The sequence below is a fragment of the Salvia miltiorrhiza genome, chromosome 7 (genome assembly GCF_028751815.1).
Source record: "Salvia miltiorrhiza cultivar Shanhuang (shh) chromosome 7, IMPLAD_Smil_shh, whole genome shotgun sequence".
Classification (NCBI taxonomy): domain Eukaryota; kingdom Viridiplantae; phylum Streptophyta; class Magnoliopsida; order Lamiales; family Lamiaceae; genus Salvia; species Salvia miltiorrhiza.
In genome coordinates, this window is record NC_080393.1 from 21,234,342 (window position 1) to 21,306,430 (window position 72,089).

Consider the following 72,089-nt stretch of genomic DNA (forward strand, 5'->3'; position numbering starts at 1 on the left):
GCCGATCTCTCTCTCTAATTTCTCAAATCAGACGCCACCCAATACCCCTCTCTTTCTCTCTCGATCAGCCCCCTGCCGAGGAGTACGCCGCCTCCAATTCCGGTCGTTCTAGTCGGCGCTGCGCCTGAGCCCGCGCTCTTCTCCTCTCTCTAAATCATCTTCTCCACTGTTCTTCCGCTGATTTCGTCCATGGCAAAAAGGCGAGCCCTGAAACGAGCCCTAACCCAAGAAGTCATCGCCGCTGTCGCTGCTACTCCTTCGCCCGGAATCGGCGATTCAGCCGGCGCTCTCTCATCCTGTCATCTCAATTCATCAATTCCCCAACATAACTCCCCCTATCTCCAAAATCGAAAACACATCGCAGCACCACTTCTTCTTCCTCGAAGATTCACCGCCGCCGCTGGCACCTTAAGCTCCGGCGAAATCGGCATCAAGTCGTTGGAGTACCGGCGAGCAGGGGAGGGTTCGCCGTTGCTGCTATCTCCGGGTCGAAGGTTTGAGCCACGCCACGCTGCTGCTGGATTCGGGCGAAGGGTACTCCGCCGCTGCTGAAATCCAGAATCGGCGAGAGCCATCGCCGAGGTCGGGAGTCTTCTACCTTTCACCGCTCGACGCCGTCAACGCTGCTGTCCTTGGAACCGCCGCTGCTGCGCACGAGTCCGGCGTGCCTCTGCACGTCGCCGTGATTCACGGTTGGCGCTTGGATCCCCTTGAGCCGTCGCCCAATCATCGCTTCATGGCTCGACCGAACAGGCTGCGCCCTTTTCCATTCGAAGCTAAGTTCATTCTTAATACTCTATTGTGAACGAAACTCAAAGCTTGTTGTAACTCAGTTCATGATTCTATTGAGCTCTAGTATTTCTATAATTCGATTATGCAGTGGGTAAAACTAGCCATAGTGGTTTGTTTCTATTTCGAAAGTCCTCATTGTCTAACTCATGAATAACACATAAAAAACTGACTTTAGTTGATTGCTATGTCCATTATGCAACAATGTTTTCTATCATTATATACAGATCATGCTTTGATATGCATACAACTGGATTGAATATTTGGTATTGAATTAATACCTTGAAAATGACTGTTGGTTGGCTGATTGTCGTTGGTTTAAATGAAGCTGATAGAATCTGAAATAGAATCATATGATGTTCCCCTTAATAATGCAGGAGGAATACATGGCAGAGCTAGAGAGAGTTGAAGTATGGCTTACCCCTTTGAACTTGGCAGAGTAATGAATGAAGGTTATCTCTCTACTCCTTCAATTGTTGAGGTATTGAGCAAATTGAAAATAGCTGAAATGATTAGTTGTTGCTCTCCATTAATTGCGGTTGATATATGGGAATAAAGTGGAAGAATGTGGTGTTGTTTGGCTGGAGTTAACTAAGTGAGGAGGAGTTGTTGCTCTTCAATTGGCTTGACAAAGTGTAGTGGTGGTGTTGTATGAATGGGGAGAAAAGCATGGTGGAGCGAAAAAGAAAGTTTGTGTAATGATACTGATGACTTTGTATGTTATTATGAGTTGTGGACATCAATGTATCAATGTGATTGGAATATTGTATATTGTTACTGGTAGTTGTAAAAATATGTTGTGTGCGTGTAATACTGTTTTATCGAAGCAGATTGTAGTATTATATATATATATATATATATATATATATATATATATTGTAATAAACAAATCTCTGTGATTCAGTAACTGTAATAAAATACTGGCTTCGATTCTGCTTGATACTGTATATTTACATAAATCTCGATTTCGACATGTGATAACTCGCTAAAATCGATAAGTTATAAAATGAATCTAAATTAAATCCGTAGATTTAATTTGTTCGTTGTCTTGATATTTAAATTAAATCCGCAGATTTAATTAACTCACGAGTCGGAAATAATCCACGACTTGAGTAAAAATAAATTCTAATTCCATCTCGCTTAAATAAATAACGTGACTTTGCTAAGTCAGTTATAACTCTGAAATAATATCATTGACTGTTTTAACAATATAAATTCAGGATCATAAGCTGAATTCATATCAGGATAATAACCGTTTTCATTCACTGATGAACAAAAATAAACACTCATAACTGGATTTAAAATATATAAAAGAGTGGGTCATTACATACTACCCCTCTTAACAAAAATTTCGTCCCGAAATTTGCATATTTCTTCTAAAACAGTTCGGGGTATTTCTCCTTCATTTTGTCTTCAAGCTCCCACGTGGCTTCCTCTTGCCCGTGGTGTCTCCATAAGACTTTCACTGATGTGATTGCCTTATTCCTGAGTTGTTGTACTTTTCGATCTAGAATGGCTTCTGGTCTCTCTTCATAACTTAAGTCTGGGCAAAGGATCATCTCTTCTTGGTGGATTATGTGCTTTGGATCGAAAACGTATTTTCTGAGTTGTGATACGTGGAAAACATTGTGAACGTTTCCAAAACTTGGCGGTAATGCCAACCTATAGGCTACTGGGCCTATTCTTTCCAAAATCTCATAAGGTCCTACGAATCGGGGCCTAAGTTTTCCCTTGACACCAAACCTAGTTATCCCCTTGGTAGGAGATACCTTTAGGAAGACCTTGTCTCCTATTTCAAACTGTAATTCGGTTCGGCGTGCATCAGCGTAAGATTTCTGTCTATCTTGCGCCTCCTTTATTCGCCCTCTGATTTGGCGGACTATCTCAACCATCTCATTTACCATGTCTGGTCCTAAAACTTTTCTCTCACCCACTTCATCCCAATAAAGTGGTGATCTACATTTTCTTCCATACAATGCCTCATATGGTGCCATATCGATAGTCGCCTGGTAACTGTTATTATAGGCAAATTCAATCAACGGCAGTACTACTTCCCAACTTCCACCTCTATCCAACACCACTGTTCTCAACATATCTTCGAGGGTCTGAATTGTCCTTTCAGACTGCCCATCTGTCTGCGGGTGGAAGGCGGTGCTGAAATTTAACCTCGTGCCTAACTCCTTCTGTAAGCTCATCCAAAATCTAGAAGTAAATTTTGAGTCTCGGTCTGAAGTGATCGACACTGGTACACCGTGTAAGCGTACAATCTCTCGAACATACAACTGAGCTAGCTTGTCTGATCCATGTGTGATCGGTATTGGTATAAAATGAGCACATTTTGTGAGTCGATCCACTATTACCCAAATGGCAGTGTTTCCTTTCTTTGTTTTGGGCAAACTGGTCACAAAATCCATTGCTATGTGCTCCCACTTCCATTCTGGGATTTCCAACGGTTGTAGTTTTCCATATGGCCTTTGATGTAAGGCCTTCACCTGTTGGCATGCTAGGCATTTCTCCACAAATGACGCTATGTCTCTCTTCATTCCTTCCCACCAAAAGTGTTTCTTTAGGTCCTGATACATCTTAGTACTGCCTGGGTGGGCAGTATAAGGGGTATCGTGAGCCTCACTCATGATTTGATCCTTAAGCTCATCATCGTGGGGAATGCATATTCTTCCCTCAAAGATGATAGCATTATCTGCTGCTTCTTGATAATTCTTGACTCCTCCTTTCCTTACTGCTTCCCGTAATTTCTCCATTTTCTCGTCTTTTCTTTGTGCTTCTACAATCATCTTTCTCAAGCTAGGTATTGTTGCAACAACGCTTGCTATCGTCCCTGGTGGTTTAACCACTTCTATGCTCATTTTTCCAAACTCTTTGATGAGCTCATTCTCTTGGGTGACGAGACATCCCAACCTAGATTGAGTTTTTCGGCTCAATGCATCAGCTACTACATTGGCTTTACCCGGGTGGTAGTTAATACCGCAGTCATAATCCTTCACTAGTTCGAGCCATCTCCTCTGTCTCATGTTGAGGTCCTTTTGCTCGAAAAAATATTTCAGGCTTTTATGATCTGTGAATATTTCACACCTAACTCCATATAGGTGGTGCCTCCAAATCTTCAGCGCATGCACCACTGCAGCTAACTCCAGATCATGAGTCGGGTAATTCAGTTCATGTGGCCTAAGCTGTCGTGACGCATATGCTATCACTCTTCCTTCTTGCATCAGCACGCAACCAAGTCCATTTTTGGACGCGTCTGTGTAGATCATGTATTCCTTATCAGCTGTTGGGACGGCTAACACTGGTGCCGTAGTTAACTTCTCCTTAAGTTCTTGGAAGCTCTTCTCGCACTCCTCTGTCCAAGAAAATTTTATTCCCTTCCTGAGTAGTTGCGTCATTGGCCTTGCAATTTTGGAAAATCCTTCCATAAACCTCCGATAGTAACCTGCCAATCCTAAGAAACTTCTTATCTCATTAGGGTTAGTAGGCGATTTCCATTCGCGCACCGCTTGCACTTTTTCAGGGTCCACTTTAATCCCTTCTGATGACACAATATGTCCTAAAAATGTGACTTCGCTGAGCCAAAACTCGCACTTGCTGAATTTGGCGTAAAGGCGCTCCGTCCTCAACGTTTCTAGGACAATTCTCAGATGTTCCTTATGGTCTTTCTCGTTCTTCGAGTAGATCAGGATGTCATCTATGAATACCAAGACAAATTTGTCTAAATACGGATGGAACACTCGATTCATGAGGTCCATGAACACGGCTGGCGCATTAGTTAGCCCGAATGGCACAACTACAAATTCGTAGTGGCCATACCTAGTTCGAAATGCCGTCTTAGGTACATCTTCTGGTCGAATCTTCAGCTGGTGATAACCAGACCGCAAATCAATCTTCGAGAACACGCTTGCTCCCTTGAGTTGGTCGAAGAGGTCATCTATCCTTGGTAAAGGATATTTGTTCTTGAGTGTCACTTTGTTCAGTTCCCTATAGTCTATGCACATTCTCAATGTGCCATCCTTTTTCTTCACAAAAAGTACAGGTGCACCCCAAGGTGATACACTTGGCCTAATAAATCCAAGTTTCAAAAGTTCTTGCAGTTGTATCTTGAGTTCTTCCAACTCTTTAGGAGCCATCCGGTATGGTGCCTTCGAAATGGGAGCTGCCCCGGGCTCCAAATCAATGGTAAACTCAATTGGTCTGTCCGGTGGTGGCCCTGGCAGAATCTCTGGAAATACATCTGAAAAGTCCCGTACAATTGCTACATCTTCTATACTCTTTTCAGTACCCAGTTCTCCGTGCAAGTATACGAGATAAGCTGGGTATCCCTTTTTCATCATTTTCGTTGCTTGTAGGGCGGAGATGATCATCTTTCTTCTTCCCATACTAATTCCGTGGAAATGTGACGGCTCCCTTCCTGGGGGTCGAAACAATATCTGTCTTTCGTTACAAAGGATGGTGGCATAGTTCTCGGCTAGCCAGTCCATTCCTAGGATTATGTCCACATCTCCCATCGGTATAACATAAGAGTTGTTCACTACAATCTTGTGTGACCCTATGTTCAGTTCTAGGTTCAAGCACACATGATCTACTGTCGTCATCCCTCCTATAGGTGATGATATACTCAACTCCTGGTCAGCTCTTTCCATTTTAAGTTTTAATGTGTCAACACATGTACTTGAAATGAAAGTATGCGATGCGCCCGTATCAAATAGAAGTACAACAGGAGTATTGAGTAGCATGCCCATACCTGCCAGGTTTCCCTGGTTGTTCTCGGACTGCTTCTGCCTCATAGCATAGGCTCTAGCATGACGAGGCTTTTCATGTTGTTTCTGTTGTCGCTGCTGTTGTTGGTGGGCCTGTTGCTGATACGGTTGTTGAGGTTGTGGTTGGTACTGTAGCTGTTGGTGCTGCTGTGGCTGCTGATACTGTGGTTGCTGCCTTGGGTATGGTTGGGGTAAAGCTTGGATTGCTCGCAGATGCGGAGCCTGGATAGGTGGGTTCGGCCTTGAACTCGTTCCATGTTGCTTATTCGGGCACCGGTTTGCATAGTGCCCCTTCTGGTTACAGATATAGCAACTATCACTGCCGGCCTTACAGATTCCCACATGATTTTTGTTACATTTGGGGCAATGTGGGGCCCTCTGTTGGTTATTTCCCATCTGTTTCGGTGCACTCTGACCTCCATAGCCCTGTGACTGGAAGACCCGTCCCTGCCATGGCCTCTTCTCGCTTTGGTTCGGGTTACTGTTGTCCCATCTCCTCTTCCCTTTGAAATTCTGATTATGATTTTGATCATGTAGAGGTGCTGGAGCAGGTACAGTTGCAAGTCTATCTCCTGGCATGGCTGCCTCAATGTCTAACGCTCGGCTGAGCGACTCAGTGTAAGACAATCCTCCATGGCTTGCCAAGGCCATCCTAATCTCGTGCCTCAGACCGGCACAAAACTTTTCGGCCATCTTCTCATCTGTGTCCACTTGTTCCGGCGCATATCTAGACATATCGCAGAACATCCTGTCATATTGAGTTACCGACATCTTCCCTTGCTTTAGATTGTAAAATTCAGCTTCCTTCTTCTTGCGGTAGCTCTTGGGTATATACTTGTCATATATACCAGCTTTGAATTGTTCCCAGGTCAGGTTTTCTAACTGCTCTGCCGTCATCGTTTTCATCCGTGCTTCCCACCAGAAATCAGCTGACCCAGTCAACTGAAAGGACATACAAGTCAGACGTTCTTGGTCGGTGCAACGCAGGAAGTTGAAAATGCGTTCAATAGCGCGAACCCAAGTTTCAGCTTCTGCCGGGTCTCCTGTCCCGTTGAAGGTAGGTGGGTTCTGTCGCAAGAATAAATCTTCAATCCGTCGTTCTGGCTGAACAGGTGGTTGAACTATTTCAGGTTCTGGTTCTGGCCCTGTTTCTGGGCCTCTTCTTTCATTTCGGGGAATCCTGCCCCCTCCTCTTGGTCGTCCTCGTTTTGGCGGCATTCTATTGGGTTAAACACAAGTTGTCAGCGCATTAAAAAAAAACAATAAGGCCATACTATCATTTCTATAGTTACTCTTTAACTCATCGAGTTCTGCTCTTGCTAAAACTTAAGCGAATATATAAATAAAACATAGCGGAACGACTTGCTGCGAAAAACCAATAAGATCACCATATATAACATAGGGAAAATTGCCTCAATGAGGACTTTACATCATCATAAAATCTAGATTCAAAGATCTATCTAAGTACCACACATGATGAACTGGCTACCTAGTGAGCCATTACAAAAACTACTCAGTCACGGAACGTCCCAAGGTTTCGCGTCTCCGTCCTAATACTAGTCAAAAGTCTATGCCGACACATGGCATACAAAAGCATCAGAACAATCTATGTTTCTGGAATATTTAAATATCATCCTATTAGATATATATATATAAACCGGTCTAAGAAGATCGGGTACAAGATCCCTGGGTCGGGGCATGGCTGTCTTCCTCTGGATCCTCTTCCGGATCTTCCTCTGGGTCTTCATTTGTTTCTCCGCCAGATGGGTGCGACTCACCCCCTCCTTCACCTGCTGCCTGGCCAATGATGGCTGAGCGAATCATCTTCAAGGTGACTCGAAGAGTTGGGCGGTCGTCCATGGCCGGGGACTTTTCCCCTATTGAGGAAATCCATGGTATCGGCTAAGACTCTGTCAACGTCGACCATAGCGGCTGCTATCTCTGCCTTGCTCAACTGCCTCGATGACAATGGTGGCTCACAGACTAATGGCACTGAACCCGTGCTAGGTGGAAAATCTCTGTAGGCTTGAGGCCTAGAGGGGCCTGCCTCAGCGTCGTGCCTCCTGGGTTGCCTTAAGATAGGGGCTGCTGGTGGAGTCGGCTCCGGAAGTGGGTCCAGTAGTTCGTCTGGCAAAGGTACTCCGACTCGAGCAAGGTCTCCCGGACGTATATACGGCCCTCGAGGAGCATTTCCCCAACGAGTGAATTGTGCCTGGATCTCAGCAGTAAATCCAGAGAAGTCATAATGCAAGTCATAGGACCTGCCAGAACGAGTGATGTAGTGAGCGGAAATCATCCTCGCCCATCCCTGCCATTCTGATGGCAGCAAATCCATTAGCCGCTCCATTCCGTCATAGTCCGATATCCCATGGTCTCTTGCAGCGACCCAGTGTCGATGGAAGCCGGCCAAGAATTGGCCTAAGTCATCACCGTGGCATCGGCGATAAGTAAAATATGAGTTCCTGATAGTATCCGGACTAGCATCTCGACGCAACGGCCGTCGTCTGGTAAAGCGCATCCTTGCCATCTATACATGAAGGTCGCATAATCAAACTCACGAATATCAAAATAGGTGGCAAAAACAGTAGGGTTCAAACATATCTACAACAGTAAGGTAATAATTCTACTTGAGGTCTCGAAATTCAAACCACGGTATTATAATCATAATAGCCTAACACTAGACTCGAATATAATTCGTGAAGTCTTAAATATGCTGCAACTAGTACTAACTAGGTTTTTGAAAAGAGATAACTCCGCTATGTTGCAGTTTCCAAACTATGTAGGGTATTCTTATTACTATGAAAAGTGTTCCCACTATACTCTGATTAAGGCAATAGTTGATTCGGTATCCGCCTCGCGTGAATAATCCGAACGAAGATCTATGCCCGTGTCACTATCTCGTGTGTGACACTTTTCTTTACTCCCCATTGTATTTTGTTTGTTGATTTCTCGTCTGGTTCACTAACTTTGTAACTTACTCATCGCTTCAATTTACAGAGAAAAGCAAAAATGTTCTTGCTAAATTCCTTCTATTGTTGTGTTCATAACAGTGATCATGCATCCTTAGCGCATCTAAGTTCATTGAGTAACATCTCCATAAAACGGCATAAGTAAAATTAACATTTGCATCAAGGCGAAATATAAACTTCAACATTCAAAAACTTTCTGTTACATTCCTTTCTGTTGAGCATAGCGATGTGATGAAGTGCTGAGCTTTTGCCGACTGACTCTTTCATACTAGTGATCATACTAGAAAAATTTATTAACTCTAGGGTTCAGAGCAAATAAACTGCTCTGATACCACTCTGTCACGACCGGTCCTAATTAAGGATAATTAAGCCGGGGAAACCGTGACTAATGGAGGGAGATTAGAAACGGGGTAGAAAGGGGATAATTAAACAAAGAAGAATCACATTTCAATATTTAACAAAAGGAATATTTATAATATAACAGAAGTTTAGTCGTATAGACTCAAATAACTAGTAAGTTCAGATATCTCTGACTTAGCCAAATAAACATAAAACTTCTGAGTACGCAGCGGAATATGATTCTGATTACATGTATGAAGACATGTAACCCTAGAGTTCATTAATACATAACAAGACAAAAGAATCCCGCTCGTCACTTCATCACCATCGGTAGCTGCTCAACCTGCACATTTAGAAATATATGCAGGGCTGAGTACAAAAGTACTCAGTGGGCACGTATGCCTAAGTATAAAATACATGCTTCAAAACTGTAAATTGTCATGCCATAATTAAACAGTACAGCAAGGGAGTTTTTCGCTAAAAGGCCCAAGCTTACTAAATTCATTTGTGATTCTTAAAGTTCGACTGCAGTCTAAGTTCTCTTGTAATCTATCATATCTGGAACTTTGTGCCGGAGAGGTGGCCACCTCTCACGGTCACTTGACCGGCCAACCCGCTAGATGACTCACGGTCACTGGTGTACACTAGTCCTGGCAGGATAGCTATCAACTGCTCAAGACCCGAATTCGATTACATGATAAAAGTCACATCAGATAGATATCATACTGAAATTTAAATATTTTATGGCAAGACAATATTTGAAATAATTTCAATTAATTTAGTCATGAAATAACTTGCTTGAACGTAATATTTAAACTCATTTGATATATATGAAAGTAATGCCCACCTGATAGCAAAGTTTTGCTAAGGTACTCTAACTCCTTGTGTAGTTCTTATTCTTGCGCTTGACCTTAATCACGAGAATATAAAATAAGACATTGCCTCAAGGAAAATTCTCAATTAATGAGAAAGCGTAATTTAACTATGCATGAATCTTGTATGCATGAACTAACATTTTCGAACGATATTCGGGGCATCCTACTATTTATCCTCGTTAATAGATTTAACTAACTTCCGTCCAACGCGGTCGAATAGAACTGTGATTCTTCCTTTCCCATCGGAATATTCTAATTGTAAAATAGATCTCGCATTTGTACTCGATCGAAAATAAAGAATTAACTCGGCTTTAATCGAGGTGTGATCTCGTAAAAATTATCGGGCTTTTCAAAATTTAATAAATAATTGAAAACATTTCTCTTGAGTTAAGAACACCGACAATATTCTTACTCGTCTTTCTTTAATAATTGGATTTATAATTAAAACCAATTAAATACTTTTATTGCAATTAAAAATACAATTTCATGTCATGTTTAGCATATAATAAGAAATTTTACTTAAAATATGTACATAATAATAATACAATATTATTATTATTATATAAATCATCTTTTGAGAAAAATAATTAATTAAACTAAATAAATAGTCTAATTAATAAGTATCCATTTTTCTTTGAACTGCAGCACAATTAAATAATAAGGTAGCCCATTTCTTATTAAAAATCGGCCCAAGACTCGGCCCAAAATAAAGAAATAACACGGCCCAGATGATTTAATTCGGCCCAAAATAGGTGCCCAAAATAATTAAAAGCCCAAGTAAAATAAATGAAGAGGCCCAAAACTAAAAATTTTCGGCCCAACTGAAAAAAAAACAAGGCCCAATCATTTAAAATTTGAGAGCCCAACTCTCTTTCTCTCCCAACAACTCTCGGTCCATCCCTTTTCTCTCTCAAGGAGCCGATCTCTCTCTCTAATTTCTCAAATCAGACGCCACCCAATACCCCTCTCTTTCTCTCTCGATCAGCCCCCTGCCGAGGAGTACGCCGCCTCCAATTCCGGTCGTTCTAGTCGGCGCTGCGCCTGAGCCCGCGCTCTTCTCCTCTCTCTAAATCATCTTCTCCACTGTTCTTCCGCTGATTTCGTCCATGGCAAAAAGGCGAGCCCTGAAACGAGCCCTAACCCAAGAAGTCATCGCCGCTGTCGCTGCTACTCCTTCGCCCGGAATCGGCGATTCAGCCGGCGCTCTCTCATCCTGTCATCTCAATTCATCAATTCCCCAACATAACTCCCCCTATCTCCAAAATCGAAAACACATCGCAGCACCACTTCTTCTTCCTCGAAGATTCACCGCCGCCGCTGGCACCTTAAGCTCCGGCGAAATCGGCATCAAGTCGTTGGAGTACCGGCGAGCAGGGGAGGGTTCGCCGTTGCTGCTATCTCCGGGTCGAAGGTTTGAGCCACGCCACGCTGCTGCTGGATTCGGGCGAAGGGTACTCCGCCGCTGCTGAAATCCAGAATCGGCGAGAGCCATCGCCGAGGTCGGGAGTCTTCTACCTTTCACCGCTCGACGCCGTCAACGCTGCTGTCCTTGGAACCGCCGCTGCTGCGCACGAGTCCGGCGTGCCTCTGCACGTCGCCGTGATTCACGGTTGGCGCTTGGATCCCCTTGAGCCGTCGCCCAATCATCGCTTCATGGCTCGACCGAACAGGCTGCGCCCTTTTCCATTCGAAGCTAAGTTCATTCTTAATACTCTATTGTGAACGAAACTCAAAGCTTGTTGTAACTCAGTTCATGATTCTATTGAGCTATAGTATTTCTATAATTCGATTATGCAGTGGGTAAAACTAGCCATAGTGGTTTGTTTCTATTTCGAAAGTCCTCATTGTCTAACTCATGAATAACACATAAAAAAACTGACTTTAGTTGATTGCTATGTCCATTATGCAACAATGTTTTCTATCATTATATACAGATCATGCTTTGATATGCATACAACTGGATTGAATATTTGGTATTGAATTAATACCTTGAAAATGACTGTTGGTTGGCTGATTGTCGTTGGTTTAAATGAAGCTGATAGAATCTGAAATAGAATCATATGATGTTCCCCTTAATAATGCAGGAGGAATACATGGCAGAGCTAGAGAGAGTTGAAGTATGGCTTACCCCTTTGAACTTGGCAGAGTAATGAATGAAGGTTATCTCTCTACTCCTTCAATTGTTGAGGTATTGAGCAAATTGAAAATAGCTGAAATGATTAGTTGTTGCTCTTCATTAATTGCGGTTGATATATGGGAATAAGGTGGAAGAATGTGGTGTTGTTTGGCTGGAGTTAACTAAGTGAGGAGGAGTTGTTGCTCTTCAATTGGCTTGACAAAGTGTAGTGGTGGTGTTGTATGAATGGGGAGAAAAGCATGGTGGAGCGAAAAAGAAAGTTTGTGTAATGATACTGATGACTTTGTATGTTATTATGAGTTGTGGACATCAATGTATCAATGTGATTGGAATATTGTATATTGTTACTGGTAGTTGTAAAAATATGTTGTGTGCGTGTAATACTGTTTTATCGAAGCAGATTGTAGTATTTTATATATATATATATATATTGTAATAAACAAATCTCTGTGATTCAGTAACTGTAATAAAATACTGGCTTCGATTCTGCTTGATACTGTATATTTACATAAATCTCGATTTCGACATGTGATAACTCGCTAAAATCGATAAGTTATAAAATGAATCTAAATTAAATCCGTAGATTTAATTTGTTCGTTGTCTTGATATTTAAATTAAATCCGCAGATTTAATTAACTCACGAGTCGGAAATAATCCACGACTTGAGTAAAAATAAATTCTAATTCCATCTCGCTTAAATAAATAACGTGACTTTGCTAAGTCAGTTATAACTCTGAAATAATATCATTGACTGTTTTAACAATATAAATTCAGGATCATAAGCTGAATTCATATCAGGATAATAACCGTTTTCATTCACTGATGAACAAAAATAAACACTCATAACTGGATTTAAAATATATAAAAGAGTGGGTCATTACAGTTCGAATCCCAAAGGTAGTAAAAATTTATTTTTCACAATTCGTAACCCTGTTGGATGAAATTCGTACATTAAAAAATATTTATATTTATATTTTAAGAAGTGTTTTTACTGTAGTCCTCCCCTATATATGTATATATAGAAAGTTCAATAGGAAAATAAATGTTTGCAAAGAAATGAGAAATAATCTAGCCATTGATCATGATTCATCGAACAGTCAATAATTAAGATTAAATTTCGCATCCAAATTTTGATGGACATATCGGTAATTGTGTTGAACGTATCCAGGTTTCGAACTCCAAAAATCCCAAACATTCAATAAAATTATTGGTATGCTCAACCGCATTACTGACATGTTCAATGTTTCTTAATTTCTTGTATAGGCTCTTTTTCTTATAGAATGCGACTATATATATAAGGTTAGGTTCAGAAGTTGATTTTCGTAAGAAATTAGATTAATGAACATATCAATAAATTCTTTGAGCATAACAATATAACTAATGAGCATACCAATCTATTTAATTTGTTAAAAAACACGCCACCGCCAGAGATCGAACCCCAAACCAAACGGGCGTTCATAAAAATTAATTGATATGTTCATCAAAATGTACTACTTATTCACACCTATTTAGATTGCTTCTCACTTCTCAACATATTTGTGCTTCTCAATTGAATCTTTTCCTATATATATATATATATATATATATATATATATATATATATATATATATATATGCATATTTGTGTTTAATTATATGCAAAATTAAGGCAGTGAGCAACGGTCTCGAACCTGAGGGTCGTATAGTGCCATGCACATTTGTGTGTGACGTTATGCATATATGCAAACACATATATGCATCTTTGTGTTCACTTATATGCATAATTATGGCGGCGATTAGTTATATTTTACCCCTGTGAGTATTTTGCCTTGAAAAATCTAAATATCTAAATTTTATTTAACAAAAGTTGAAATTTGAAAAAAAAAAAAACTTATCAAATAAAAAATTTAAAACACTCCCCACCCTGATATTCCCATAGCCTCCCACCACTACTAGACAGGCTCATGCCACCACCGAACGATTGCTTTTTGGTCAGAGATCTGAGGTTTGCATTATGTTGGGAGTGAATCGGATATTGAGGTTGGAGGTGGGCTCGTCGAGCAAAAGGATGGTTGGGTCATAGATGTCGAGGACAGTGAATTTTTCGACGACACTACAACCGATCATGGTGAGGATTTGGGATGAATGAGCAGTGAGGGACACATTGTGCAAGAGTGACACTGCAACCCTTCTAAGCCAAATTTTTTTGAGGACGGATAGAGTATGCTATATAATTGATGAGGATGGAATTCGGGGCTCTAAATTGAAAGCCCTGAACTCTCCCTTGGTGGAAGAAAGCAAAGTTTGACGCTCCTTTAACTATTCTAAAAAAGAGATAATGATTAGAGTAGAATCATGAAGGAAGTATAAGAGAGGGGATCCAGAGCGGACCCCAAAGCATAAGAAGGCCACTTTTGTCAGACCTCAAGAGAAGGAAATAAACGCCAAGGGGTTATCCTTGATACCAGGTCTGGACAGTTTCAGATCTCGAGCATATTGGATACATAATGGGTTCTGAGAAAGGTAATTTACTCATATATGAGAATACGGAAAGGAGGATATACAGAAAAGTGGAGGTGCACCTGCTCGCCTTCAGAAGAATTGAATGGTAGACGGTCACTTTTCACCTTTTTTGCAGGGACCGCCTCCATAACTAACTATTTGTCGGCTGATGTGGAATATGTCTTAAAACGGAAAAGTCGAAGATGCCCCTCCTTATATCAAAGGAGGAGAAGAGAAGGATATAAATACCCTTCCGTATTCAGGGGGTGAAATTACTAGGACACCCTCCTACTCATGCACTCTATAATTAAATAGAGCATATATCCGTTTGTTAAAAGGACTAAGTTCAAATTGTTTCCATAAGTGAAAAGAGAGTTATTTTCAGTATTCTATCGGAGAGAAATCAAATTATGAGAAAGAAACAAGGAGAGATTTATAGAGTTTCAAACCAAAGAAAAGCGAGTAAAATCAGAGGGTCTTTTCCATCGAATTTTTATATTTCTTTTAAATCCAAACCAGGTTAGACACAATAATATAAAAGAAAAAAGGTTATTACAAATTAGTGTTGGTAAAAACCATCTTCATCAATAATATGGGACCATATCCAATACATTTAACCTGAATTACCTAATAAATAAAATATATAATCTAAATATAAAATATATATATATATTATATTTAAATATCTAAACTAATATTTATGAATAACATAATTTTATATTTATATTTGAATATTAGTTGAATTAAAAAAAATGGATTTGAATCAAATCACAAAATTTCAAATACAAATATTGAATTTTGAATACAAATACTAAATGGAGCAAAATTATTTAATTTATATAGTACAACCTTGTTGGGGATAGTTTGAATGCTTTTTTATTATTATTTTTACTCATTCTGTGCATGAAAATTGTAATGTGGTTTGAGAGATACGAATTTTATTACTATATAACTGATAGATATATATATAAAGTGGAGAAAGAAACTTCGTAAATATTAAGTGTAAATGAGGTTTAAAATATATAAGATAGTTTTTTTAAAAAATTTACAAGTTTTGTGAATAGAGGAAAGTAGTAATAAGACTACAATTTTCGTGGCCGGAAAAAGTATTTTTTATGTCCTCTTTTTTATTCCAATTTTTTCATTTATTTTTTCTTTTAATTTAATATTATGTTTTATTTTTATTATATTTTGATTAAGGGTAAAGTAGTTATTTACAAAATAAAGTATTTAGAATTAATATATTTTTATTTTTGTTAACAAAATTTATTTAGAGCTACTAATACTGTTTTTGTTTTTTGTGCAAATCGTAAAAGATAATCTTTGCAATAGTTTTTGTGGGCCGGCACCCCACTTAATATGAGCGTGTCTTTATCCATGGGTCTTTATTAGACTGAATATATCTGTTTGTAAATAATCAACTGCATGTGAAAAGATGCTCAACAGATACATAAATTAAGTTGTTGAACCTTGAATGACGCAAACAATACATTTCACATTTAGCTGCCCTGCAAGGCCAAGATGGATTGAAGAAGAGGAGTTGGAGCGTTCATTTGTGTTGGTAATACTTGTAGTCCAAGAGCAAATCGTGGGCCCACCATTGGCAAATCCCATGAGCCTCCCTAAAATTGGAGGGAGGAGTAAGGTTGAGAGTGAGATAAGCAGAGGGAATGAGATGCAGTGGTTCACGCTCCTTCCCTACCGCACTCGACAAAACGCTCCCAATGGAATGCTTGGTGGCAAGCCTCCCAATCTTCCCCGCCCCAATGGACTCCATATCCTCCCTGTGCTTGAAATACCCTACATATTCCGAACAAATCGGATCGGCTGTGTTGATGAACAAGTAGGGAACCCACGCACACAGCAGGGCAAAGGGCTCAGTTTCCCTACCATCATTCCTTCGCGTAGCAGCAGCCAAGCCGGCGGTGACGAGGCTGTTAGCGAACCTCAGGCCGAGCTTGAGCTTCTCGTTGGCGAGGCGCTCGATGGGGGGAGCGATGAAGGGTGGATTGAACAAGTAGGTCTCCAGATGGAGTCCCATGGTCTTGGCCATTTCTCTTCCCACCACCAGCGCCAGGGATGATCCTAAGGAGTGCCCCGCCAGCCACACCTTTGCGGGACCCGCGTGCTGCACGATCTGGCACGCGGTTTCCAGCCCCATTTGGAAGCGGCTGCTTTTTTGGAGGTCGTTGATGAGCAGGTGAAGGTCCAGCTTGAAATCCTCCTCGCGGTTTCCGGGCTTGGGGATGGTGCCGCGGAAGGCGATCACGTATTGCGGCGGCCCCGCCCCACTCCCGCTGAGATGGTTGAGGAACTCGAAGACGGCGCCGAAATGTGAGACGTCGTGGTTGTCTACAAGAATCTGGACTAGTCGGAAGTTGAAAGAGTGCCACCAGGGAGGGGCCAGGGCTTGCCGGTTCTGTCGCCGGTCGTTTTCGAGGGTGTAAACTCCCTGGACCAAGCTGGCCGCCACCGACCTTCTGTGCCCGGAGTTGTTCCTGTTGTTGTGTTGGAAGATATAAACTTGGTCCCATTTTAATTCGTATTGTAAAGAAATTCAAACTCGTACAAAGTAGAATGCGTACCAATCAACAGCGGTTAGAAATGAAGGTCCACTCAGGCTGAAGATTTGACTCTCACACGCCATTAATGCTAACTGCACAAATTAATCTTATCAATCTTATGTACTACTTCGCTACTTGCTTTCAATACTAGACTGTGGAAGAAGCTTAATTGGCCAAATTTCACATTCTATCTATTTGCATTTCGCACACACAAAAAATTGATCACTTGACTTTGCACTCTTCCATATAGTTTTCTTCAAGATATATACATCTTGTTACAAAAATAATGGCAAAAGAACAAACAATCCGACAACAAATTGATTCAATTTCTTGCCACTTTTATGATATGATGACATGAAATCAAAAGCAATGCAGAATGTATGGCGATTATTCAAATTAATTTGAAGCAGATAAAATTACGTACCTGGACAGAATTCGCAAGCTCGTCTCCGGGAAGCCAGAAATCTTGAATCTATCATTAGCATTCATCAAAACTTATATCAATATTTGGCAACATTGGTGAATGTAAAGCTGTTTTTTTAAGACCAAGTTGCCCGCAAATTTTTATTCGGTGTGGCAAAGTCAATGGGTATTGGAGGTTTAGAGACAGCGTACGTAACAATTTGAAATTTGGTTAAAGTTATGTATAGTATAATTGTTTCCCCCAATAATCACAAGTCGCACATGTACGGTATGCTTATCATGTAGAGGACTTGTTAGGCTGTCAGCAAATAAAAAATAAGGTCAATGAATTGGTTGAAAGTTCCTCGGACCAATTCAGTAGAGATTCACTGCAAGAAAAGACAGAAATTCACTATGAAATTTAACGACATTCAAAAATCTCTCTTTAAATTTTTGGACTTAACGATGGATTGTCGACGTAATTATCACTATTTTTTATTATTTAAATTAATTGTCATGTTAGTAACATTAAATATTAATTTTATATTAATTTAAGCAATCATCGTGAAATAGTATAATTTATTTTATTATTATGTTAGTATTAAATTAATTTATCGCCGCTGAATAATCGTTAAATATAATTTATTTTTTAATTAAAATTATTAAATAAATTACTTGACACTAAATAGTAATTAAATAAAAATTATTTTTTATCCTATTTATTAAGTTAACCGCATGTTGACTATTGTTGAAGTGTCGTTAAATATAATTTATTTATTATTAATTTTTAAATTAAATGACTATCGAAAAATAGCTATAACAATGTCATTAATACCCGACATGATAACAAACTATCTTCTTCTCAAAATTAGATCCCTAATTTTATCATACACAAGTCACAAAATACACTCGTCGTTCGCCCTGAGCTACGCATTGATCTCCGCAATTTTTTCCATCCAAAATCACTGCCACCTGCTTGAAAATCGTCGCCCCGAGTCACACCGTCGATCTTCACAATTTCTCTGTCCAGAAACATCTTTATCTTTATATATATAAAAAGCAAAGTAAATGTAAATAAGTTCAATTGCAAGGATATAATTGGAATTGAAAAAAGTAGTAGTTATAAAATAAAATTCAAATTCAATTTTTTTACTCCACTTAAAAATGAAAACAAGAAAACCGCCTACTAGAATACAAACCGCCAATTAAGTTATATAATATACTATTATTTAAATTTTTATTTATTTTGTTTTCTTATTTTATAGATAGAATGTGTTTTTCTCATTTTCAAGTAATTATGTACTAGATAAAATATGTGATCTACATCTTCAATGAAAGCTCATGAAATGGCCTTTAAGTTGATACGTAAAATGTACAAAATGGCTTTAAAATAAGCAGGTTATGATAATTTAAAGTTATAATACACAAAATAATCTATATTTATAAAGAATAATATTTTCCTTCAAAAGTAAAGAATTAAAATGTTATTTTCCTTGAAACTAGAAACATATTAATACTTTTTCTAAATTTTTTTTCTTAAGCCTAAGATTTCGATTTTTTTTATGTTTTTAATTAATTTTCTTTTGATACTACTTACACGCTTTATGAACTTTTTTTCTTCCTAATTTTTTATTTATATCATTTCAATTTTCATAGTATGCAATCTTATTTATTTTACATTGAAAATTTGTTAATGGCACACAATGTCACTATTATAAGAAGATAATATTATATTATAATTTATGTCAAGAAGGAAACCATAAAGTTGTCACCTTATAAAAGATTGTTTGCGATTTTTTAAGATAATAATTCATGGATCTATTTTTGTTGAATTGATTAATTATTTGTTTAAATCAATAAAATTTAAAATAATTATAAATTAATTAGTTAATAAAATTAGTTAGGAGCAATTAAATTTTAAAAATAAAGGGCATTGATCAATTATTTAGTAGTTAATTTGTCAAAATAAGTTGAAAATGAGTGAAGTTCAAAGTGAAATAAATAAGATTATGTGTAAGATTATATACATGAAAAAATTATAAAAATGTGTTATCAAATATTATTATTTTTTAATTTTGATTTTAATTTTCAATATTTATTTCATTATCAAATGAATGAAAATTAAATTCAAGTTAAATAATTCATTTTTTATGGAATCAAAAGTTATAAGATATAAAGAAAATCATACATGATTGAATTTGTTCAAAATTATTGTTGCTTTCTAAATATGATTTATTTTTCATTTTTTTTCTATCCATACAATTATCTTTGATATGTATATTAAATTAAAGTTGGATATCTGTATATAACTACTAATATTTCAAAAAAAAAAATGTGTTTAGATATGGTCTGTGAGGGACCAATATGCTTAATAGCAATTGTTTCCATCGCTTGAATTCTGAAGATCTTTAATTGAGTCGTATTCATTTTCAGGCCGTGCCAACGAAGTTGATTCGTTTTTTTTTTTTTTTGAAATAAATTAAAGCTACTTTTTCATTCACTCTATTTTTCATTTTACTTTTCATTCATTTCTTCACTAAATATTAGCTCCTTAAATCTCGGACCAAAATAAACGTCTCACCTTCGATGGGACGGAGTAAGTATTATTAATAATCATAAAGTATATGGATAATTTATGTGAATGTAAAATCACAATCACCGCGTATCGCGCGGGAGGTACACTAGTATATATAAAAAGCAAAGTAAATGTAATTTAATTTAATTGCAAGGATATAATTGGAATTGGAGTGAAAAAATTATAAATCAGATTCAATGTTTTAATTAACTACTACACGCTTAATTTTCGAAAAGTAAAAACTGCCATTAGGCATAACCAAGAAAATAGCAAACCATAGAATTGTTGAATAAAAACTGCCATTATTTAAATCGTTTATTTTTTTCATTTTCATATTTTATAGATAGGGCACATTTTTTCATTTATAAGAAATTTCATATTATGTCAAATATATAATATGCATCTTGAATAAAAGATTATGAAATAAACTTTTATTTGATATATAATACATAAAAAAATGACCAAGTTATGATAACAAATTATAATATATAAAATAATTTATATTTATAAATAATGATAATTTAATTGCAATTAGAAACTGTATCATTTTTTAAATTTTCTCAAATTGTGTATTTTTATTTATTTCATTCAAAAAATTATTAATATGACATTATCTAATTATTTTATTGATTCTTTTATTTTCTATTAATGTGTTTTTTATCCATACAATTATCTTTGATAGATATTAAAGTATTAAAGTAAGTTCAAATATTATTATGTGTTTATTAAAATTTCAAAATATGTGTGGAGATATGGTCTTGGATAAATAAGGTAAATTCATGGCTTTATTGAATTAATTATTGGTCAATGATTCAAATGTCATAGGCTGCAAAATTTACTATTACTTTTTTGTAACTCATCATTTTTCACAATAAATTTATAATGTTACATATCGAATTCATAGTCAATTTATTTTATATTATTATATAAATTACATTAGCTATATTAAAAAAATTAGATCATTTTGCAAATAATAAATTTGATATCAAATTTTATTTTTATTAGTTTAAATTAATAATTATAAAGCATATGCATAGCTCATGCGAGTCTAAAATCATAACCACCGCGCATCGCGCGGGAGGTACACTAGTTAGAGACTAAAAGCTAAAGTAGCTTATTATTTGCCTCTCTTTTTTTTCCTTCCGATTTGATTCCTGCCCCTAATAGAAAGTGGGATTTTCGGCGCCACTGTACACTATTAAAAAGTGCAACTTTAACGATGGAAAATTCGATCGTTAAAAAAAAAGATCATTTAAATGATTAACGACTGAGTTGTTCGATAATTATTTGAATTTGAAATGAATAAGTTATGATCGTTTAAAATGTTAAAATTAATTTTTGTTTTCTTTCATTGATCTCGAATGTTGAACGTCATACTCTTTTTCAATTTATTTTCATTTTTTGGTGAAAAATAAGTAAAAGTCTTTTGTTTTCCTTTAAAAAAAACAATACATGATTGTTTAATTATAATTATTTTAAATTTAAATATTTTTAGATTATACTCCCTCCGTCCCAATACCAATGTCTCATTCTCTTTTTGACAATATATTATCTCTCTATACCTAATATTTAAATAATTTTGACCAACCCACTATTTTTATTTTTCACAGATTTCTTAATCTTTGTGCCTAAAAGCTATGAGACACTACTATTAGGACGGATGGAGTAGTAATTTTTAATGCAATTAAGGAGAAAAAAATTATACTCTCTTTGTCCATAAATAACATGCAAGTATTAGGAGCCAGAGAGTTTTTTAGGACAATAACTTAGGTAGATTTGGAAATTAGGACCAAAATTTTCGGGTTTATAAAAATAGGACACTAATTAATAAGCATTGCACCCGCAAGACATTTCTCAGCCCATTATTAAACTTTCGGGCTTACTTGCACGGACCAAGCACATGACATCCTATCTGAAGCCCTAAAAATGACGTGCTTGCCATTTAATCAACCCGTCTGCAGGTTGTCATGTGCTTGGTTCTTGCGGGTAAGCTCAAAAATTCGGTTATGGGCCAAAAAATATCCTACAAGTGCAACACTTATTAATTAGTGTCCTATTTTTACAAGTTCAAAATTTTTTGTCTTGATTTTCAAATCAACTTAAGTTATTGTCTTAAAAAACCGTCTGACTCCAAGTAGTAGACTAGCAGTTCAACAACATATTGAAACAATCAATTTTTGTAATTGTTCAACGACATTCCATGTTACAACTGCTTTCAACATTTTAAAGTAGTGAATAAGAAAATATAATGAGAATTACACACTTATTTCAATTGTGTAGGCATATAAGGGATTAAAATTATTGTCATTTCATTTAAATTAGTTTGATCTCCATCTTCATCATAATCTTCAGTAACAGTAGAATAAGAATATGTGTCTTCTATTTTACTTTAAAATATATATTATCAATAATAATAATAATATAAAATAAAATTTAAATTAAGATAAAAGTAAAATATTACATTTAATAAAAATTTATATTATTTATAAAAAGAGATGTATAGATTATTCACAGATCCTTAGCGTAGGATTACATAAAAAAAATTATATACAATTGGATTCGCGGGGCGAATTTGGACTAGGTCTGGATCTCAAAACTCTTACTCCAGATTCAAATTCAAAAATTTTAGGAATAGTTCAGATCCCATCCAAATTCAATGGGTCCGATTTTTGCAAGGTTCGGATAAAAAAAAAAAAAAAAAATCTGAATCTGTAGATTTAAACTGGGTCCAAGATCTACTGTCATCCCTAATCAAATTTAGATTTGTGAACGAACATTCAGTCTCGTAGTGTTTCATTATATCTGAATGTCTTTTTATGCAAATAGTATTAAAATAATTATTTGGTCAAGTAAAGGCTACTGATAGCCATAAAAATAATACTCACTCTGTCCATATATAAAAAGTATGATACTTTTGTCATTTTAGGTGTCCATAAAAAATATGGCATTTTCCTTTTTTGAACATGGACTCACATTTTTTTTTAATCTTTTATCCTTACAAATACCCTTATTTACAAAAAATAATAATAGTAATAATTCAATCTCAACCACTCATTTCAAAAAATGGTGAGACCATTTCTCCACTACATAAAAATTACCACCAATTCTATTAAAACATGTGCCCACCAAAAGTGTCATACTTTCGTGGAATGAGGGAGTAACATATTGATTATAAATACTTTTATCAAAATACACTTTTTATTATTTTATTTTAAACATTGCCAATAGTTTAAAATCTGAATATCTAAATTTTATTCAATAAAAGTTGAAATTTGAAAAAATGAAATAAAATTACACACTCCCCACCCCGAATTCCCATCACCTCCAATTACTACTAGAAAAGATCACACCACCGCTGAACGATTGCGCCTAGGTCAGAAATATGACTCATATTAGATTGGCATTATGCTGAGAGTGAATCAATTATTGAGGCTGGAGGTGGGCTCGACGAAGATAATGACGGTGAAGTCATAGATGTCGAGGATATATAGTGAATTTTCAACGACATTGTAGCCAACGATAGTGAGGATTTGGGATGATGAGCGGTGAGGGACACGTTCATGTGGATGTGAGTCGGAGCGACGAGTTGGAGGTTGGGTGATGTAGAAAATGAAAAGGATGCAAGAGATCGTGATCTCATAAATAACGATATTTAGATTTTTTACATAATTTAATATTTTCTCCGTCCCTTAGAGCATCTCCAGCGGTATGCGGGAGACCCGGGTTGACGTGGGTCTTGCGAAGGAGCGTCGCGCTGGAGACCTGGGGTGCGTCGAAGCAGAGACACGGGGCGAAGGCGAGAGACGTTTGGCGCGTCCGCCCTATTTTAAAAAAAAATGAAAAATACGATTAAATTTATGAAAAATGCTTTTAAATTTATGTAACTTAGCTGCTATGGAGTTGCTGTATCTATGGAGAAGAAGAGTTGCAGACGGTGGGGGTGGGGTTTGGGTTGGGGCAGGTGGGGCCCATGGAGATATTATGTACTCCCTCCGTCCCAATAAAAGTGGCCAAATTTTCATTTTGAATTGTCCCACTAAAAGTGGTCACTTTCTTAAAATGGAAATGTTTAATATTTAATTAACTTCAATTAGCTAATATAATTAAAATTTGTAATTAAATTTAAACAATCTTTTAAATAAACACAACACGCACAAACACACACACACACAGTCGCACACAGTCACACACATTGTTCTCTCTCGGCACTCCGCCGCCGTCGACGGTGGCGCTGCCCGACGGGTCTGGCGTCTGCCGCCTCCATCTCCTATCTCCTTAGTCCTTACGTCTCTCTCCCTCGCTCCCTCTTTCCCGTTCGTCCTCTTTATTGCCGGAACAGGACACACGATGCCGCGTCCCTTTCGTCGGCCTCCAGATCCGCCGCCGCCTTAAGACCTCTGGACTCTGGACTCTCTCGGCGGCGTCAACGGCTAGATCTGAGGGTGGTCGGCGAGGGTTTGGGGCTAGGGCTTTCAGGCGGCTATTTGGGGGTTTAATGGTGGCGTCGATTCACGGCGGCGCCAACTCGCCCTTTCTTGACGGCTGCATCGCCAATTTTGACGACACCTACGATTTGCCGAAAAAGGGGATCATTTTTTGTTTTTGTTTTTTCATGAGATTCCTTCGTGCTTGATTTTAATGGGGTTGGTGATTGTGGATTTGGGTGAGGAAGGTGAAGTTTGGTTTGAGAGAGAGAGAGAGAGAGATCGAGGAAGGTGAAGTTTGGTTTGGGTAAGGAAGGTTGGTTTGAGAGAGATAGAGAGGAAGGTGAAGTCTGGTTTGGGTGAGGGGCGACCGCTGTCGCTGTCGCCGAACGTCGCCGGCGGCCAAATGCAGTGAGAAGTTAGGTTGAAGAAGAAGTTAAGTTGAAGGAATTAACTCATTAATTTTGATGAACTACAATTAATTAAAACATAACAATCCCTTCTTAATCTTTGTGCCCAAAAAAAAGTGGCCACTTTTATTGGGACGGAGGGAGTAATATTTTATAATTTCTTTTACATATTTTTTAAATTTTAATTTTTGATTTGTTTTAAAATTCTAATTTTTTTATTGTAATTTTAATTTTAATTATGTTAATTTTTTTTTTCATTTTTTAAATTATGTAATTTTTATTTTAATTATTGTAATGTTGAATTTTAATTTTAATGAAATTTGAAATTTAAAAATAAAAGTGTAAAATGTGAATTTTATGGAAATGAGGATTTAAGACCCCTTCTAAGACCCAATGTATTGGAGAAGAGTGTGTCTTAGGTGGGGATCACCATCTAAGACCATATCTAAGACACAATGCATTAGAGATGCTCTTAAACATCTTACTAATGGATGATGACATGCGTTTTAATAAAAGTTAATTGTGTATTTGATTAATAGAGTATGAATCATATAAAAAATGAAGATTGTAGAGTGTAATAGTTAATGAAATTATTTCTACAAATAAATTAGAAAGATATTATAAGAACGATCAAAATAGAAATAGAAAAATATGTTTGAGGCTAGTTTAAAAATAAATAATTATACTCTACTCTGTGAATCCTTTCCGCACCGGCGAGGGTTTCTCGGGAGTTTTAGCGTGCTTTTCTCTGGAAAAGGAGTCGTCCTCTTCGTGGGAGGGAAGTTTTTGTCACCTTTTTATCTTTGTTCTTGTCTGTTGTCTTCCTATGGATCCTGACGAGATTGCTAGACGAGTGGCGGATCTCCAGCTTGCCACGGAAACCTCCACAAAAACCATTACTATGACAGTTCAAGAATCAGAATCAGAGAATAAAAAAGCATCTAGGATGCTCATTGGAAAGATTTTCGCTGATAGGCAGCATTCACGCGATTTAGTGCGTGAAAAAATTCCCGCGGTGCTCCAGATTCGGGGATATGTTGATGTTGAAATTGTGGGATTCAATATTTTTGTTTTACATCTCGATCTGGAGGCCGATTTCGCTAGGATCCTATCCGATGGACCGTGGCACCTCTTCAATGACCTGATGGTGCTAAGGAAGTCTGACCCCATGAAAACAGTTGCTACCACAGAGTTTGTGGACATCTCCATCTGGATCCAACTTCATAATCTCCCCCTGGCTTGTATGAATTCAGGGATGGTCCGGAGAATTGGGGAGAAAGTGGGGGCTGTGATGGAAGTGGAGGAAGGGGAAGGGGGGAGATGCCTGGGGAAATTTGCTAGGGCACGAGTTGTGCGTTCTATCCAAGAACCGCTGGTTCGCTGTGTTCCGATTGAGGTGGAAGGGAACAAGGAGCCAATGATGGTACTGGTTTTATATGAAAAGCTCCCCGATAATTTTTGCTTTGCTTGCGGAAGAATCGGACACTATCTGAAGAACTGCAACGGGAGTGAAGAGGTAAAGGCGAAACCGAGCTTCGGAAATTGGCTTAGGGCCGGGAGGGGGATCGACTATCGGCGAAACCCAGGAGGGGTGAAGCCACAAATGACTCTGCAACGTACCTTGTTGAAACAACCCATACCGGGACTAGGGAACAGACCTCGACCACCTCCGCAAGGCAACCCACCGGTGCAGAATAAGAGGCTGGGGGCAGAGCTACCTCCACCACCGGGCTTTCAAAGAACTCTTACCATCTGCAACTTGGACAATAGGGTGGAAAAACAGAGGGAGGGGGAGGGAAAAGAGATGCTGGAGGTTCTTGCTGACGGACAAAAGAAAGGGGAGATGAGGGAGGAGGAAGCCAAGACTTCTGACATTGAGGAGGAGGGGCTGGGAGAGGGAGCTCAGGAGTGTGGGGCGGCTTTGTTGGGTGAGGGAGAATTTATGCAGGTGGATATGAGGAAAGATGCGAGCCTCTTTATTGAAGGGGGGGGGAAATATTGGTGAATCACATGTGGAGGGGGAGGCAAGAGAGGGAACAGAACTTAGTGGAGGGACCCCGCCCTTCACCATTAATATTATTCCCCCTGTTAAGAAGAGAATTAACCCAAAAATTAAAGGCTGGAAGAGGATGGCTAGGGACAACAACAAAGCCTCTGAAACAGCCTCTTCGGAAGTCAAAACAAGCAAGGCTCGGTCCATAAAGCGAGACTTTGATCAGATTGACCAAATTGAAGAGGCAAACCCAACGACAAAATGCTCAAAAACTGGACAGGAGGAAAATGAACACAAAGGGAGAACGGCGGAGGCTGTGACGCAGCCCCGCCGGGCATTATGATTTGCATGATTTGGAATGCGCGCGGGATGGGAAAACCACACGCATTCCACGAACTCCGGGGCTTGATTACCGGATTTTCCCCGAACCTCGTTTTTCTGTGCGAGACGAGGCTCGTTGTAAGCAAGTGCAATTTCTGGAAATCTCAACTTGGTTTTGAGGGTGCTTTCTTTGTTGACGCGAGAGGTAAGAGTGGGGGTTTGGCCCTCATGTGGGATAAGAGTCTTGATGTGAGGGTGGTGTCATACTCAGCGGGTCACATAGATTGCTTGGTGACTGGAGATGGTGTTAAGTTCCGTTACACGGGGTTTTATGGTAATCCAGAGACAGATAAGCGGCATTTTTCGTGGGATCTCCTCCGACGTCTGAGTGACATTCAACTTGCAGATGATCTTCCTTGGCTGGTGGGCGGCGACTTCAACGAGATCTTATCGACTAAGGAAAAACAGGGTGGTCGTAACAGGCCGTCGAACCAAATGAATGCTTTCCATGACACTCTTTTGTACAGTCTGCTCCGGGATATTGGTGAAGGGAATGACGAGTTCACCTGGTACAACAAGAGATCCGACATGGCAATTTTTGAGAAACTCGATCGCTTCTTGGGGAACCGGGAGTGGATGGCATGCTTTGATCAAACAAAAGTTAAAACGCTTGATTTCTTTGGGTCCGACCATAGGGCTGTGCTGTACTCTTTTGACAGGGACAATCGGGAGGCCAGGCTCATTGGCAAAGGAAGATTCCACTTTGAGGATAAATGGTTCATGGAACGGAGTTTCGTCCCCGACTTCTTATGCGAATGGGTCTCTTTACAGCATGAAGGAGATCTTCCCAATAGAATGGTGCGATGCGAGAGGTTTCTTAAGGGCTGGGCGGGGAAGAATTTTGAAGGGCTTGCTAAGCATATTAAAAAGCTCCGCCAAGAGAGGTCCGAGATGATGAGCAGCATTGGGACAAAGCACACAGCAGCAGAAATTTTGGCCATTTCGAATCAGATCGAGCGAGCTGTAGAGATGGAGGATCATCACTGGAAACAGCGGGCTCGTGTGAACTGGATGGCGAATGGTGATAGGAACACTAGAGCTTTCCACATTCAAGCTTCTAAACGCCGGAAGAAGAACACCATTCACAAGCTCAAAGACAAGAGAGGACATTGGCAGGAGAAGGAAGAAGAAAAGGCAGCGGTCATCCAGGATTACTTCCAAAGCCTTTTTTCTTCGTGCAACCCTTCAACGGAGGACATTGGGAGGGTGACTAATGGTGTGGAAGTCTGTATTAGTCAAACTGATTTTGCTTCCCTTGACAAGCCCTTCACGGCTGATGAGGTCCGGGTCGCCTTGTTTGACATGCACCCGACGAAGGCACCGGGGCCGGATGGTTTCAATGCTAGATTCTACCAACGTTTTTGGCCGGCAGTTGGAGATTTCGTGACTGAACAGGTGCTGGCGGTTCTCAATAATGAGGTTGATTTGGCTTCTTGGAACAAAACTCTCATTTGCCTTATTCCCAAGGGCAACAATCCCACCTCAGTCGCTGACTTTAGGCCGTTGAGTTTATGTAATACCTCGTACAAACTGGTGTCCAAGGTTATCGTGAACCGGCTGCGGTTGGCACTCGGGAACACTATTGACCAGACTCAAAGTGCGTTCCTCAAAGGGCGACTAATCACGGACAACATCTTGATCAGTTTTGAATGCCAACACTGGCTCAGGAACAGGAAAAAAGGTGAGACGGGTTACGCCGCACTGAAACTGGATATGAGAAAAGCGTTCGACCGTGTGGAGTGGAATTTTCTTGAAGCTATGATCCGAAAGATTGGCTTCCCCGAGAAGCTTTGCATTCTCCTTATGAGGTGTGTTAGATCCGTGTCTTTTTCCTTTCTTCTGAACAGAGCGGTCTTTGGGGATTTTCATGCGACACGAGGGTTAAGGCAAGGAGACCCGCTTTCACCTTTCTTGTTCGTCATTTGCGCCCAAGGTTTCTCCTCGCTTTTCCGTCAGTTTGAGCAGCAAGGCCGCATCCACGGCGTGCCTTTCATCCCTAGGCAACTGAGCATTTCCCACTTGTTCTTTGCGGACGACAGTTTGATCTTCTTTCAAGCCAAGTTTTCTGAGGCTGCTGCAATTAAGGAGCTTGTTTCGACTTACGAGAAAGCTTCGGGGCAGTCTATCAATCTCGACAAGTCTTCAGTGACTTTTAGCCCGAACACTAGGAGGAGAGACGAGAGGGGAATTTTGAGCTGCTTGGGCGTTAGATATGGTGACGACATTCAAAAATATCTTGGAGTGCCTGCCTTCTCTATTCGCCAAAAAAGGTTCGAGTTCAGATACCTCACCGAGAAAGTCCAAAAGAAAGTCTCCTGTTGGAACCAGCGGGAGTTCTCGGGAGGCGGCAAGGAGACTCTCATTAAAGCGGTGATTCAGGCGATTCCCACTTACGCCATGCAATGTTTCAGGCTGCCGGAGTCAGTTTGTGATGACATTCACCGCATTTGTGCGAGTTTCTGGTGGGGGGATAAGAATGACAAACGGCGAATGCATTGGAGGCGGTGGGAGGTGCTTTGCAAACCAAAGGACGAGGGCGGCATGGGCTTTAGGAATCTGAAACACTTTAATAAAGCTTTGGTCGCGAAGCAAGTCTGGAGGATGATCCGCCATCCCGACTCTCTGGTTGCGAAGGTTTTCAAAGCGAAGTACTTCAGGGACGATGACATCATGTCGGCTCCTATCAAAAGGAATGCTTCTTTTGTGTGGAGATCTTTGGCGTGGAGCAGGACCATTATTGAGGCTGGTTCGATCTGGCAGGTGGGTGACGGATCCAAGATCCGTGCCCTCGCTGACCCTTGGCTCACTGATTGGCAGACCGGCTACCCGAGGGGGAAGGCGGGAGAGGCTGATGGAAACACTAGAGTTGCTGATCTTATCACTAATGAAGGCGTTTGGGATGAACAAAAACTTGGGGCTATGCTGTGGCCGCACGAACAGGATGCTGTTAGACGGACGCCAATCGGTGAGTTTGGGAATGTTGATCAGAGAAGATGGAAATTTGAGCCGAGCGGCTGCTTCACTGTGAAAACGGCGTACTTGCTGGAACACGGCTACTATAATCGAAACCCCCATTGCAGCGAGGGTGACAAGAAGTCGTGGGGAAGAATGGTTTGGAACTTGTCGGTGCCACCCAAGGTCAAAGTCTTCTTGTGGAGGGCCTATAATGATCTTATCCCAACTGCATGCAATTTGCGTGAACACCACGTTCCTGTTGACGGCATTTGTGATAGATGCAAGGACAAATGGGATTCCACCGAACATAGCCTCTTGTTTTGCCCAACCTCCAGGAAAGTTTGGAAGAAGACGAGATTTTCGGCCTTTTTGACACAGATGGAGGGCGCGAGTCTGAGAGACGTGGGGGCTGCAATCCTGGGCAAATTTTCGCAGGAAGCAGCTGAGATTTGGGCTCTCATGCTCTGGAAATTATGGTCTTTTCATTGCGCATGTTTGCATGGTGACGGCAGCTGCATTGCTCCGCCGACGGAGGGGGATTGCGAGGCTGCCTGGAACGCCTTTCAATCGGCGAGACAACTTTGCTCAGCGGAGAGTGAAATGGGGGTGAAAGTTGGCAGCAACCGCTGGATTCCACCGCCGAAGGGAAGACTCAGGGTGGACGTCGACTCTTGTTACAATCCTAGCCAAAACTCTTTTGGGGCGGGGATTGTGATCAGAGATGATAGGGGCAGAGTGCTTCGTGCCGTTGCCAAAGCTAGGGGGCCTTCCTCCAATGCTATGATTGCGGAGATTATGGCGGTGGTCGACGGAGTGTTGGAGAGCGTGGAGAGTAAGCTGTTTCCTGTTGAGATCTTCACCGATTCACTCCTTGCTGCAAGGATTATGGCCTCTCCTGGTGATGATCGAGATTTCCTTCCGGAGGACATTCTCGACATAGTCAGCCGCGCGAGGGAGTTCACTCTTTTTGGGGTTTTTCATGCCCGTCGTTCTGCCAATAGGGCAGCACACTTGCTTGCACAATTTGCTGGGAGGACGAAGCAATACGCTTCCTGGGATTTTTGTTATCCTCCTTGGCTTCATGATGTAATTTCTGTTGATCTGGTTTGATATATATTAGTTTCTTCCTTCAAAAAAAAAAAAAATAATTATACCGTGACATAAGCAATCGCTCGACATGGTGTACTAGTTTTCTGTTAAGGAGAGCTGAGACGTCCTTTATGCAAAATTTCCCCCAAACATAAGATATTCTCTAGATTGTTCTTTAAATGTAACAGAAATCTTCCAAAACCCCGCCCAAAATTGATGTTTGCTAAAGAATCCTACAGCGCGTAGTTACGATCAATTTGTTTGAACATATGGCGATACTCTCCGATTACGAGGAAGCAGAGAAGAAGCCGGCTCCGTCGGCGAAGAAGCAGTTTAGCGCTTCTCTCGATCCGTCGAATCCACTAGGGTTTTTGGAGAATGTTTTGGAGTTCATCGCGAGGGAAAGCGATTTGTTCAAGAGCGATTCTCTAGTAAACGATGTTAATGCAGCGGTGAGGATGGTAAAGAATGTTGAAAATAACCATCTGCATAAGTCAAAGATTATTATTCAAAGATCATGAATAATAATTCAACGATAAAATCTTTAGCTTTTGATTTTAAGAGATTGTATTTGATTTTAAGAGATTGTAGTTTGACATTTGATTCACCCTTACACTATAAAAGGGTGCATTGTAATCTAAAGAAATATATCAGAGACATTATCAATTCTCTCTACATTTTCTATCATGTTGTTCTTTTTCAACCTAGCTTCTCTCGATTACCATATTTAAGATGGTATCAAAGCAGGTTAACCACCAAAAAGAACCCTACAAATTTACTACACACCAAACCAAAGCAGAAAAAAAATTTCTGCAATCTAGAGAGAGAGAGGAGCAGGTGAAGGGTTGGGAGAGAAGGTGAATAGTAAAGTTACTGTTCAAGTACTGTTCAAGTGACTGTTCAAGGTGACGTGACAGTTACTGTTCAAGGTGACGTGGCAGTTACTGTTCAAGTACTGTTCAAGTGACTGTTCAAGGTGACGTGACAGTTACTGTTCAAGTGACTGTTCAAATTACTGTGACGTGGCAGTTACTGTTCAAGTTACTGTTCAGCACTGTATATTTTTTCCTCCCCTACAAATTTGCTCAACATCAAATCAAACCATGTCAGAACAAGAAACTTCAGACACAGAAAAAACTAGCCACACCCCACCAAATTTCCCGATGGAATTTGCTGCACAATTTGCAGAATTCCTCAAACAAAGCCTCAGAATTCCAGATTCATCGGCCCATAAACCACCAAACCACGACCAACTTGAATCTTTTGGAGAGATTTCCATCAAGGCGAAACTCAATGGGGAGAATTACCCATTATGGGTTAACCTCATGAAACGGGCAATTGCGGGAAAAGGTTTGACATCTCACATTAATGGAGTTTCAAAACCACCCGCAATTGACGATCCCAGCTACACGAGATGGGAGCAACGGGATAACTGCGTTTTCAATTGGGTGATCAACAATATCGAAACCGGACTTATGAATGAGGTATCACAGTACGCAACCGCCGCTGATCTATGGGAAGGATTGGCGATCACTTATGGAAGTGGATCTGATCCATTCCAAATCTATGATCTGCACCGACAAGCCATGACAATCAAACAAGAATCTATGACACTAGAAGGGTTGTGGATCAAAATGCAGGACTTATGGATCTCGATTGATACCAGAGATTCGAGTCCGACAGATATAGAGGGATATCAGAAGAGGGAGGAGCGCCATCGCCTCTATCAATTTCTAAGTGCATTGGATGACAAATATGCTAATATCAAGAGGGAGATTATGGACAAGGATCCATTACCAACTGTTCGAAGAGCCTACGGACTGGTACGAAGGCAGGCCACAAACGAGGATATCCTCAAATCCTCTGAATCGCCGACCGTAGGAATCGGGTCCGGACTCGCCGCGGTCAACCACAGCCGACCACCACCGCTCTCCAATCGACCACAGCAAGGAAATCAAACCTGGAACAACAGGAAAGGGGAAATCGACAAGAGCAAACTCGTTTGCACACACTGTGGAGGTAAAAAACATACCAAGGAGGGATGTTTCTTACTCATCGGATTTCCCGAATGGTGGGACGAAATGAAGAAATCAAGAGCTGCGTCCAAAAATCGGAATCAACCGTGGAGTCCGAATGGACAAGCGACGGTGGCGGTCAGCGGCACAAGACCGACGTCAATCGTGTCTGCTGCAACGACTGGCGGGGCGTGGTCAGGCGGTGATACACGAGCCGCCAACGCCGGAACTCCGGCAGGCAACGTCAGACCACCACCGCCACAGACGCGCATTAACGAGGAGAGAGGAGGTGCCCTGGCGGCTAGGGTTCACGAAGGGGAAGGTAATGAGGGGTTATACCTTTTAAACCCCTCACTCATTCACAGCTCTTATTTTGTTCAGACCTTAGCAGTATCCTCCTCTAATTCTGGAACACCATATAAAGACTACCATTGGATTTTTGATTGTGGAGCCACAGATACTATGTCCTTTGATGCCTCGGATTTTATGGAACCCAGAAAAAATATGTTAAAACTGCTAGTGGAAATTTAGCATATGTAGAAGGAGTTGGAACTATTAAATTATCCTCTGAATTATGTCTTCCAAACTGCTTATATATCCCGTCTTTATCCCACAAATTGGTGTCTGTTAGCCAAGTAACGAGAGAATTACACTGTAACTTACTAATGCAGTCTGGCTTCTGCACTTTACAGGATACGAGGACGGGGAAGATAGTTGGGCGTGGCACTGAATATCGAGGACTCTACTATGTGGATAGGATGGCTCAACAGGGTGCTGTGATGCTAACTCAAGGACTGGCAGAGGAACAGACTTGGCTTTGGCATAGGCGGTTAGGACACCCATCCATAGGATATTTAAGGTTAATTTATCCAAACCTTATTACTTCACACCCTTTGAACTGTGAGACATGTTTTCTGGCTAAGAGCCATCGTCACAGTTTTAAACTTAATAATACTCGTGTGAAGTCAGTTTTCTCTTTACTTCACTCTGATGTTTGGGGTCCAGCTCCGGTTACTAGTGATAATGGGTTTAGATATTTTTTGTTATTTGTTGACGATTGTTCTAGAATGACGTGGGTATATTTCTTAAAATCCAAAAGTGAAGTTTTTGAAAAGTTCACCCACTTCTATAATCTAGTACAAACACAATACAAGAAAAATATTCAAATCCTTAGATCTGATAATGGGGGGGAGTATGTAAATTCCAAGATGCAAAACTTCTTCACTGAAAAAGGTCTTGTCCACCAAACAACATGTCCTTACACACCTGAACAGAATGGGGTAGCTGAACGGAAAAATAGGATCATTTTAGAGATGACTAGAGCCCTTATCATCGACTCTCAAGTCCCTAAATCTTACTGGCCCGAAGCCGTAGCTACCTCTGTTTACCTCTTGAATCGACTGCCAACTCATATCCTAAACTTTAAACCACCCCTTGAGTTCCTAGCTACTCACTCTGAAATACCCTCATCCCTCACACTGGAACCCAGAATTTTTGGATGCACCGTTTATGTTCATATCCCTAAACAAAATCGTACAAAGTTCTCACCAAATGATGTTAAGTGTGTTTTCCTGGGGTATGGCAAAAATCAGAAAGGGTATAGATGTTATGATCCTGTAGCTAATCACCTATACACTACCTTAAACTGTGACTTCGTTGAAACAGAATATTTTTTCCGCCAACATGGGAGTCAGGGGGAGAAAAATGAGATTGTCGACTCCCTAAGTTGGCTCCATACGCCATCCACTGTCCAAACAACCCTTCATTCCCTACCTTCTCATCCGTCTCAAACTAGCTCAGTGTCATTGCCAAGTTCTGTGCCAGACGTTGGTCCAACAGAGAAGGTTAGCACACCCGCCGAGACATCTACAACACAGGTTCAGTTCGAGATGTCCAGCGAGTCGATCCCACTATCAACCCCATCTTCAAATCCTGAGGTAAGTAATCTCAATAGTTCTCAAGTTAATACTAACATTGAGGAACAGAGGTATGAAGACACTGACACAGAAACTGGAAGGGATACGGATGAAGATGATGAACGTACTGAGTTGGCAGGTGCCACAGATCAGTACACATTGCCTCCCCGAAGTACAAGGGGAAAACCACCAAAGCGATACTCTCCAGACTGGCAGGGACGGAAGACTAGGTACTCGATTGCCAACCTTGCCCAAGGACAACTCACAGAGATGGCACGGGCCTTTGAAGCAGCTCTTTATGAAGAGGAGGATGTACCCCAGACAGTAGAAGAGGCAAGGAGACATAAACATTGGAGGGATGCCATGAAGAAGGAAATGGATGCACTAATTAAGAATGGGACATGGGAAAGATGTGTGCTGCCAGAAGGAAAGAGGCCAGTGGGATGCAGATGGGTTTTTTCAATCAAAAGGCGAGCAGATGGTTCAATCGAGAGGTACAAAGCTAGGTTGGTTGCAAAATGATACACTCAGACCTACGGGATAGACTATGAAGAAACATTCTCACCAGTGGCCAAGATGAACACAGTAAGAACACTTCTCTCAGTAGCAGCATGCAAGGATTGGCCTTTGCATCAGTTGGATGTAACTAATGCCTTCCTACATGGAGAATTGGATGACAATGCAGAGATATATATGGAAGTTCCTCCAGGTTATTCCGAAGAGTTCGAGGCAGGTCAAGTGTGCAGGCTAAAGAAGACACTCTATGGATTGAAGCAATCGCCCAGAGTATGGTTCGGGAGATTCTGTTTAGCTATGGCAAAAAATGGCTATAAACAGAGTAACTCTGATCATACATTATTCGTGAAACGAAGAGAAGGAAAGGTAACATGTTTAATCATTTATGTTGATGACATGATTATCACAGGAGACGATGTTGAAGAGATAGTAAACCTGAAGAAAAACTTGTTCCTGGAATTTGAAATGAAAGACCTTGGATCTCTGAAGTACTTCCTTGGAATTGAGATTTTAAGGTCGAAAAGGGGAATCTTCCTGAGACAAAGAAAGTATGTCCTTGACTTACTTGCAGAAACTGGGCTACTCGAGTGTAAACCTGCAGAAACACCGATTGTGATAAATCATGGATTAACAATTGTTGAGGGAGCTGACTTAACAGATCAAGGAAAATACCAGCGCCTTGTTGGGAAACTCATCTATCTCTCCCATACACGGCCCGACATCACATATGCAGTTGGAATAGTAAGTCAGTTTATGCACAAACCCCAGAAGGAGCATATGGAGGCAGCTTTGAGAATTGTCCGGTATCTGAAAGGAACCACTGATTATGGGATTTTGCTTGAAAAAAAGGAAGATTTGGAAGTTGACGGGTTTACAGACGCAGATTGGGCCAGTAACCCAAATGATAGGAAATCTACCGCCGGATATTTTACCTTCGTTGGAGGAAACTTGGTCACATGGAGAAGCAAAAAACAGAAAGTAGTGGCCCTATCAAGTGCAGAGGCAGAATTCAGAGGAGTAAAAAGTGGGATAACTGAAATCTTGTGGCTTCGGAGATTGCTCACAGAGATTGGCTTTCCTCCAAGAAGGGGAAGTCGGCTCTTCTGTGACAATAAAGCTGCGATTAGTATATCTGAAAATCCCGTACAACACGACAGAACCAAACACGTGGAGATCGATCGGCATTTCATCAAAGAGAAGCTCGATAGTGGGATCATTGAACTTCCTTTCATACGATCGGATGAACAGTTGGCTGACATATTGACTAAGGCTGTAAACACAAAAGTCTTCAGAGAAGTTCTGGACAAGTTAAGTATCGGAAATGCCATTACTCAACTTGAGGGGGAGTGTTGAAAATAACCATCTGCATAAGTCAAAGATTATTATTCAAAGATCATGAATAATAATTCAACGATAAAATCTTTAGCTTTTGATTTTAAGAGATTGTATTTGATTTTAAGAGATTGTAGTTTGACATTTGATTCACCCTTACACTATAAAAGGGTGCATTGTAATCTAAAGAAATATATCAGAGACATTATCAATTCTCTCTACATTTTCTATCATGTTGTTCTTTCTCAACCTAGCTTCTCTCGATTACCATATTTAAGAAAGAATAAAGTTGAGGCTGAGGACAGGAAGAGGAAAGAATTGAAAATCGAAGAGAACGGCAAGGCGGAGAAGAAGTTTAAGGAGGAGGCGACGGCGGTCCCGCCGCCCTCGGCTGAAAAGGACGATATGACGAACAAGAAGCCTAAGGAGGAAAGAGAACGGGTTAATGAAGTGCAACAGAATAATGGGCCTCAAGGTTCTTATTTCTTTTTTTCTGGTTTATATATCCTTTCATTATCTTATTCATTTACTTTAATTAAAAGTAAGTATGCTTTATTTTGTGAAACTTGAATTAATCTTCGATAATAATGAAGCTCTAAGGCGTATACTGTGCATTCCTTAGAATGATAATCGAGTTTGTTTCACTGCCTTTGTACAAATGTGATGATACAGACTCCCTGTTTCATACCCACAAGTATTCAAATTTCCTGTTTTGCTAATTCAAACGAAAAATAGCATTTGTTGTTGGCAAAAACTTGTGTATATGTATTGTACATTCACCCTAATCAGGATTTACTAATCTCTAGTTAGGTTTATTAATTACAATTAGGATCTATTAGTTCAGATTCACCAGAGTGTGCCTCCTTACCGCTAGAACTCCTCTGATTTTGTGAAGGACGCTGTTATTTTTGATTGCTCATAGTCACTATTGAATGCCTATTCTTATATAAGCAGCTCCTAACCAAGCCAATGGCCTTGATATGGACAAATACTCTTGGGGTCAATCGTTGCAAGAGGTTAACATCACTGTTCCTGTCCCTCCTGGAACCAAATCAAGGTTCATCGCATGCGAAATCAAGAAGAATCATCTTAAAGTTGGAATAAAGGGGCAGACACCGGTCATTGATGTAAGGATGATCTCTCTAGCGTGTTTCTTCATTGTCGTCATACTTTTTTTTTTGTGTGTGTGTGAGATAAGTACTTGATTATTATTTTCGTAAATTGCTGAATCATCAAGCACTTTTTGCTGTACAATACTCAGTTACGTTTTATGTAATTGCAGGGTGACCTTTTCCAATCGGTCAAGGTTGATGATTGTTTCTGGAGTTTAGGTAGGTGGTGCTTAGCTGAAATAAAGTTGGATTGGAATGAATTTCATTCTGTTGGTTTTTCCATCATCTATTGGAGTGCTTTTTATCTATGTTAATATGTATGTCTGTTTGTTGATTTAATGTCAACAAGAAATGTCTTTTGAATGAAATGGGAAATTTCCTAGCTAACCAATTCAACTGCCTACTTACAGAGGATCAGAAATCTATTTCCATTCTCCTAACAAAGCAAAACCAGATGGAATGGTGGAAGTACTTGGTGAAGGGTGAGCCAGAGATTGATACACAGAAAGCGGAACCTGAGAACAGTAAACTGTCGGACCTGGACCCTGAGACACGTTCAACTGTGGAGAAAATGATGGTAAGATTGCTTACTTTGTTTGTTCAGCTACTCCTAGAGACTTTTCCTTCACAACATTATCTCCTAAAACATTACCAACATTCATTTTCTCCCATACATTTTTCTAATGTATATACATTAGGCTTCCCAATACATTACTTCAAGACTTTTTCCCCTAGAACCCACAAATCACAACCAATCACACCCTTATAACTCTTGGTGTTTCTTTTATTTGTTTCAAAGGTCTTTTTGTAACTTTGGCGTAAGCCAGAAGTGTGTCAAACCGGTTCTGACAAACTTTCGACAGTTCTGGCTTTGCAACTTTGTACGGGTCAAAAGTGTGTCAAAACCAGTTATGCCAGTGTCGGTGTTAGACTGTCACTGATTTTCACGCAAATTTTGTCACATCTAAGGCTTTGTATCCCTTCATTAAAAATTCTCCAATATTTTTGGCTTGAGATTTTCTGCCTGCAGTGCTTTGCCTATGAATTCATGGTTTGTACATTATTTGCCTAATTTGTATACAGTTAAGTTTTCTTGTTAATGTAAGATGCACTTGTCTCAATTTGACCAACGGCAAAAACAAATGGGGCTTCCAACTAGTGATGAGATGCAGAAGCAAGAGGTTTTGAAGAAGTTCATGGCTGAGGTATGCACCGCTTCATCTTCTTAGTCTGGCTGATACCTTGTTAATTTCTTTATTGATTGAAACTTGTTCTTTTTCATGTAGCATCCGGAAATGGACTTTTCAAGGGCGAAGATCAACTAGAGAAAAGACCTTCAGATTTAATATTAGCATATCTTGAAATGCCTATGGCAACGAAAATGTAAAAAGTGGCGAAATTGATGGATAAAATGCAAATTTTAGACTGACTTTTGGTTAGGATTATATTGTTTAACTTAAAATGTTGCAATCACTAATGGGCATGCGCTGGGCATGATTGACCGTTCTCTGTTAATGCATTCCAGTTTCGAATTTCTTTCACTTAGATACATATCTCTATATAATGCTTCTTAAAATTAACAATCCTTTTATCTTGGATGAATAGTACTCCCTCCGTCCATGAAATAACTTCCTAGGAGGGAGTGGCACGGGTTTTAATAAAATGTTGTATAGTGTATTGAGAGTAGAGAAAAGGTTGTAAAGTGTATTGGGAATTGTGAAAAAGTATTAATAATTTATTGTGTTGTTTTAATTAATGTTATTTGAGTGGTGGGAATTGTCTTTGGTGGGGTATTGTCCCAAAATAGGAAAAAGTAGGAAGTTCTTTCGTGGACGTCCCGAAATAGAAAAATAGGAAGTTCTTTCGTGGACGGAGGGAGTATATGTTTTTGGTTAATTTTATATTTTCGCACATATCATTGATAATTTGATATCAAAATGTATGTGGGAGAAGAGCCAGAGAGTACAAATTGATTCAGATTATAAAAAATAATTTGCGAATGTTTGACGAGGTAATTACTAGTCAAAACTTCCTCGAAAAAATTTACTTGTCCAAAATCAGAGATAAAAATTTGGATGGAAAGTTAATTCAATTCTGTTTAGCCCAGTGCACAGCTTTTTTTAACTTCCTTGTTCAACGATGAGCCATTCCCATTATCAAATCTTCAACTCCATGTATATTTTTTGAATTTAGGGGTGCAATTTAAGGTGAGAAATGCCAAAATTAGGATCATTTTCAGAGTTGCTTTCCCTAAAAAGTAATGACTATAATGTGGAGGCCTGGGCTTCCATCTGTAACGTCCATCTGTATGGATGAAATTGTCCCTGCATTGCTATTTGGATTTATCATTCCTTTCGAATTCGACCTACATATCGTGAAACGCTATTTAGTTTTAGGTTACATTCTCTTTTATTTATAAATTTATTATGAGAAAATAAGAAATAATAACAATAAAAAAAATTCTCTCTTTACTCTTTAGATCTCTTCTTTTTTTTTCCTCATTTTTTACAAAAGCGAAATTCACCATTTCTTATTCATTCTCTTCACTTCAAGAGAGAATACTGTCTCTCTTTGAAGTGAAAAGAATAAATAAGAAATTGTGAAGTTCTCTTTTGTGCAAAATGAGTAAAAAGAAAGAGGCAATTTAAATAGAATTTTTTTTATTATATCTTATTTTTCTATAATGAATTTATCAATTAATATTACTTATTATGGCAGTATGCATCATTTAGAGCATCCGCATCGGTTACACGATAGCGGCCTACTCGTGTAAGGCTGCTATCGTGTAACCGATGCAGCCCTCACTTACACGAGGGCTACACGTTCTATTGTGTAGCCCATTTGCCCAATAGTGTAAGGCGCGTGTTCACACGCGTGTAAGTGAAAAGCATAAAAATCATGTAGGCTATCATGTAATCCCAATGCAGCCTCTTTACACAATGTGGTCCCCCCCTCATAAAGTAAGCTATCATGTAGGCTATCATATAACCCCAATGCGGATGCTCTTAGATGACAATGAAATTTCAGCCACGTAAACAATCTAATATAAGATGAAAATTTGTCATATAACAGAACCGCAATTTATCCTGTGCGACCGTCGCACAGGCGTGTGACGGGTCGACCCGCGCTCCTGACCCGAAATTCTGACCCGCTTGAATTTAACCCGTGCTCCAAATTATTACATTTATTTATAATAATTGTTATTTTTAATAAGCATAATATATACATTTGTTCGCATAAATGTATATTTATGTTAATATAAGTAGTTAACTTCAATATTGTGAAAAATGTAAATATTTTAAAAATATTATCTTTCTTTATAATAATAATAATTACTTTTTATTATAATAAAAAATAATTTTTTATTTTTATTACAACAATAATTATAATTAATATACTTGAAACATTACATTTCTCCATATCAAATATTACTTTTTATTATAACAATGATTACTTTTAATAAGCATAAATAATTACATTATTATTTGATCAAATAATTATTATCGTAACATAAAGTAATTATTGATATGTATAATGCTTTATATTGAATGAAGGTAAATATTTATATTAACATAATTATACATTTGTGCGACCAATTGTATATCTTATACTTATTAAAAGTAAATACTCGTATTAGGGTTTAGTGTTCAGGTCTAGGGTTTAGTTTACAGGATTTAGGGTTTAGTTTACAGAGTTTAGGGTTTAGAAAATATAATACTTTATATTAAATGAAGGTAAATACTTATATTTATATAAGTATACATTTATGTGAATAAATGTATATCTCATGCTTATTAAAAGTAATAATTATTATAAACAAATGTAATAATTTAGGATTCAGGATTTCAGATCTGGAATGCGGGTCGGGTCGGGGGCGGACCCGTCGCGCAGTGTGCGACACTGCGCGACGGCCGCACCCAAGACCAGCTGTAACAGAACATATACGCTTTGCATAGACCATCTGTTTATTTATCAATGATGGTCGTTTACTTGTTTATGAGCATTAATGAGGGCAGGCACCCCTTCTTGAATAGTTTTTCTTGAATTGCTATTTTAAGACTCAGTGGACTCAACTAGGGCTATGTAATTGGTTATCGGGTTTTGGATAATCGATTAACCGAATCGAAATTTTCAGGTTTGGGTATCCAATAATCGAATTTTTTGGTTATCGGTTCGATTTCGGGTATCATTTTTAGAAAAATTTCGGGTATCGATTAACCCAATAACCGAAACGGGTTAACCGAAATAACCGAAAATTATTTAACAAATTATTTAATATATATATATATATATATATATATATATATATGTATTATGTTTTAATTATTAATTCATTAATTTATTTATTTTTAAAAAAAATTGAATCTTAGCTAAAATAAAATTATGATATATTTAAAGTATAAGAATAAGCTTTAGTCTAGTGGATAAGTTGCTTTGTGTATTTTTTAGAGACTAATGTTCAAATTCTCTATCTAGCAAAATATTTGAATTTTAATTTTTTAAATGAGTATTTCGGATACCTAAATAACCGAATCGGGTAACCAAAGCGGTTATTGGATAACCGAACACCTAAAACGGTTCGGGAACGGTTAGTGAAATATGACAATTTCGGGTTCGAGTAATCGAAAATTCGGGCATGGGTAACCAAACCCGAACCGATCGATAGCCCTAGACTCAACGAAATAATTTCAACATTATCTGACAATTTTTGTTATTTTTTCTAGAAAAGCTTACTGTTAAATATATAGTACTTGCTCCATTAAAAAAAAATCAGGTTCAGTAACAACAAATTAATGGTACCTTTCAGAAAAATAACAACAAATTGACGTAAGAGATGGAGTACTTGTTTAGCCTAAAAAAATATCAACATTCTAGTAAACTGTGTGGAAGGGGTATCCAGACTGAAACATAATTAAATGATTTAATTGACATACAAAATTATTGATGGTTATATTCGTTGTCACAAAAATCTGAAAAATTCCAAGACTATATTAATCAATGCCACCATCAGCCAACGAAATGAATTAATTGCCTCACCAACTGCAGCCTTTTAATTGAAAATATTACAACATCCTCCTCCGTTAAATTATGCTTTTATTCTTTAGCGCGTCTTGCTATTTTCAAATGAAAGCATTATACTATATTTTAGGGGTTGTTGCCGGAAAATACATGTAGTTTGTCAATTTTCTGATTTTATAATTTGACCAGAAAATACATCAATTTTCAATTTAATCGCAATTATAACATGACTTTATAGTCTGACAAGAAAATACACAAAGTTTCAATTTATTCTCAATTATAACATAACCTTGTAAGTAATTTAATAGTATAATAATATCAAAATTTAATATATTAAATATTTTTAATTTTCTTTTCATATCATAATATACTATATATATACATATATATTTGATAAATATACATCTATATGTAAATAATATATAATATTATTTACTTTTTAACATAGTTTCTATTATATATGTACCTAAATTATTTATTGGTCCTAATATTTTATAATTTCATAATTTAAATAAATAAATACTTATTATATATGTAATATATTAACGGAATATTAAAATCAAATTTATATATATATATATATATATATATGTATTTTTAAACCATCAATATAATATCTTGTTATATATATATATATATATTATGAAATAATTAATCATCTAACTTAATTTTTATAAAAATTAATTAATTAATTAACAATATTTTATACATAACAATTTAATATAAATACAATAAATATTAATACATCTATGATGAAAAATAATGTAAATAAGGTCATGTTATAATTGAGAATAAATTGAAACTTGTTGAATTTTCTTGTCATACTATAAAGCCATGTTATAATTGAGAATAAATTGAAACTTGGTGAATTTTCTTGTCATACTATAAAGTCATGTTATAATTGCGATTAAATTGAAATTGATATATTTTCTGGTCAAATTATAAAGTCATGTTATAAACCAGAAAATTGACAAACTCCATATATTTTTCGGCAATAATCCATATATTTTATGTAATTAATTGTTCTGATTGTCTGTTAGCTAGATATCTTCCAAAAAAAAAAGAGCTAATTATAAGTTGAGATAATGGGTTGATGAAGCAGTCTTTAATTATCATAAAATATTGAGATATTTTGACTTTAGCAGCATGATGTAATTTCTCCAGTGGAGAGAACTCCCACAAAACAAATAGTACAAATTTGTCTAATTGAGGGCCAAAACTTCTCAACACTGTCTCCACAAATTTGTTACGAGTCAAGTCAATATACTTTATACAAACTCTTCAACTTGCTAATTGTAAAATGAGAATCACATGAGATATAATTATTATTGGTGTATATATACCTATTTTCTAGAAGTGCCACAACAATACTATACGGACAACTAATGATTTATATGCATTTTCACTCTTATGATATGTCATTCTAGTGCTTTATTGAGTGTTCTTCTAGTTAAAGTTGAGTTGTCTAGTTTTGAATTGGTTTATTGTGTAAAATAGATTACTCATCCGTATTTGTGCTATTTTCACAGATATTTTGACTCATTTTGGGAAACATTTGATGATATTTGAGAAGAGTACATAAAAATACGAGTTTGTGGACGCAAACGGAGCTCAAATCAGATGTCGGACGAGGGAGAACGGACGCTAGGAAGTCCGCGTGTCTCGCATGCAAGACCGCGCCTCGCGGAGGTCGCGCGGGCAAGAACCGCGGCCGCGTGCCTCAGCCGCGGGGCAATATAGAAAATTTGCGGAGACAGTGTGCTCCAGGGGCGCGGCCGTGCTACTCGGTGATACACGTGGTCAGGCACGCGACTGCGTGACACCTGCGTTTTTCCACTCAAATCCGCCCTTTTACTTAAGAAACACGATTTTCGAGTGGAAAAAGAGTCTAGAAGACCTAGAGCACATAAAAGAACCCTAAGACACTTTTGAACGGGAATTTTTACATTATTCTATCTTTCCTGAGAGCTGCAGAGACAGACGGATAATACCTCAAGAGCAAAAACAAAAGATTCACGGATTTTCTTACAGTTTATTTGTTGAATGTTCATTTACTTTATTTATATTTTTATTCTAGTTCATATGTTTATGTGTGGCTAAAACTTTTTATCCTAGGATTTAGGTAGTAAACAGATTTGGATTTCTGGCTTGTTTGATTCAATTTATCAATATTTAATTTCCTTTTTATGTTCTTGTGCTTGTTGATTGCTTAATTGCTTGATCACCAATATATTTAGTATAATCTTTGGTTTTAATTTGATATCAGGAGACGATAATTATTACCTGAACTAATAACATAAAACATACTTGTCAATATTAGCGAGAGAGCTTGGGATAAGTGTGATGACATTAATCCTAAGGACTTTTTGGAGTTGCATGTTTAAGAGTGATCGTTCTTGTGCCTGTTGATTGCCTGAACTAAGAACATAATACTTTTGCTTAATTGCTTGATCACCAATTTTGCATAATTTTAGGTTTTAATTTGATATCGGGAGATGATAATTATTATCTGAAATAAGAACATAAAACATACTTGTCAGTATTAGCGAGAGAGCTCGAGATAAGTGTGATCGTTCTTGGAGTTGCATGTTTAAGAGTGATCGTTCTTGTGCCTGTTTATTGCCTAATTGTTTGATCACCAATTTTGCATAATCTTAGGTTTTAATTTGATATCGAGAGATGATAATTATTACTTGAACTAAGAACATAAAACATACTTTTTGAAGTTGCATGTTTAAGAGTGATCGTTCTTGTACTTGTTGATTGCCTAATTGCTTGATCACCAATTTTGCATAATCTTAGGTTTTAATTTGATATCGAGAGATGATAATTATTACCTGAACTAAGAACATAAAACATACTTTTTGAAGTTGCATGTTTAAGAGTGATCGTTCTTGTGCCTGTTGATTGCCTAATTGCTTGATCACCAATTACGCATAATCTTAGGTTTTAATTTGATATCGGGAGATGATAATTATTATCTGAACTAAGAACATATAACATACTTGTTAATATTAGCGAGAGAGCTCGAGATAAGTGTGAGGACATTAATCCTAAGGACTTTTTGGAGTTTCATGTTTAAGAGTGATCTGAGGATGGTAGGCTTACATGTAATCAATTGTTTGTATCCCACGAGAGTGGGCATAAACTAACTTTGAGATTGTCTTAAGAGAATTTATCTTGGTTTATTGAATTGAATCTGTTGAAATTTTTACCTTGGGATAATTTATTTCCATTAGTTTTTCTTTGTCAGCTTGATTTATTTTATCTCTATTCATTTATTGTCTTTGCGTTAAACCAAATCAATCTTTATTTTTTTTTTCAGATAGAAAAAAGACATTTTAGGGTAGTAATTAATCATAATCAATCTCTGAAATACGACATTACTTGCTATTGTATACAATTACACCCGTATATGAAATTAGTGAACAACTTGATGAGGGTCTTCTTTCAAACAAATGAACAATACACAACTAATTAATTTAATTATGATACGTCTATATAATACTTAAACCGAGCAATATTTATATCGGAAAGTTCCACGCTATCCCATCATGTGAGGAGATAGATAATGCAAATAAAGTTAATTCCACAGCAATTTAAACGACTGTCTTGAATCTAAATTTACTTAGAAATTAAAGTACATAATGAAATATTATATAGAGAATCTTGTTGTTATCATATACTCCAACAACAATCATTTGAAATCAGAATCTAATCTAGATTTTAGAATCTATTATATAGCCAAGTCAAAAAAAAAAATCTATTATATAGCCTTGATAGCAATCGCTATAATATTATAAAATCCAACTTAATTAGTTTATATTACCACTTATTTTCACCTTTCTCATTCTCCAAGCTGTTAAGTTGCACTCATTCATCCATCAACATTTTCCTCTGCATCCAAATAAAATAATTGAATCACAAATAAGTTTTATGTCCCTTTTTGAGCCCAAAAAATGGGGCCCCTTAGCGACAAAAAAATTCCATAATCACACATAGGGCTGGAAAATCGGGTACCCGCGGGACGAAAACCGCCGAAAACGGCACCCTCACCCGACCCTCTTCCCCGATGCGGGTACCCGAATACCCGCAGCGGATACCCGCTGCGGGTATGAGGGTACCCTCACAGTCCCGCGATTTTTTGATGGAGACGAAGATGATTTGGAGGGAATCCATCTGTTTTGCCAACAAAACACTTTCTATGCCCTCAACACATCTCAAAGCTCCATAGTTTTGCGAATCTCGGATAACCTAAAATGTCAAATTATTTAAAAAGAACTCCAAAAATAGAACAATTAAAAACTAAAACATTCTAGAGAGAGAGAGAGAGAGACCTGCAACCTCTTGATGATGGAAGATGCATTAGAGAATTGGGAAATCAGCTGAGACTGGAGCTCTTCCCACCGGTTCATCTCCTCCCTAATTTTCTGAAATCGTTGCTGATATTTTTTCACTATTGAGTCCATTCTTCCCCAATCGAAACCGACCCAAATAGGAAGATTTGTTAGCTTTTCGACTGGAGAAACTAGACGGTGGCGGCGTCGCCAAGGGCAGTGGCCGATAATGGTTGTAGCGGGAAATACACACTTGACGAAATAAAAAATACACACACGGCGCCAAGGGCAGCGGCGCCGGCGGCGAAGTCGAGAAGGGAGAGAGTCGAGAGCCAAGGCAGCGGCCAGGCCCAGCGCAGCAGGAACGAAATAGGGGAAAAATTAGGGCTATGAGAGTTTTGGGGGTTTAATTCCTAAAATCCTAAATAAAATTATTAATTTTAATTTTATAATGTTAAATCTGCGGGTAGTGCGGGTATCCGCGGGTATACCCGAGGGTACCCTCTACCCGCAATTTTCGAGGATGCAATACCCGCACCCGACCCTCCACCCGAATTTTGCGGGTATCGGGTACCCGATACCCGCGCGGGTATCGGGACGGGTGAGGGTATACCCGATACCCGCAACCCGATTTTCCACCCCTAATCACACACAATGAGCCAATGCACTACGAGACCAACCCACTCACAATTATTTTTCCTTTTTCCGTTTTCTTCCACATTCTATGTAATTCAATTATTTCGACTTCTCTAACAAGGAAATCAAATTACTTTTATTGAACTCTTTCTTTCTAGAGAAATGCCCACATGTCAAACACGAAGAGTTTGGAACCAAATTTGAGTGTGAAAAGAGGTGATTAATTAGTAGAGAATGATTGGCTGCCAACACTTGTAAGTGGGGATGGCAAAAGTGATAGTTTATTGGGTCACAACTGAGGAAAAATTGCGACTCCATTCATTTCATAGTTCATGATTCTTGTCCCAAATGACAAGTTGATTTTTTTTATATCAATCAGTGAGGACTGTGTTGGCCATAAATCATAAATGAGAGACATTAGAAATCAAGCAGGCTTCATAAATTTGTTTGGAATCTTCTCACTCTTGTCTTCTTATTTGTGTGTATTCTTTAAATTTAAAATCAAAGTAGTGAACAAAATGATCAAGGCACATATAGTGTTTCCATATTTACACAAGTGTTGTGAATCCATGAATGTTGTTGATGGGCGTTGAAGTGATCTAATTAAGTGGCTTCTTGCAGTGGTGGATCATGTCCGACCAATTTTATGTATTATTATTATCTATTTGGTTGTATTATACATATATATGTATATATATAGTATTTTTCTATTTGTAAAAATATAATTTCTTTCGTCAAAATTTATTTTAAAATATAAAAATTATAATTTTATACGTCTATTTATAAAATTCTAGCTCCATCCCTCGTGTTGTTGCACCTGCATTTTTATTTTCTTGTTTCTGGAATTTTATCATATTGAATGGGCATTCATCATAATTCATATGTAGCCAACTAACATTGAAGCAGTACGATTCCTTCATGAATTATTGAAACGTCCTAATCAAGAATAGAGTCATATGACGAGAACTTGCCACGTGTGTTATTACTACCTCTATAAAACAAACTTTGATTTGATGATATTAAGCGACGAACTGTGACACACTGACACGTAACAATAGAACTAATTATGTTTTAATAAGTCTGCGACTTCCACTTCCCTCGTTATTTTCCACAATTTCCTCCCATTTTGATTTTTTTGATACATCTAATATATACACTACATTAATTTATTGAATATGTGATATGTGGTAGTTGGATCCGTTAAGATGAAATTATGTGTGTTAATCTGATATTTCATCTCACTCTCTAACTCAAGAAAAGGTAAAAAAAAAGAAAAAAGGAAAGTGCATCCGCTCTAACCAAATTCTAATTCGTGTGCTAATAAATTTTAATTAAAAAGTAAATATTTGTAATTAAAAATGCTATATCATAATTACAATTTTAATCAAACTCTAATTAATTAATTAATTACTAATTGCAGTCGTTCATAGTTGAGCTTTTGCCAAAAATAGAAGGACAAAATAATATATATTCATTCTGAAAGGCAAAACTTAAAAAATACTCATATTTTATAAAATATACTTTCTCCGTCTCGCTTTAAATGATCCAAAAAAATTGAGCACATAGATTAAGAAATGTGTGATAAATGTGTAAAGTGGTGGTGGAACCCAAAAAGTAGTGTTAAATGCCTAATTTTATTTATAAATTTGAGTTGAGTCATTTGAAATGGGACAACCTAAAACAAAAATTGGGTCATTTGAAGTGAGACGGAGAGAGTATAAATTACACTTGTTTAGATTTTTTTACTTTTATGTCGAGTATTAATGAAATAAGGTCGATTCATACAAAAGAAAAGGTTCTATGTTGATTCTATACCTATGGGATATGGATAGAAGAAGAGGAAAAATTGAAGATTTCACATAGTACTTTTCATCGAAAATTAATCAGATTTGTTTCATACCCTTCGTTCAATGATCAAATTCTACATGATCAAATATATGGAACTTAAGGAATGATAGTGAATCAATGACAATCTCATTTGTAATGGGAACGAGGGAGTAACACAACTAATTATTTTAGGTGACAGCTTCAAACAAAAAATTAAGAATACACGTGATAGTGAATCAGTGACAATCTCATTTAAATTGAGATACTATCTAAATTTTTTTATTTCCTAACAACCCCCTCAAGAACCATTAAAAATGCACACCCCTGTATATTTTTCAATAAACCAAAAGCTCCACTTCTATTAGAGTTTAGTTGAAATTCAGTCTCCCTCTTTGATTTTTCTCCTATCCATATTCCGGCAACATGTTTCTTTGTTAATTGTTTGTTTCACCAACATTTCACTTAAGTATAATCACTTATTAGTGGAAGTAACAAAGTCAAATCCTTATTATTGTTTCCGAAGAAGGTACCCATTTAGATGAATGAACAATTTTTTTTTTTTTTTTTGGTAAGTAAAATTTTATTCAAAAAGAGAAAGAAAGATGAATGAACCAATATTAACGGTCGTTTCTTTAAAGAAAGAAAAATAAATACTGTGTTTATACTAATACTAGTTCAGTTCCACGTTTAGTGGCGAGATTGCCTCAATACCCAAATCCAATTGTGGTTTCATTCGAAGTTTAAAACAAATATGAGGTCATAAGATGGGTACTGAAAAAAAGTGTGAAAACTTTTAAATTGACGAGCCACGATGCAATCAAGATTCAATTGAAGAAAAATCAATAATTCTTATTGAGCATCTTTTAAAAAAAATACATTAAAAATAAATAAAATAAAAAATGAGACACAAAGTTGGACATCAAATTGTGGTATACTGAATCTCAATCCTTCTTTTTAAGATCACAATCCGCATTGTGAGACATGAAGTTCAAGTACCAGCTTTTTAATGCAATTTAATATTCTCTTCGTCCATAAAAAATAATAATTTTATGCTATATCCTCATCGTGAAACAATTTTTATTTTATTTTTTCATTTTTAGACAAAATCCTACAGTTTATTATCTTGAATACCTCTACTTCTACCACTTGGTGAGTTACTTTCTCCACTCGATAATATAATTAATTATCATTATTAACACTACATTAAGTGGAACCATTTTTCCACTCAACCATTTTTATTATTAGAACATATATTGTCCCCTTCTATGGCTATTTTTTAAGGATGAATAAAGTATTATTGGATAATAAAATATACTAGTATATGTTATTTTTAGGATGCGTTCTCTTTTGTTATAAATATATTTATTATGAAAAAATGAGTGATAATAAAACGTGAAATTTTTTTATTATGCTATCTTATTTTATTATCACATGTTCTCTAAGAGAAAACAAATATAGAAAAATGTTATCACACCACTACCACATAATAATATTATCATCATAAATTGAAGGGAAGATAAGTTGTCCATGCTACCGAGAAAAAAATTATCTATCATATAAAATAATATGTGAAAAGAGTGAAAAGATGAAAATATATGTTTTAACCTTTTTCCATTAAAAAAACGCAACAAGGGATAATCACATTTTAATATCTCAAAACTCTACAATTATACATAATTTCAATTAAAATATTTGAACTAACAAAAAAATATCCCTAGACTGAATTTATTACTATGAAGAGAAAATGTGGCTAGTCAAATATTTACACAGAGAATTCAGACGTATTTTACTTAGAATTCATATATTTTACTTAGTTCGTATTTTATATTTTAAGAAATATTTATAGTTTACTTCTACTAATATATATAATTTTTTTGATGAACCACACAATCTTTCCTTAGTCGAAAATTGAAACATTTTTTTTTGATTTTGTGATAATTTGGACATTTGACTGTGATTATATACTTATTATTTAAAATAATTTTATTAAAAAGGCAATCGTTCAGATTTTAAACAGTTATTGTACCTATTTAAAAAGTCGGAATCATATTGTATTACTTTACAAAAACTATAATTAAATACAGTTTTTTTTTTTTTTTTTTTGAGGGAAAAATATTGTTTGGACTTTGGAATATAACGTCAAGATACCATTTCATGCAAGTTTATGTATATATATAATTGGAGCAAAGAGAATCGTTGACGTTGATAGGCTGCTGTTGCCGATCTCTGTGGCCAATGAAAATAGAGGAAGAAAAGGGAGAATTTTACATATATGATGCCGGGAATAGTATCAGTATGGGTTCAAGCGTGAATCTTTTTCTTTTACATTAATCACTAAAAAGTTGCTGCTATTAGCACACCCATTATATTCCCGCCCACAATTGTCTCATACAGTGTTTTGGCTAAGTTTATACGAAAAATTTATAAAATATATAGTTTTATAAGAATTCATAAGTTACCAAAGTGTTTAAATAATTAAAATTATATTTCTCCCTTCCACTCCAAATGATTCAATTTCTATTTTGGATTGTCACACTTCAAATCACTCAATCTAAATTTAAAATAAAATTGACATTTAATTAACACTACTTTTTGGGTTGGTCTCACCACCACTTTACACCTTTATCACACAATTTTTAATCTTTGCGTCCAATTTTTTTGGGTCATTTGAAGCGGGACGGAGGGAGTAAAATAAAAGGAGAATTTTTTTATTAGAAAGAGAATATTTATTAAAGGTAAATTTAATGAGAGATGAACTTGAATTTATATACGATAAAGATAACAAAACATAGTTGAATATTTATAAAATAATTGTTCGTATAAGATTATGACAAAATAAATTGAAGTAGATGAACTTATTTTTTGAGAGCTTAGAGCATTCATATTGGGTTGGCTCATCCGCCCGCTCAAGTTAGCCTTGGCGATGAGTCAACTGATGCAGGGGGGTAGCTCAAGCTCTGGTGCTTGCATATGAGTCGGAATTAATAGGTAAGAAAGGTGGGCGCACACGCGCTGAATTTAAAAAAAAAATCGACAGCCAACTGACCACCGTTTGTGTTCACGAATTCAACAATGGATACTGAAATAATCAACCCCATGCTTTCACATTTCTCCAATTATTCTTTTAGTTTTTTTGAAATCATACCAAATCTACAACCAAGCATCAAATCTTCATAAATCTCAACATTAGGGTACAAACACACATTCACAAGCAAAATACAAAAGAAAATGACAACTGTTAGGTCTCGGAGGGTCACTGAACTGGTGTATGAGAGGGGGAGGAATACACCAGTAGGCTATTTTTCAAAAATTATTTTGTTATGACTAAAGGAATATCGACTGATACTGAAGAATTTGGATTAAAGTCAACAGTCAAAGTTATTTTCAGTTGAAAATGGGTTGTAGTCTGATACTAAAATAACTTCAGTATTTTGATTTCAGTTGGGTTCAAAGTTTTAATTGATAATCCACATAAGGCTTCAGTCTAGATTTTGAAATCAGAGAAGTGTTATGAATCTTACTGATTATCTAAAGATTATCAGTTAGACTAATAACATCAGCAGCGGAAAATAAACTTAGTAAATAGCCTTTGTGATTAACACGTTGTCAGATTAAAGTTTCACTTTGCGATTTATCAGTTTCAGTTCAGTAAGAGGTTTGTGAGCAGACAAGAAAGATAAAACTGAAAATGATAATTAACAAGGGATTTTTACGTGGTTCGGAACAAGTTCCTACGTCCACGGTCAGTTAAACACACTGACAATCACTCTGGGCTTGTGCTTACGGGTGCACATCAAACCTTCAACTGAAACAAGATTTCAGTGCCAATACACTGGATTGGACTTCTCGTCTCTTTCTTAACTCGCAGTTGCAAGGACTACACTTGTCTTGCTTGCGGAGGCTAAGAACTTTTGAGTCCAGACCACGGTCTCGAACTCTCTCTCTCAAACTCTCTTTTCGCTCAGTTGAAAAGGGTTCGAAATACCAACTAGATTACAGAGAACATGCTCTCTGTAATCGAGGACTTAGACTTTGAATATTACAAAGGATTTGCCTAAGGAAATAAGAGAATGTATGTAATCAGTGAACAAATTTGGGCTTTGAGTATTCTCTTCTTCGATTCAAACTTTGAAGGCAGTGAAGAATGCTGAGTTGCAGTTTTGCAGAGGTTCAGCTTGAGCGTTTGAATCGATGAAGATTGTAGATGATTCTCAAGCTCTATTTATAAGCGAAGTCTTGAATAGATCCGTTGGCAAGATGGTCTTCAAGAATTCGGCCGTTGTGAGAGAGATATAAATTTGGCTAAGGCTTCAATCTTCGAGGTTCCTGAATTTGGAGAGGAACGGCGTCTCTAAGTGCAGGAGCATGGTGCCTCTGAAAAGTTTGCACCAAAACGGAATGCTCTGCATAAAAGGACGATCTTCAATATCTCTGCATTTAATGCGGTTGTACTTTGAGTGTACGTGGCTCCCTTTTAACTTAAAATCTTTAGTCCAAGGATGAATGTCAACTGATACTTGACTTAAGTATCAGTTCACTAATTCCACGTGGCCAACATTAGTTATTCAATTACAACTGAATCTTCAGTGAGATCTTCGTCCATTTAATACTTCAGCATTTGACTTTGGTCTTTCCACATGCTATCTTCAGTCGAGTAGTCTTCAGTCGAGCTGCCTTTAGTCAGCAGAACTTCAAACTAACTAGAAAACATGAACTCTAACACTTGAGTTCGAAAAGTTCTAGTCTATTACAAAGAAAAACTAAGAATTTTGGTATCATCAAAACTAGAGTTAAGATATTCATTAATTTCCCAACAACAACAAATCATGTGGAATTATGGTACGAAAACCATGTTTGTCCCAAACGAAAAAAAAAAAAGAAAAAAAGAAAAAAAAAACAGTAGTTGTTTTTCATTTTTTTTTCTTTTTCTTTTTCTTTTTTCCATCTATAAATGCCTTATTTTATCCTACACCATTTCTACATCAGTTTCTCCATTTCTTCTTTATGTTTATTTAAAATTTATTTGAAATTTATGTTTGATTTTTTTTAATTAATGTATATTTCTTATTTATGTTTAATTTAATTTCATGGTATTTCAATTATTGTAATTTCTGAATAAATTAAAATAAAATTTTAAAACTCAAAATTAATTCATATGAGTCAACATAATGAGTCAACCTAATGCAACATTTAGCTCCCAAATGGGTCCAGAGCATGGATGAGTAAAGCATTGACTTAATCAATATTGATGCTCCTCTAAGCTCTGTGAGCTTATTTTAAGAATTTATAAGTTGCTTAGAAGCTTATTTTGCTAAATAAATACTTTGAAGGAGCTTATAATCTCATAAACAACTTATAAATTGTTTTAAAGAGCTTAGAGCATCCACATTGATTGAGTCAAATATTGCATTGGGTTGGCTCATCATGTTGATTCATATGAATTAGTTTTGAGTTTTTTTTTTTATTTTTGATTTAATTTAAATGACACAAATTTAAATGAGATAATTCCTTAAATTAAAATTACATAAAATTAAATGACATAAATTTAAAAGAATCAGAATTGTTAGATCATTTGAGAGAAAAAGTTGAGAGAAAATAGGAGAAATGAAGAATAAAAGTTGGAGGAATTGATGTGAAAATTATGTAGGAGAAGTAATTATTTATAGAAGAAAAAATGAATTTTTTTTTGGCAAGTAACCGTTTATTTCTTTGGTAGCAATTTTTTTTATATATAATTATGATGTGTATAATATACGTGCTGAATTTTAAGCTCTTCAAATTTGACTCATCCGAACGAGCCGAATGTTGAGTCAGGGGCACCTGCACCGGTTGACTCATCGGTACTCAAGCTACCCACATGCGCCAACCGATCTTGATGTTCTTATAAACTTAGTCAAACATGCACCCTAAGCTTTTATAACCTAATTAAACAAGTTTAATGCCTAAGTTTGTGGCCTCTCCATAACTGCGAAAATTATTTATTAGCGTGCGTTTACTTTGATGGAAAAGTAGATAAATATATTTTCACCTATTTTCCACCATTTTCACATGTTTACTATGGTGAAAAATTTCTTTTGATAAGGGTTAAATATTTTCTTGGACAACTTATTTTCACTCATTTTCTTTCTAATGTTGGATAATATTATCCTAAGATAGGGGTGTGAAAATATTTTTCAATATTTTATTATCTTTTCATCTCTAGTAAATATATGATAAACAAAATGAGAAAAAGATACTCCATCTGTCCCCCAAAATTATGCATGGTTGACTCTGGCACAGGTTTTAATAAAAAGTTGTTTGTAGTAATGATAGTGGCGAAAGAGTATCATATTGAGGGTATTGTTAAATAGATTATGAGTAAATATTGTAAGTTAAAAAGATAAAATAGTAAAATTATATGTGGTGTAGTATCTAAAAATAGGGTATGCATAATTTTACATACCAAAAAAGAAAAATATGCATAATTTTGGGGGACGGAGGGAGTAATATTTTCTCATATTTTCTTATCTGTATTTTTTAATAAAAATTTTACAATCAAAATAAACGCATCGTTAATGTCTTAGATTCACTTTATTCTCCCTCGCTCAAAAATGAAGAAATTTTTGTATTCAATTCACTATATGAAGCAATTGTCTTAGATTTGATTTTGCATGAGAAAGAGACAGGAGAGAGGAGCAATTGTGGGAGAAAAATAGGGAAAGAGAAGGTGGAGAAATTGGGGAGTCGATGGGTTGGGGAAGAAAGAAAAGAAAGGAAATGGCGGCTGGGGGTGGATTAAAAGTAGGGTTTTTATTTTTGTTTTTTTGCTTTTAATTTTTTATTATTATAATATTTTTATTTTCACCTAATTTTTAATTATTGTAATATTTTTGTTTTAAAATTTTATATTTTATTTTAATTAATATAATATTAATTTTTTAATTTTAATGAACTGTTTAGAATTAAATGAAAATGAAGATTTTAGCATCTCTTATAGAGTTAATGCACTATAGAGGGGAGGTGCTAAGATGAGGACCACCAATTAGCGCTTCCCACTGCGGATGCTCTAAAGCAACATGCGTCGTGCATACTTTAAAGAAGAAAAAAAACTTGCGTCGGTCATTAATTAGTGGGGAATAAATTTTTTGAGATGAATTAATGGAGAATAATTAAATTGACCTGACTTAAACACATAACCCTTTGTTCCCTCTCTTGGAGTTGCTAACTTTAATACTAGTACTTTTGATATTTTTCTTATTGTGATTATTTTTTAGTACTCCCGTCCCTCTGTCCACAATTTAAAGTCTCATTTTGGTGTGGGCACGGAGACTAAAAAAGTTAAAAAAAGTGATGTGGATGAAATATAAGGGTAGTTGACTAAAGTGATAAAGATAATTGACTAAAGTGATAAATGTGTTGTGAGCGGGGTCCACTAATGATAAAGTGTAGTAAATTTAAAATATAAAAATGATAAAGGTATTTTAAGGTAGGGGTGAGCAAAAAATCCGAAACCGAATAACCGAACCGATCCAAACCGAAATTTTAAAATATGGTTCGGTTTTTTCGGTTTTTCGGTTTGGTTCGGTTTTTTTTTCATAAAATTTCGGTTTTTCGGTTCGGTTCGGTTCGGATTTTTTAAAACCGAACAAAACCGAAAAACCGAATTATATTTATAATATATATATAAATATATATATATATATAATATTTTAATTATAATTTTATAATATCTAACTTTTAATATTTTTTTAATTTTATAGTTTTTTTTTTGGAATTTTCGGTTTTTTTTTCGAAAATTTCGGTTTTTTCGGTTTTTTTTTCGAAAATTTCGGTTTTCTTCAGATTAATTCGGTTTTTCGGTTCGGTTCGGTTTTAATTATAAAAATTTCGGTTAATTCGGTTCGGTTTGTTCGGTTAATTCGGTTCGGTTCGGTTTTTTTTATAAACCGAACTAAAATATGGTTTGGTTTGGTTTTAGCAAAAACCGAACCATATAACCGAATGCTCGCCCCTATTTTAAGGTGAGTCCATTAATGGTAAATGGTAGTAAATATAGGAAAAGAAGAAGAGTAAAAAATACAAAAAAAATTGAATAAGACTTTAATTTATGGACAAAAAATTAAGAGCAAGTAGGGCTTTAAATTGTGGACGGATGAAGTACTATTTTTTTTTTATAGTACATCAGAGAAGCAAGACTCCCCATTTCTTATTGAAAGGAGTAATATTTTTGAATACTTTTTTATAGTACATCAGATCAGATTAGCAAGATTCTCCATTTCTTATTCAAAGTTATAGTATTATTTTTGAATACTTTTTATAGTACATCGGATTAGCAAGACTCCCCAATTATTCAAAGTTATAAAAACTTAACCCTAAATATTTTCGATTTATTATGATCAATTTACAGATTTCTAGTTACATTGATTGATATTCCCTATATGTATGTATGTTGATTAATTAAAAATAGAGTTATTAACATATAAATATATAAATTTTGGAGTAATAGAGTTATTGACATATAAATAGGGTTTGGGCTATTAAAAGAAGAAAATGGGCAACTTTTCCCGGCCCGTTCATAATAAGTAATAACTTATGCGATTGTAATTTTTTTTTCCTTCAGTGGAACGGTGTATTATAATAAAATCATATCAGAGTTTACAATATTAAGGAGCCAACCGGAAAAGTTTGATTTCCACGTTTGCTCACTATGAGAAACCACAGCAGAAGCGGCCAAAGCATGGGCCGCTCTATTAGCATTTCTTCAAGCATGACAAAAATTCAACACCGCGTACTTGTGCTTATGCTCAAAGACCTCCCACAAATCATAACAAAGAAAATCCAACCCTCCCCTCTCATCTTGAAGTACATGAATAACAAGAAGGGAGTCAGAGTAAAGAAAGACCAGACTGATATCTTGATCTAGGCAATAGCCAATAGCTATCATCATAGCGTGGAGTTCCCCGAGCAACACCGTAGGCGTGAACCCAATAACTATCATTTGCGATTGTAATTGTTAATCAATCATTTATACTACAATCATCGTCCACATTTTTCGAATTGTGTCTTTATACATAATTTAGAATCCAGATATTATTTTATATAAAAAAAATCCAAATATTATGATTTAGAACTATACCTAATTAATATAATTTGAGTACTTAACAAATTCTTACCTGCCCTTGCTGCTAGATAAACTGACATGTTTTAATTAAATTTATTTAATCGTTTAGGCATTATTAATCTTGTTTAAGAGAACTATATATATTCTCCTTTAGGGTATTTTAATCAAATGAAACATTGATTAAGATAAAATGATGTTAGGTATACATAGACATTTAAAAGATTATTTAAATACATGGCAGTACTACATTTCTTCAATCTACAATGTTTAATTAGCTAATTGGAGTAACAAGTGCAATGATGAATGATTATTAAGTGATAATTACAAATCACGTAATTGCATGAAGAGTTCTTGCCGACCATCTCAAGATTTATGCCAAATCTTTGAAAATTGGAGTTAAAAGTTAATTGAGCACGCAGACCATTGTGCTCATTTTTGTGACCATTGTGTTGTTCTCAAAATTAAAATCTCATATATATAAGAACTTGAGGTACGAGGCTTTGGTCTTGTATAATGTTAATATATATGTATATAGGGTGTGGTTCTAGTGATAATTATATTTTTCGTGAAAATTATTATATTTAATGTAGAGAGCGCTTTTTAAAAAGTCATTTTGAAGAAGAAAACACAATATTTGACCACTAATTGCAAAAAACATAAAATCTGACCATTTATTACGTGTAAAGACTGTTTTGTCCTTAATTAGGATGGACCGAATTTGGGTCAAATTCGGGTTTGCGCGCGGGTAGGCACATATGGCACTATTAGTGTCATATGTGCCGACCGAAAAAAAAAATCTAAGTATATGACCATAAGTATCATTCGTGCAACACTACATAAGAGAGTATATGACATTAATGGCACTAATATGGTCATAAGTACCATTCGTGCAGCACACTAAATGGAGAATTTAAACCCTAAGGTTGCGTTTACTTTGATGGATAAATTTATCCATGGAAAATGATGGATAACAAAAATTTATGTAATGTCTCCTTTCTTTTTCAACATTTGACACAAAAATATTTTTCCTTCCTTATTTTCACTTCAATGATAGATAATATTCTCCCTCCATTTTTGAGTGGATAATATTATATATCCATCCTTGAAGTGAAAATAAGAAAGGAAAAATGCTTTTGTGTCAAATGTTAGAAAATAAAGAAGACATTTCAAGGCATAATTTTTTGCTATCCATACTTTTCCATGGATAAATTTATCCATCAAAGTAAATGCAGCCTAAATGGATAATCTAAACGTTAAATGGGGAATCTAAACCCTAAATAATAATCTAAATCCTACGGGGAAGTGTTCAAAATGGTCATATAACTGTATTCATCTAATAATATCAACACACATGTATATGGCACTAATATGACCATAAGTATCATTCGTATGACACTAATATGGCTATAAGTACCATTCGTGCAACACTGAGTATATGACACTAATGACATTATAAATATTGCCACTGTGCCTAACCCGAGCGCAAATTCGAATCCGACCCGGATCTGGTCTGCCCTAATTAAGGGCAAAACAGTCCTAAAACGTAAAAATCGTCAGATTTTGTGTTTTTTCAATTAATAACCAAATATTGTGTTTCCTTCTTCAAAATGGTCATGCGAGTATATTATTTCTTTAATGTATCTGTTGTTAAAGTTAATGCACTCGAAAAAAAAAATCACTTCTTTTAGGATTCGAACTCGGGTGGTGCTTTTATCCATCAAAATAATGCATCCATCCACCGTAGATCTTGATGATCGAAAGGTTAAAAATGGCTCCATGTTCTTATTTAAAGGTAAGAACGAAAAATCATTTTAAGTCATTCGATTATCAAGATATACGATGAATGCATCATCATACTGATGAAAGCATCACATGGATTCGAATTCTGAAGGGACCAAAAATTTTATTCTTTTTGGGTAAAGGATCATCTGAAAATCGCTATCTTTTATGAGAATTGAGAATCATGATAAACGAACAAAGTGAACAGTTAGATATAATACATGAACTACCACATTAATTGATTTCAATTACGTTTATATGTATTATATTTAGTTGTTCACGATATGATTATATTTTATTAATGAATTTTATATATTTGTGCATGATTTTCAGTTCTCACGAAAATATATAATTTTCACCGACTCATATATATATATATATATATAGGGAAGAGATCAATGAAGAATGCTAAATGTAGAAGGAAACAACGAAGGCTGAATAACTCAATACATTTACTGAATAAATCAAACGAGCGCATGAACGAAAAATGTACGTGTTTATTCAGTAAAATAACTATTCGTGCGGTCGCGTGATTTATTCGGTAAATTTATTGACTTATTCAGAACGAAATATAGTTACTTCTTCATAGATCCCAACCCTATATATATATATATATATATATATATATATGGAGGGGTTCTAACAAAAACCTATATTAATATGAGAAATGAGAACTAATCTTGACATATTAGACTTAGAATCTAGCGGTTAAGATTCATTCATTAATTAGTGATTCACGCAACTTTTGTTTATTTCATTTTAAAAATGTGTTTTTTTATTATTATATTTATTGATTAAAGGTTGAATATGTAAAATGACTTATATTGAATTAAATAAATATGAGATTTTTAAGAGATTATAATTCACGTGTTGCATAGTTGAAGGATTTGATGTTCTGAGTTGCATAGTTAAAGGATTCGTAGTTACATAATTGCATAGTTGAAGGGTTCAAAGTTATGAGTTGCATAGTTAAAAGATTTGTAATTGCATTACCGTAATATGTAATCTAGACACGGTCAAATTTTTATGTATTGAATAGTCACTTGGCAATCGAGATTTTGCTTGGAATAAAATAAACACAATTATCACCTATACTAATTAGGGGTGTCTAAACGGAGCGGGTCAGGTACCCTACCCGAATTTTTGTGCAATTCAACTACTCGATACCCTACCCGACGGCAATGTCGGGTACCCTAATACCCGACGCGGGTACCCGCATACCCTTTCAATGAACTTTTAAATTTTTTCTTTTTTTTTTTCAATTAATTCTGGCATTCTATCGCCGACACATTTCAGTGGGATTTGGGTTTGTTGGGAAAATACTTCCTTAGTTAGCAGCAGCATAAATGGGTTGATTAATTCATATTCTTTTCTTTTTCACAAGTAGTTTAGCAAATCATTCTTTGATTTATTGAATCTGAATCAAATTAATATTAATACATGGGTATCGGCGTAGCGCAGCGGCGGGATAGGCCTAAGGCACAGCTTCCTTCTGTCGGGACTGGAGCAAGGCAGAAGAGAGAAACAGTGGGTAGGATTTAGGATTTTGAATTTTAGATATTAAGATATTATTAAATTATATAAAATATAAAATGTATATATTAAAATTAAATATCAGGCATACCCGAATATCCGACGGGTATACCCGATACCCGCATTTTTTGAAAATCCGATACCCGATCCCGACCCGCACCCCGTAAATAGCGGGTATCGGGTACCCGAAACCCGCTGGATATTGGGGTCGGGTTGGGTATACCCGATACCCGCAATCCATTTTGACACCCCTAATACTAATAGAAAAAGAGCTTAAGGCATCTTAAAGCACAACTTGTGACCGCAATCCATTTTGACACCCCTAATACTAATAGAAAAGGAGCTTAAGGCATCTTAAGGCATAACTTGTGAATTGTCTATTTTACCCCTATTATATATTTTATTTTAAAATTATTTTATATATTATATATTTATAAAAATATATTAATTCATTAGATATTACACTAAATCTATGTGATATATTTCTATGGCTATTGATAAGGTTTATAAATAAATATATTTATCTAATAAAAATAATAAATTAATAATCTTTTTAAAATAATATTAATTACACGTTCTTTCTGCTAATTTACTAAAAAATGAGCTCCATAATCTAAATTTGGAAAGAAACAAATTTACTAGGCAATCGGTTATATGGAAATTGTAGTAAGTTTCTAAAATAATGAGTAAACTTTATTATAATGTAATTTTAATCCTAAAATAAGGGAAAGAGGCTGACGTCGAATCAAACATGATAAAAACTTGCCCGGGACCAAGCCAATTAAAATTTGACCAATTTCAATAAGTTTTGTTAGTCCAGTTACCACTTGGAGAAGCCATTATTTGAATTTGTCGCTTTCTAAATTGACACCTAGGTGCACACGTAAACGACACCTCAATCTATATTATATATAAAGCAGCAGTTCTAACGGCTAGAAATTCCCGACAATTTTTTTGACAGTTTTTTTTTTTAATTTCAAAATTGTAGGTACGTTTAAATAAACGTGGGATTGATCTAAGGAAAAAAGAAGAAGAAGCAGAATTCAGCATACACACGGACAAATTCTAACATCTTCAAATCGACAATTTTATTCAAATGAATCAAATCTCAGATCTCATTTTTTCGACTAAAGATGCTTGATCTCCACAACATTTCCCTAATTATGCACAATATTTAACATCAAAAACTTCCATTGATATTTATCACACATATATTGCACAAAAAGGCAAAATTTTTATAAAAAGAAAAAAGAAAAATGAACTATAGCACCGATAACAGTAAAACCATGAACGAAGGCGGCTCGACCGCCAGCGTGACCTTTTCGGTACAGAATCTCCTCCAGCTGTTAGATCGGCCCTCTTAATCGTCAATTCGGCGAGAGGCGGCGACAATTTCTTCAGTGCGGTGGCTGCCAAATCTTTCTTATTCACTTTGCTGTTGTTGCTGTCTTGACGCAGGAAGTAAGAAGAAGATGACGCAACGGCGCTGGATTGGGATGGTTGGAATGGGTGAAATAGTATTAGGGCTTTTATTTTGCTTTTTCGTATACCCAAATAAAACCTCAAAGATGTTAAGTAAATACTCCTAATTATAGCTTATTGTACTGTATATATATTGATTAAATTTGACCATAAATTAAATTTTGCGATTTTGTTAATTATTTTTAATTATTATTTTTTTTACTATTTTTTCCTTTTTAAATTAATTTTAGGCTATTTAAATATGAACTTTTAACATAAATATATTTGTATGTGTACTTATTTTGAAATTTTAAAAAATAAATTTGGGATATTTAACTATTTAAATATGAACTTTTAGCAATATTATATTTGAACTTTTAAGAGACTAAATTTTTTATATTAGGTGTGGACAATTAATTTGTGAACCAAAATTTTTATATTAAGTGTGAGCTAATGATTAAAATATAACAATGACATTAGTACAATAATAAATAAAATTACATGGCAGTTTAGCAAATGCATGATTAAACAATATCATTATATAAAAAGTACATTATATAAAACATAATTATATAAAAATTCATGACTGAAAAGTTTTGCAATTGAATCTATAACTTTTTCATAAATAGTAGTATTTTTTAAATTTATAATACATACTCCCTACGTCCGCCAAAAGTGGGACACTTTAGTTGGGTGCGTGATTTAATAAAATTGCTGATGATTTTGATGTAGTGGAGAAATGATCCAACCATTTTATGAGATATGTGGTTGAGATTGAATTTGGAGTGAATTTTTTTGTAAATAAAGAGTGTTTGTAAGGTTAAAAGATTAAAGTGGATGGTGTGACCATTTCCTTAAAAGGAAAGTGGTACACTCTTTGCGGACGCTCGATATAGTAATTGTGCCCCACTTTTGGCGGACGGAGAGGGTATTTCCCATAAAGCTATGAGATTTGAAGTCACATATATAAGTATAGATCATATAAACACAATACAGATATTGCTTTTGTTATAGCTGAATATACATATTTTACTTTGTATTTATCTTAAGATTATATAAAAATTTTATATTAATAATAACTATAATTATCATTATATTTTAAATAAATGTGTGAAAAATTATTTATTTTTGAATTCAGATTCTTTATTGAGTAATAAATATATTTTTTAATATATAACTTACATTTTCTTATATTTTGATTATATTTAACATTTATGTTTATTTATTTAAATATATCATTTAATTTTGATACTCGCCGTGCATCGCACGGATGGGTGTACTAGTTTTATTAAAAGCCATAATTTTTCATTCTCATAAATTTTTCTAAGTCGTATGAACATACCCACGGTAAGAATCATTCATATAATTTAATAAAATATTTATAAGTATTATCGTGCATATGTCCGTATGTATTTTTTTATACTATTACTTTTATTAAATTTTTACTAAATACTCTCTTCATCCCATTATTAATAACACATATTTCTTTTAAATTGTCCCAATTTAAATAACTCGTTTTCTATAAAAAAACAGAGGTCAATTGAATTAATTAACCCCCTAATTATTAAATTCAAATGAGATATTAATCTCTAATCAGCACACACACAAGAACACACACCCCCACACACAGTTGAAACCCTCCCCCTCTGCCTTACGCCGCCAGCCACCGCCCGATGTTGCCCCGCTAGCGGACAGCAACCGCGCCACCGCCGCGCCTCCATTTCCTCTTTCCCAACCTTTTCTTTTCTCATCTCTCTCTCTCGCCTCTTGGACGGGCAACACACAGCAGCGGTGCCGCCTGCAGCCCTCTCTTTGCCGGCCGTCGAGGCACCAAAATTAAGCTCTAAGAGTTTATAAGCTCTCCAAAAATAAGTTCCTCTACCCCAACTCTTATTTTCTCATTTTCTTATAAGCAACACTCATTTTACAAAAATAATTCAACTATGATTTTTTATTTTCATTATATATCATTATAATTTCATCTCTTTTCGATTTTCTCTCTCTAGCAAAAAATTTCTTTCTCTAAACAAAAATTCTTTTTATACCTTATAAGTTCAATTATCCAAATACTTTGACAACTTATAAGATCTTAAAAAACTACATTTTATAAGCTCTTGAAATATCTTATAAGCTCCAATAACTTATAAGCTCTTTACAATAAGTTTAGTCAAACACCCTCTTAATCCAAGTGATAAAATTGAGACAATAATGAGATAATTTGAAAGACAAATTTTCCTCCTTAATTGAGATATTGGCCTCGAGATATTATGCCAGAAAAGTCTTGGATATTAATTTAGAAAACAATAAGAGCACTCACAACGCTTACACTATAGACCTTACACGATAGCCCTATCGTGTAAAAGGTCTATCGTGTAAGCGTTGCACACTCAACCTACACGAGGGCTACACGTTCTATCGTGTAGCCCAATTTCTCAATAGTGTTAGGCGCGTGCGATGCACGCGCCTATTCAAAAAAAAAAATTCGATTTTGACCGTTGACTCCTCGTTTTGCGTGTTTTTTACCGTTCAATTTTTTTTTCTCTTCTTTTTCTTCTATTTATTCTTCTTATTCCTCATTTTTTCCCTACACCCTCACTTCTTCTTCTTCATCTTCTTTCTTTCTTCCTCTCTCTACACCCCATGGATCCAAACAACTCAAATTACTATGATCTAAATTGGTGCCCCGATCTATCCGACGAGTATCATCCCGATTTATCGGGATGTAACTTGGGGGATGCTCCTCAGGCCGGCGAGGAGATGCCTTCGGCCCATAGTGCCGCCAAACCGAAGAAAGGCAGCCGGAGGAAAGAAGTCGCCCACAAGATCCGACATGACAGGCAGGTGTCGATGGCGGAGGAGGAAGGGGCGGAGGATGACGGAAGAAAGACTATCCGTCATACCTACACCACTGAGGAGACGGACATCATCGTCCAAATTTGGATGGAAGAGACAAACGACGCCATCCGTGGGACAAATCAAAATGGGTACGAGTACTGGAAGAGGATCGTCGCCCGTGTCAACCCCCTCATCGGCGCCAACCTCAAAGTTCGTCAGATTCAAGGGCACTGGACCCGAGTGGCCCAAGAGGTGCGGTTGTGGGAGAGTATTTAGGTGGAGGCGCGCAGCAAGTGGCCGTCCGACCATTCTGACGATATGCTCCGGGACAAGGCCCAAACTTTTTTCAAAAGTCGGAGCGCAAATAACGCCTCCTTCAACTACTGGAGTGCGTGGAGAATTCTTCGGAACAACCACAAGTTCAAGTCGATGTACCTCGAGGGAGACGTGCATTCCTCCAAGAGGACAAAGACGACAGAGGAGGGCGCCTTCACCACCTCGGCGTCGGGCGAGGAGATCTCGTCTGCCCGGCCGATTGGGAACAAGGCGGCGAAGGCGGCGGCGAGGGCGGCGAAAGCGAAGGGGAAGGCGGCGGCAAGCTCCGAGCAGTCATCGGAGTACAAAGAGGCATTGGATCGGTCCGATCAGAACTTGAAAAAAATCACGGCCGAATATGCCAAAAAGAACGAGCTCAAGGAGAGGGAGCTCGACATGCAACTCCTCAGTCTGAATACATCGCATATGAGCGATGCACAGAGGATGGCCCACGAGCACATGGTCCAAGAAATGCTCAAGTGTCGTGGCCTTATCTAGACTAGGAGTTTAATTTATGTAATTTAAATTATGTTTTTAATTTTTTTTAATGTAATTTTTAGGTTTTTTATTTGAATGAAATTTTAATTATTAGTCAAATGTGTTATTTAAATTTAAGTAAAAAGCATAAAAATGAAAACTAATTCTATCATGTAAGCTATCATGTAACCCCACTGCAGCATCTTTACACCATGTGGTCCCCCATCATAAAGTAGGCTATCATGTAAGCTTTCATGTAACCCCATTGCGGATGCTCTAACCAACCCCTACTATTAGTATCTACGTGAACGTGATGTGTAGTCATGCTTTGGAAGAGAGATTAACAAACTTATTTGCTAAATTTAAGGGACGTTTAGTTCAAGTTCATAAAATTAGTTTAAATGGAAGGAAGCGTACAAAGAAAATGATCATCCTCCGCATGTGCGTGTCTGAAATTAAATGTCTCAAAATTACTTTGGTAGCTCATTTGAGCCGAGCAGCCGTCTAGATACATTCACCACTTCCCGATTAAACTAAAGGCGCCCAAATTTTACACTAACTCTTACTTACTCACAGTCAGTGACCAAATAATACAGTCCATCCATCATTTACTCATGTACAATTAGAAGATATGATTAAATAATTAATAATGGTAGAAAACAGTCGTTTGAACTAATTTGTATAGTATAGCGCATAATCCAATTATTCCAGCCCCTTTCTCCTTTTGTCATTTCTTTAAGTTACTTTCATTTTCTATCATCGTATTTTAACCAAAATACCTTATTCTAACCAAAATAATATAATAAAAAAAATTATATTCATATAGATAAAATTATGGAAATAGTGATTTTTCTAATCAAAATACCTTTATAGTCTATAACAGTATAAAATATATCATTATATACTTTTTTTATTTTCATGATTTTATAAAATCGTGTAATAGTCACAAAAAGTGTGTAGAGAGAAAGAGAGAGAGGAGTTGTTGCAAGTGATGGTGGTGAGGGTTGTAAGAGCATCTCCACACTACAAAAAAAGCGCTGATTACCGACGGCTAAATGCCGTCGGTAAAAAAAGACGGCCGCCGGTAAATAGTGTTACCGGCGGCGATAACGGCGGCAATCTCCCGCCGCTAAACGGTTCGTCGGCAACGACAATAACGGCGGCGAACATCCGCCGTCGGCAGTTAACGGCGGCGCTGCCGCCGGAATTGTCGCCGTTAAACGGCGGAGCCTAGCCGGAGAAATAGCGGCGGCAGACACCGCCGCTAGTTACCGAGGGCTATCTTGCCGTCGGTAGAGAGCCACCGGACTCCGGCTGACCTGGCCGGAAAACTACCGACGGCGATTACCGTCGCTAACTAGCGGCGGCGAATCGCCGTCGGTAAAAATCTACCGCCGGCATGTGGTTTCACGCCGGAGGATGGCCGGGTATTTACCGAGGGGAAATTGCCGTCGGTAGTTACCGACGGCGTTTTGCCCACGGTAATATTTTTTATTTTATTTTTTTATTTTATTTTATTTTATTTTATTTATTTATTTATTTATTTATTTATTTATTTATTTATTTATTTATTTATTTTATTGTATATTGTATATCCACAATTTATTTCCGTATTTATACGGTATTGCATACTTTAGACGAACTTCCCAGTCGGCGACCCGACTTCCCAGTGGGTCACCCATCTTGCTTGTGCTATGTGTCAAGCACGCTTAACTTTGAAATTCTTTTCGAGTGATCACCAGTACAGAACACTCGTATTATTGATATATCTACATCTATTAATTCATTTAAATGCTATATACTCACTCATATAATTATAATCTTTGAATATGTGGAGATAATACCTTAAATATGTTGTTAATTAGTGAGCGAGTTCGTTTCGGTCCTTATTTTTATCGTCGGTAAAATATTTAATTAATATTTAATAATTAATTAATTAATTAATTAATTAATTAATTTTTTTTTTTTTTTTTTTTTTAACATGAATACACCAAAAGTGTTTTAATTTGGTTATTATAATGTGATTTGAATTTATTTGTTTATGTTAAATGCAATCATCATCATCATTGCCATAAATATATAAAACATTTATAGTTTTAATAATTAAAGCACTTGAAATATATAGTTCAATAAAACATAAATTTGAAAAGAAAGTGCAAATGTAATTTTGTTTGAAAACATAAACATAAGTCTAAGCATCATCATCATCATCATCATCGGCATCAGGGTGTGGAGGTGGCGGAGCATTATACATCCTCATAAACGCCTCCAATTGAGCCACGCGGTCCTGCATCTGTTGGCGTTCTGCTTGCTCTGCCGCCATGCGCTCCTCTATCTGTTGGCGTTGTGCTTGCTCTGCCGCCAATCGCTCCTCCAGCGTGGAGATCCGTGTCTCATAAAGCTGCTGAGACACCGCAGAAGTGCCCGTGCTGCGGATAGACCCCCTACTAGCCTGACTCTGCCCGGCACTCCCGACGCCGTAGATCCGTGACCTATCAATTTGCACCACCTCCAAATACACCTCGTCTAGCCGCTCCTGTCGTCCTGTGGCAGCGGCCAGTCGATGAACCTCGGCCTAATACATACATAACAATGCATAATTGTTAGAAAATAAATACATTCACTAAATATTTGAATAAACTTAAACACTTACGTCAATTCTAGCATCTCTCTCCGACGTATAACTTCCGTCGGCGTACGTGTGGAGGCGGAGGAAGGTGGCATAGTTCGGTGCATCCTGGGGAGTACCAGGATCCAAGCTCTGTATATGCATTTATATAAGATAAATAAGTTATATTAGTCAATATATTAATTTAATTTATATACTTAATTATTTGTTAATTACATACCATATACTGCTGCAGGATACGAGTCGACTGGGACCCGCCCACGTGCCTACTGATCCCTGTACCCTCCCCATCGGGCTCGGACATCCGGTTGGCACGAGCTCGAGTTGAAACAGCCTCAACCTCGGGCTGATGCCAGTAATCCCGGAGTCCAGTCCAGAAATCGGGAGTCATCCAGGCGGGCCTAGACATCTCTCTCCCTTGGCTGATACACTGCTTGAGAGTTGTCTTGTAGTCGCTCATCATGTCGGAGTACCTTTTGCGGGCTTTTGTCTCCCACATGATCCTCACGTCATGCTCATCCTCGGGCTTCCACGTAAACTCTTTCTGTTGAAAGAAAGAGAATTAATTTAATATCAAACATTTTAACAATTTAATATGATATATTTATATGTATTATAAATTTAATTGTACCTGTAATTCATCAAAAAATTTATCCTTCATCGCCGGGGGCGTCAACTTCCATGTGTACCCGCCTGTGTTTTCAAACATCTTAAATGTGCACGTGCAAGCTTTGGACAGGCCAGTGGGCTCCAACAAAACACTGTGTACAAGTAATTTTGTCACTTAATCATGGTGTACGAGAAACAGTAATTTTAACCCAGTGTCAGGATGCCTCTGAAATACCGTCCTCCCATCAGGTGCCTTCACCTCTCTCTCTCTGATAGCGGCAGCTGTAGGGCCCCTAGGCCTTCTAGGCCGTGAACTACTAGAAGCATTGGGAGTCTCGGGAGTCCCAGAAATATGCGTCCCAGACCCATCAGATGTATCTGCTGTAGCTTCTGGCGCATTAACGCCAGATCGCCTCCCAAATCCCAACAAACCTCGAGAGGTAGACATGATGCCTGTTGCATACAATAAAATTAACAAATATATAGCGAAACGTAACATTAACAGTAACTAACAAACATAACAAATTTGCAATCAAATTCAACCAAAATGTGCATTTACATTTATTCATAAGCATCACTACTATCATCATCACTATCGTTAGATGTCAACGGGGAATCATCGTCTTCTGCTTCATCGTCATCTTCAATCTCAACGACTCCACCGAGGGGATGAAGGAGAAGTGGTTGTTCAATGCCTACACTTGTGTGAGTAGGCATAATAGTAACCACTTCTTCTTGAAATGGTTGATCTAATGTTGATGTAGATGCTGCAGTAGACACTTCAACCTTAGATCTTGCGTTGACTTTGCATGCTGACCACCAATTTTTCTTTGATTGGTTCGTACTGGGATAGGGACAGTAAAACACTTGAACTACTTGACTCGCCAAAACAAAGGGATCATACTTCTTATATCTTCGTGTATGGTTCAGTGAAACTAACTTGAAGTCTGTATCAATAGAAGTTCCCTGAGCCGACAAGTCAAACCATTCACAGTTGAACAAGACTGTCTGCTTAATTGGATACCCCGGATACTCCAGCACGCAAACCTCTTGCAGACGCCCATAAAAGTCTAGCACATCTCTATCACTACCATAGACCGAACCTTTTATGCAAACGCCACTGTTCACAGTCGCACTATCTCTATCATGATCAGTTGTGTGAAACCTGTAGCCATTCACGAAATAGCCGGAGTATGTTTCAATCTCCCTTAATGGTCCAGCTGCAAGCGATCTAATATAAGGGTTCAACTCGTCGTTACAAGGACGACAAACCTGTTTCACACAAATATCATTTAAGTTTGCTAGCCAATTTTAGAGTAAGTAAATGTATATTTAACATAAATTTATCGTCTCTTACGTAATGGTTAAACCACAGAATAAACTCGTTGTGAAACGCGACTTCAAACTCTGCATCAGTCATGTAAGGATTTGCATATCGTTTTTCCTCCTTGAAGATCCTTGTATACAAAGAATCAAATAAATATGTTAA

The 72,089-nt window shown here is 36.8% G+C and overlaps 4 protein-coding genes and 1 long non-coding RNA gene across 9 annotated transcripts; 2 read left to right on the plus strand and 3 right to left on the minus strand.

The window, feature by feature from the left end:
• The first annotated feature begins 10,389 nt into the window (after positions 1-10,389).
• LOC130993373 (uncharacterized) lies at positions 10,390-12,274 on the plus strand. 2 transcript variants are annotated; one of them, XR_009091648.1, is made up of 2 exons: positions 10,390-11,929; positions 12,006-12,274. It is a non-coding gene; the product is annotated as an uncharacterized LOC130993373 (long non-coding RNA). The 2 variants fall into 2 exon arrangements; XR_009091647.1 differs by having other exon boundaries at positions 10,390-11,900.
• A 3,485-nt stretch (positions 12,275-15,759) lies between these two features.
• Positions 15,760-17,556, minus strand: LOC130993374 (GDSL esterase/lipase At4g10955-like). Its single transcript, XM_057918238.1, has 3 exons — positions 17,348-17,556; positions 16,945-17,015; positions 15,760-16,857 (listed from the first exon to the last, which is right to left on the minus strand). The coding sequence occupies exons 2-3, from the start codon at positions 17,004-17,006 to the stop codon at positions 15,909-15,911; spliced, it is 1,011 nt and encodes a 336-aa protein (XP_057774221.1). The 5' UTR covers positions 17,007-17,015; positions 17,348-17,556; the 3' UTR covers positions 15,760-15,908.
• A 13,670-nt stretch (positions 17,557-31,226) lies between these two features.
• On the plus strand, positions 31,227-39,588 carry LOC130993376 (protein BOBBER 2-like). 2 transcript variants are annotated; one of them, XM_057918239.1, is made up of 7 exons: positions 31,228-31,615; positions 37,210-37,406; positions 37,886-38,058; positions 38,214-38,262; positions 38,454-38,620; positions 39,165-39,248; positions 39,330-39,588. In XM_057918239.1, the coding sequence occupies exons 1-7, from the start codon at positions 31,422-31,424 to the stop codon at positions 39,366-39,368; spliced, it is 903 nt and encodes a 300-aa protein (XP_057774222.1). In that variant the 5' UTR covers positions 31,228-31,421; the 3' UTR covers positions 39,369-39,588. The 2 variants fall into 2 exon arrangements, with proteins under 2 accessions (XP_057774223.1, XP_057774222.1); XM_057918240.1 differs by lacking the exon at positions 39,165-39,248 and having other exon boundaries at positions 31,227-31,615.
• Positions 35,905-37,203, minus strand: LOC130993377 (uncharacterized). Of its 3 annotated transcripts, none has more exons than XM_057918244.1 (3): positions 36,664-37,203; positions 36,532-36,586; positions 35,905-36,406 (listed from the first exon to the last, which is right to left on the minus strand). In XM_057918244.1, exons 1-3 carry the CDS (start codon positions 36,925-36,927, stop codon positions 36,351-36,353), a joined length of 375 nt encoding a protein of 124 aa, XP_057774227.1. In that variant the 5' UTR covers positions 36,928-37,203; the 3' UTR covers positions 35,905-36,350. The 3 variants fall into 3 exon arrangements, with proteins under 3 accessions (XP_057774227.1, XP_057774225.1, XP_057774226.1); XM_057918242.1 differs by having other exon boundaries at positions 35,905-36,194; positions 36,272-36,586; XM_057918243.1 differs by having other exon boundaries at positions 35,905-36,194; positions 36,272-36,406; positions 36,532-37,203.
• A 7,129-nt stretch (positions 39,589-46,717) lies between the features above and the next one.
• On the minus strand, positions 46,718-48,123 carry LOC130993378 (uncharacterized protein At5g43822-like). Its single transcript, XM_057918245.1, has 3 exons — positions 47,400-48,123; positions 47,083-47,316; positions 46,718-46,959 (listed from the first exon to the last, which is right to left on the minus strand). The coding sequence occupies exons 1-3, from the start codon at positions 47,529-47,531 to the stop codon at positions 46,936-46,938; spliced, it is 390 nt and encodes a 129-aa protein (XP_057774228.1). The 5' UTR covers positions 47,532-48,123; the 3' UTR covers positions 46,718-46,935.
• Between the last annotated feature and the right edge of the window lie 23,966 nt (positions 48,124-72,089).

Bases quoted from the DNA above. Each gene is read 5' to 3' on its own strand.
- LOC130993378 (XM_057918245.1), bottom strand. From the start codon at position 47,531: ATGGACTCAATAGTGAAAAAATATCAGCAACGATTTCAGAAAATTAGG. The intron at 47,317-47,399 runs GTCTCTCTCTCT...TTGACATTTTAG, and splicing joins CCATCATCAAGAGGTTGCAG to GTTATCCGAGATTCGCAAAA. The intron at 46,960-47,082 runs GTACCCGATTTT...ATTTGGATGCAG, and splicing joins CGGCGGTTTTCGTCCCGCGG to AGGAAAATGTTGATGGATGA.
- LOC130993377 (XM_057918242.1), bottom strand. From the start codon at position 36,927: ATGGCATTTCCGATACTTAACTTGTCCAGAACTTCTCTGAAGACTTTT. The intron at 36,587-36,663 runs GTGAGCAATCTC...TGCACTTGATAG, and splicing joins TTGGAGGAAAGCCAATCTCT to GGCCACTACTTTCTGTTTTT. The intron at 36,195-36,271 runs GTATTTTCCTTG...GTGTTTCTGCAG, and splicing joins AGTTTCCCAACAAGGCGCTG to GTTTACACTCGAGTAGCCCA.
- LOC130993374 (XM_057918238.1), bottom strand. From the start codon at position 17,006: ATGGCGTGTGAGAGTCAAATCTTCAGCCTGAGTGGACCTTCATTTCTA. The intron at 16,858-16,944 runs GTACGCATTCTA...ACACAACAACAG, and splicing joins TTTCTAACCGCTGTTGATTG to GAACAACTCCGGGCACAGAA.
- LOC130993376 (XM_057918239.1), top strand. From the start codon at position 31,422: ATGGCGATACTCTCCGATTACGAGGAAGCAGAGAAGAAGCCGGCTCCG. The intron at 37,407-37,885 runs GTTCTTATTTCT...TTATATAAGCAG, and splicing joins ACAGAATAATGGGCCTCAAG to CTCCTAACCAAGCCAATGGC. The intron at 38,263-38,453 runs GTAGGTGGTGCT...GCCTACTTACAG, and splicing joins TGATTGTTTCTGGAGTTTAG to AGGATCAGAAATCTATTTCC.